The 54,229-nt window shown below is 42.7% G+C and overlaps 1 protein-coding gene across 2 annotated transcripts; it reads right to left on the reverse strand.

Moving 5' to 3' along the window:
• Window positions 1-26,207: 26,207 nt before the first annotated feature.
• Window positions 26,208-50,488, reverse strand: WRNIP1 (WRN helicase interacting protein 1). 2 transcript variants are annotated; one of them, XM_034660416.1, is made up of 7 exons: window positions 49,250-50,487; window positions 46,913-47,104; window positions 45,413-45,654; window positions 32,832-33,061; window positions 28,599-28,754; window positions 27,818-27,897; window positions 26,208-27,233 (listed from the first exon to the last, which is right to left on the reverse strand). In XM_034660416.1, exons 1-7 carry the CDS (start codon window positions 50,330-50,332, stop codon window positions 26,958-26,960), a joined length of 2,259 nt encoding a protein of 752 aa, XP_034516307.1. In that variant the 5' UTR covers window positions 50,333-50,487; the 3' UTR covers window positions 26,208-26,957. The 2 variants fall into 2 exon arrangements, with proteins under 2 accessions (XP_034516307.1, XP_034516308.1); XM_034660417.1 differs by lacking the exon at window positions 27,818-27,897 and having other exon boundaries at window positions 27,037-27,233; window positions 49,250-50,488.
• Window positions 50,489-54,229: the final 3,741 nt, after the last annotated feature.

The following is a 54,229-nucleotide window of genomic DNA, read 5'->3' on the forward strand; positions in this document are numbered from 1 at the left end:
CTGCCTTCAGCCTTGGAGAGGTAGATGGCTCGTGAACAGGTACAGCTCGGAAGCATTTCTTCATCCAAACGCTTGGGTTCTAATCACGCAGACAGAACTTGATGTCAGACACTTTCTGATCTGAAAAAAGATCAGATGGTCAGTAGCTGCCGTGACAGGGGCCCAGTCTACAGGGTGTGAATGGAATGATGTGGGGTGAATGAATCAGCTCAAAATTAAACTGCCAAAGAATAATTTGTAGTGTGAAACCGCACGTGTGTCATGGAACAAAGGTGATTTTCTAGTACGCGGGAGGNAACTAAAAAAAAAAAAAAAAAAAAGCAGAGCATAGGAAGAACAAGAGGATGTTACTGAAAGAGGTTTTCAAAGAGCTCTTGCAGGAGCCCTTCCTTCAGTTTGTAACTGTGTTACAACAAATCCTGGTAATAAGATATTTCGCCTCAGCAGATAAATGAGTTTCCCTGTAAATGAACGATTTAAGTATGTGATCACCATACAATATTTTAAAAGGTCAGTTTTCAAAGACCGAATATGCGCTGCATATTTTAGTTCTCTATACAAAATTTGATACATTAGCTGAGATAATTAGGAAATTGGGTAAGATTTTCCCCCTCTATTTTCAGGTAAATTCAGGTGCTTTCTATCAAAGCAAAATAAGAGAGATTTAAAATTTTCAATTGCTTTCACGTGACATAACTGTATTACTGCAAGGACTTACATGCTTTTATTTTGTTTTTTATTTTATTTTTAAATTTTTTTGAGAGAGAGAGAGTGTGTGAGTGGAGGGGGTGGGGCAGAGGGATAGGAAGAGAGAATCCTAAGCAGGTTGCTTAGCGTGGACGCGGAGATCCATCTCATGACCCTAAGATCATGACCTGAGCTAAAACCAAGAGATGGCTGCCTAACCGACTGAGCCACCCAGGTGCTCCAGGACTTTTATGCTTTTAAAACTCATTAATTTGTTATTATCATTCATGTCCTACATTACTTGCTGAACTACTTTTTAAAAATTAATGTTTTTGGGGGCCCCTGGGTGGCTCAGTCGTTAAACGTCTGCAAAGTTCAAGGAATTTTGACAAATGTGTATATGCATGAAACCACCACCCCTATAGATAGATAGAACACTTCTGTCACCCCACGCATCCACTGATTTTTTTATGTCACTATTTATGTCACTTTTGTCTATCCTAGAATTTAAAATAAATAGAATCATACAATAGGTGCTTTTGGTCTTTGACTTTTCACCTGGCATGATTTGGGGATTCATCCATGTTGTTACATGTATCACTTCGTTCCCTTTTAATGCCAACCAGTATTTCATTGTATAGATATACTATAATTTAATTACCCACTCATTTTTTAATAGACATAACTAAGGTGGATCTATGCTTATGAAAGCAAGAACAATTCAGCATTAGATAACCTAGTAATATATGTCATAATGACTCAATTACTAATCCCAAGAAGAAAAACAATGTAAGAAGAAATATAGTAAAAATGAAATAAGAATAAACAATATAAAAGAAAACCTACAAGAATCCCAAAAAGAAAAAAAAATACTTATTTTGATAAATACCAGAAAAGCATTTAACAACATTTAACTTGATAAGAAATTTCTGCTAGAAAACCACATCATGCTTAGTGTTAAGATCTTACAAGCATTTCCACTAAAGTCAAGACCAAAGCAAGACCTATCATCACCAACGTTATTGTACATTTTTCTAGATATTACACATGCTGAAATGGGTCAAGAAGGAGAACTAAAATATGAAGATTAGAAAAAGAGAAAGAAGATATCTAGCAATTAGAGGATCAATTAGCAAACTATTTGAACTTATTAGTTATAGTGAGACCAACAGGATAGCAAGATTCCAGGTAAATTTACAAAAATTAAATAGAAATTTAACCACACGCCTGGGTGGCACAGCGGTTAAGCGTCTGCCTTCGGCACAGGGCGTGATCTTGGCATTACGGGATCGAGCCCCACGTCAGGCTCCTCCGCTATGAGCCTGCTTCTTCCTCTCCCACTCCCCCTGCTTGTGTTCCCTCTCTCGCTGGCTGTCTCTCTCTTTCGAATAAATAAATAAAATCTTTAAAAAAAAAAAAAAGAAAGAAATTTAACCACAAGAGTAAGTTAGAAATTGTAATAAAGAAATCCATTTACCATATCAACAAAATTAGAAAATATCTAGGCATTAGTAGAAGTGCAAGAGTAGAAAGGAAACCATGAAACTTGAGTAGAAGACAGGAAAATCATGACTTATGGCAACCATTATTATAAGACAGAATCAACGTGGCCAACGCAAGAATTGCCCCAAATTAATCCATGATTCTAATGTAATTCCAATCAAAACCCCAATTTGACAAACTAATTATGAGGTTATCCTGGAGGAGTAAATGAGTAAAACAGGAAAAGTTCTTTTGAAAAGAGGGAAAAATGAGAGAAAACTTGACCTACCGTAATGTAAGCAGCGTGGCTCTGACTCAGAAATAGACAAAGCAGGAGAATAAGACAGAGTGTCTAATAATGAATCTGTGGGAATATGTGGGAGTTTGCTATATGATTAATGTGGTGTCTTAAGTCAAGAGAAAGGATGGGGGCGCCTGGGTGGCACCGCGGTTGGGCGTCTGCCTTCGGCTCAGGGCGTGATCCCAGCGCTGTGGGATCGAGCCCCACATCAGGCTCCTCTGCTGTGAGCCTGCTTCTTCCTCTCCCACTCCCCCTGCTTGTGTTTCCTCTCTCCTCTCTCGCTGGCTGTCTCTGTCTCTGTCAAATAAATAAAATCTTTAAAAAAAAAAAAAAAGAGAAAGGATGGACTAAATGGGTGTTGGGGTCATTGGCTGACCTTTGGGGAAAAAAATATATCTCCACTTCATACCCTGAAGGAGTCCCAGATAGATTAAAGGCCTAAACTGAAAAAATAAAGCTATAAATTAAGAAGACAGAGTAATAAAAGTACTGGAATAAAACATCAGCGAACATATTTAAAAACTTTGAGTGAGAAAAGACTTCATAAGACAAAAGATCCAAAGCCATAAAGTAGAAATTTACATATTTGATTTCATAAATTTTTTCTACCCGTAGAAAATATTTGCAACATATATGACCAAAGTATAATATCCCTAAGGTGTGTACCATGAGAGGTAGTTACGCGTCCAGGCATCAGGGACCGGAGGCTGGGTGGATGACCTCTCAGGAATCGTTGGCCCTGTGGTCCTAAGATTCTACTGGGACTGGAAATCTCCCCCAGCAGGACCCAAATGGAAAGTCCTCTGTCCTCACAACTGCTCAACAGGTGGAAAATGAGCACGGTGTGTGTGCCTCTCATGGCTTAGCCGCTAAAGATTAAAAGATAAATGAGACAAAATGATTCTTTTGGAAGGTGACTATTTGTGTAGACAAGTGCTAGAAACAAATTACCACAATAAAACATAAGAGAAGAGGGGCAGGATGGAGGGAGGGACGAAGCATTTTCTAAAGAAAGAAGTGACTTATTTTGCCCCCGGGCCAGAAGGGGGAGGGGGAAGGGAGGTCAGTTAATCCTGGAACTGGGTGATTTATTCACACGTTACCATTCAGTTCTCTTTGGGGTAATATTTTTTTTTTGTTCAGTCATGGCAACCATCAAATTTCCTAACTAGGGATCACCTTTAGTTGACTATAAAACTTACAAAACTCTTCAAAAAGTCTATATTTTGATAAATGACATTTGCTAAGAACTAACTAGTGTTTTATTTAAAAAATTTTTTTTAAACTTTTTTGAGAGAGAGAGAAAGCAGAGTGAGTGAGTGAGTGAGCGAGAGAGCGTGCAAGCCTGAGCAGGGGTCAGGGGCAGAGGAGCAGAGGGAGAGGGCGGAAACAGACTCCCCCCTGAGCAGGGAGCCCAAGGACTGATCCCGGGACCCTGAGATCATGACCTGAGCCAAAGGCAGATACTTAACCGACTGAGCCACCCAGGCTCCCTGATAAGTCTATTTTGAATGACCAACTTCTCTTGTGAAGAAAACATCCTTCAAGCTCTGTGTTTGGCTTTTATGTGTCCATGGGATAATAAAGAACTCTCACCCTATTTGAATTTTTCTTTCTCTAGCCTGCTCTTTTGTCTTGGATGTTAAGAAAGCCTTCTAAATTGAGCAAATGTCATCAGTTAAGCAGGAAAGTTTTCTTTTTCTGAGAAGTTCAACAAGTTTTGTTACAATAATGAGTAAAATTCTTGGTAAACTTCTTTGCTGGCTACTCTTTAGAAGAAATAAAAGTAAATCAAAATCAGCATTGACATAAAAAATTCAGTGAGGAAAAGCCAGAAAATTGCTTAATTTATATTGCTAAGAATCACTAACCCAGCAATCAAGTGGCTCAGGTAGTAAATTAAAAACCCCACGGGGTGCCTGGGTGGCTCCGTCGTTAAGCATCTGCCTTCGGCCCAGGGAGTGATCCCAGGGTCCTGGGATTGAGTCCCACATCAGGCTCCATGCTCTGCTGGGAGCCTGCTTCTTCCTCTCCCACTCCCCCTGCTTGCGTTCCCTCTCTCGCTGGCTGTCTCTCTCTCTGTCAAATAAATAAATAAAATCTTAAAAAAAAAAACAACCCAAAGAAAAGAAAAGAAAAGAAAAGAAAAGAAAAGAAAAGAAAAGAAAAGAAAAGGTGCTTCCCTTCCCAACACTACGTCTCCCAACCCTGCACCCTGCCCGTTGGCACAGCCCTTCCAAGTTCCAATCCATAACCCTGGGAGAATTTGCTTTGCAATAGTCAATGGTGATATTGACATTGATCCAACTCTAAAAAAAAAGAAGGTAATATCTCATACTACAAAATGCTTATGTGACAGGAACTTTTCTAAACTTACTTATTTACTTAGAGCTTGTTTAATCCTCTCAACAATCTGATGAGTTTCGTATAACCAATGTTCTTGTTCTACAGATGGCAAAACCGAGGCACAAGGTCAAGTTGTCAAGGGTCACAAAGAGCCAATGTTCAACCTAGACAGTCTGGCTCCAGAGTCCGTATTCTCAGCCACTGTACTGCATTCAATAGAAAATAGGGATGGGCATGTGTTTAAGACACCCTCTGGCTGATTAACTCCTTGTCTTGAAGATCATTGCTCAGGTTGATGTATTAATACTCCTGTGAAATGATGTGTTAATGTGCTGTGCCAATGGCTGGTGACCAGGGATGAGTAGAGCAGAATCCTCTGTCAAAGAGTCCTTTCATGGAGGAAAAGGACAGGACGAGCACAGCTGCAGAGGACTGCAAACATAAAGACCAGGTTCTATTTGGAATAGTAGTCTCAAAGGGCAAAAGGAGGTGGCCATTAGTGTATCAATCATAGAAGCCACATTCCTCACCTGGGAAAGTGAAAAATGTGGGCCCAATGTCTTCTAAGCTTCCTTTAAACCCTAACATCCTGCAGTCTTCATGCCTGGTCATGGTCTTGTTTATGAATGGGACTCAGTGGCCGCATGTTGGTGATCAAACCAGCAAGACTTTGCCCGACTTGAAAAACAAGACACTGGGCACAATTTGGGTGCATCTTGTGACTGCTGTTCATTGTGCTGAGTAAAAATATTACATACAGCTGAGGCTACAACCATAGAAAAAAGCCACAAAATGTTCCACTTAGCAAGGACACTACACTCCTCAGATGTGCATAACCCCAGGGCCTTACATTTACAGCATGGTTCATATTATGGAATGGAATGGGATAGCTGGATATTTTGGTTCTTTGGAAAAGAATTTGCCTTAACCCACTCATGACATAGACACTTTCTAGCTCAGAGATTTATGAGCCATTATTGAAGATTGCTCATAGGTTATTATTGAAGAATGCTCTATCTCTTTGACAACCAAGCATGTTGCCTGGCAACCGTTTCCTTGTTGATTTCATATCTCCTCTTATCATTGTTTCTATAACTTCAGCAAATCTATCCCTATTTTGTTCCCTCCTACACAGAATAAAGTCCCTTTATGTTCCTGAATTATGAGGCAGCAGAAATAGAGTGATAGATCGTCACGGTTTATTATAAGATAAGAGGCTGGGTGTTTCACTGCTGTAAATGCATCTCAACTTGGGTTTGCATTTGAAGTATTATGAGACAAATTGTATTTAAAAATACAGCCTGTGAGGCCTATGGCAGAACATACGGTTATATGGGGAGAAAGCAAAGGGGAAAAACTTCAGATTCAGATTCATATGCTGTAAAGAATTGGGTCAAAACTGGATTTTCCTGGAGAGCAGGAAGAGTGTGGTACTTTGACCACAAAGCAACAAGGCACATTTCCTTTCTTTAGTTGTAAGGATGGTTTAAGATTCTTAAATAGTTGTAATTCAAACTTGGGAAAGCACTTAGCACTTACTGTACCTGAAACCAGGCTGGTGGAAGCCAAGTAGAAACGCTGACGGCCTACAGCTGTTCCTTGAGGATTCCAGCTCCTCTGCCTCCAGAGATTTTGCTTATCCTCTGATGAATGCCTGAAATTCCATGACTAAGCTACATCCTGTTATCTTAAAAATTTAAGTCCTCTTAAAAAAATTTTTTTTAAGGTTTTATTTATTTATTTGACAGAGAGAGAGAGAGACAGCCAGCGAGAGAAGGAACACAAGCAGGGGGAGTGGGAGAGGAAGGAGGCTCCCAGTGGAGAGAGATCCCAGAACTCTGGGATCACGCCCTGAGCTGAAGGCAGATGCCCAAGGACTGAGCCATCCAAGCGCCCCTAAGTCCTCTTTAAAAAAAAAATGCTTACTGAAGGAATAATAGCCTTTAGCTACCACCATTTACATCTTAGTGAAGATCAGTCATTTATATCTTGGTTGGATTGAGAATCTAGAAACAAGATATAAGTGGGATAGAGATCATGGGAACACTGGCTCTGAGTAAAATGAATGGACCTGACTCACAGACAAAAAAACATTGGCCTGGGGTTGGTTCTGACTATGGTGGCCTTAGCCAGTGACTTACATAAATACCTGAATGTACAGACACCAGACAAGTACAGGCCTATTCGGATTCCTCCTTCTTCCTCACCAACTCTCTCATCCTGCATAGCCACAGAGTTGTAAAGGACTATAGATTTCCCCCCAAAACCCATTTCTGTTTATGCACATAACAGAAAATCAAAATACATTGAGCAATAATAAACCAACTATTACGGTTAAAGGTCGTAATATATGTTGTTCCATAAGTGATAGAACAAGTATGCAGAAAATCAGTAAAGATATAGAAAACTTGAATAACACTATGAACCAGATTGACCTAGTAGACATTTATAGAACACTCCATTCAAAAACAGCAGAATATAAATTCTTTTCAAGACACAGGACACATTGATCAAGATAGACCATATTTGGGGCCATAAAACAAGGCTCAATATATTTTAAATGATATAAATCATATAAAGTTTTTTTTCTGACCACAACAGAATTAAATTAGGAATCAATAACAAAAAGATATGTGGAAAATCTCTGAATATTTAGAAACTAAATAGTGCACTTGAAAGTACCCCATGGGTTAGAGCAGGAAAAAAAAAGAGAAATAAAAAAGTATGTTGAACTGAATTTCATTTTGAAACTGAAAAAATGATGTATTAAAATTTATGGTATGCAGCTAAAGTGGTGCTTAGAGGAAAATTAATAGCATCAAATGCCTATAATAGAAAAGAAAGTTCTCAGATTGATGACCTAAGCTTTCATCCCTAAGAAACAAGAAAAAGAAAAACAAAATAAACACAAAGTAAGCAAAAGAAAAGTAATATAAGAGCTGAAATCAATCAAACAGAAAATAGAAACAAAAATAGAGGAGGGGCACCTGGGTGGCTCAGTTGAGCATCTGCCTTCGGCTCAGGTCACGATCCCAGGGTCCTGGTGATCGAGCCCAGCCCCGCACTGGGGCTCCCTGCTCAGCAGGGAGCCTGCCTCCCCTCTGCCCCCTGCTTGTGCTCTTTCTCTCTCTCTCTCTCACAAATAAAATAAAATGAAAATCTCAAAAAAATAGAGGAAATCAATAGAGCTAAAAGCTAACTCTCTGAAAATATAAATAAAATTGGTAAACCTCTAGCCAGGTTGATCAGAAAAAAAGAGAAAAGATGCAAATTATAAATACCAATAATAAGCAGAAGACATCACAGCAAGCTCTATAAACAATAAGGAAATATGAAAAATATTGTATTAAAACATTCAACCACTTTGATGTGATGAATAATTTATTGAAATTTTAAAACTACCAAAGCTCACTAATTACAAGCTGGCAACTTCACTATACTGTGTCAATGAAACAAATTGAATTTGTAGCTCAATACCTTCTCACTGAGGAAACTCCATCCCCAGATAGCTCTCACTGCTGAATTCCATCAAATATTTATGGAATAAATAATACTAATTCTATACAAACTTTCCCAGAAAATTAGAAAGAATAAAACACTTCCCACTAATTATATGGGACCAGAATTACCTTGATACTAAAATCAGAAAAGAAATTCCAAGAAAAGAAAATTAGACAAAAATATCCCTCATGATGTAGATGCAAAAATTATTCATCAAATTTTAGCAAATCAAATCCAGTAATATATTAAAAAGATAATATATCATAATCAAGTGGGGTTTATCCCAAAAATGTAAGGTTGGCTTAACATTCAAAATTTGATCAATTGTGTGTGTGTGTGTGTGTGTGTGTCTATTTTTGGACTCTGTTGTGTCAATTGATCAATTTTTCAACATTCAAAAATTGATCAATAAAAGAACAATGTAATTCACCATATTATCAGATTAAAAACAAAATACTATGTTTGTGACCATCTCAATAGATACAGAAAAAGCATTTAAAAATTAAATATCTATTCATAATAACACACATATCTCAGAAAAATAGAAATGGAAGAAAACTTCTTCAACTTGATAAAGGGCATCTACAAAACACAGAAACAAAAACCTGTACAGCTAATATGCTTAATGGTGAAAGAGTGAATGCTTTCACCCTAACATTGAGAATAAGACAAGGATGCCCGTTTTTAATCACTTCTATTCAATGTTTTACAGGCGGTTTTAACCCATTCAATAAAGCAAGAGAAAGAAATAAAGGCATCCAAATTGGACATAAAAGATTAAAATTATCTTTATAGACAATATAACCATCTATGTAGAAAATCCTTAGTATGCAAAAGCTGCTTGGAACTAATACTTAGCAAAATTCCAGGGTGCAAGGGCAATACACAAAAATCAATTGCATTTATTCACATGGAACAATCAAAAATAGAAAAATTTTAAAATGCCACTTATAATAACCAATACAAATTACTTATGGATAAATTTGACAAAATATGCGTAAGTTCTGTATACTGAAAACTACAAAACATGGCTCAAAGAAATTTAAGAAAACCAAAATAAATGGAGAGAACTACCGTGCCCATGGATCAGAAGATTCAATATTGCTAACATGTCAATTCTTCCCAAATGATCTACTGATTCAATACAATCCCAAATGAAACCCCAGCAGGTTTCCTTGTTTGAAAAGTTAGCCAAAATTCATATTGCGATACAAAGGACCTAAAATAGTCAAAATAACTTTGAAAAAGAAGTACAAAGTTGGAGAATTTGAACTACCTTATTTTAAGCCATGTAATAAAGCTCCAGTAATAATCAAGAAAGTGTGGTATTGAGACCAAGGAGGAAAAAAATATATTTATATCATATATATTTATCATATCTGTGTATATGTATCTAATACATCTAAATAATGTTATATGATATATATCATGTCTCTACATTATACACACATATGAAACACAACAGAGTCCAAAAATAGACACACACACACACACACACACACACACGATCAATTGACTTTCAACAGACGTGCCAAGGCATTCCGTGGGAAAAGCACAATATCTTCAACAAATTGTCCTGGAACAATTTGACTGTCATATTCAAAAATGTGAATCTCAACACTTATGTCTCTCTTATATATACTTTTTCAGCTTATTGAGATGTAATTGAACATAATATTGGGTTAAATTGAAAGTACACTGTGTGTTGATCTGATGCACTTATATATTGTAAAATGATTAACACGGGAGGGTTAGTTAACATCTTCATCACATCACATAATTACAATTTCTTTTTTGTGGTGAGAACATTTAAGATCTACTGTCTCAGCAATTTTCAAGTATATCATACAGAATTAGTAACTATAATCACCATGTTGTTCATTTGATCCCCAGAAATTATTTATTTTCTCCACCCCCCAGGTTCTGGTAACAACCATTCTACTTTCTGTTTCTATGAGTTGAGCTTTTTTAGTTTCTACATAAAAGTGATGTCATACAATGTTTGTCTTTCTGTATCTGACTTATTTCACTTATGCTAATGTCCTCAAATTCAATTCATGTTGTTTCTCATGGCTGAATAATATTCATATATATATATATCTCACATTTTCCTTATCTGTTCATCTTTTGACTGACACTCAGGTTGTTTCCATAGCTTGGCTATTGTGAATAATGCTACAGTAAACATGTGAGTACAGATACCTCTTTGAGATCCCGTGTTCACTTCCTTTGGATATATATCAAAGAAGTGGGATTGCTGGATCTAGGGTAGTTCTATTTTTAATTTTTAAGGAAAGTCCATGCTGTTTTCCATAGTGACTGCAGCAGTTTGCATTCCCACCAACAGTGCACAAGTGTTCCCTTTTCTCCACATCCTCACCAACACTTGTTATCTCTTGTCTTTTTGATGACGGCCACTCTAACAGGTGTGAGGTGATTATCTCATTGTGGGTTTGATTTGCATTTCCCTAATGATTAAGGGTTGTAGAGCCCCTTTTCATGTAGCTATTTGGTCATTTACATGTCTTTTTTTGAAAAATGTCTACTCAGTTTCCCCAAACATTTTTATTTTTATTTTTATTTTTTTAAAGATTTTATTTATTTATTTGACAGAGAGAGAGACAGCCAGCGAGAGAGGGAACACAAGCAGGGGGAGTGGGAGAGGAAGAAGCGGGCTCCCAGCAGAGGAGCCTGATATGGGGCTGGATCCCAGAATGCTGGGATCATGCCCTGAGCGGAAGGCAGATGCTTAACGACTGCACCACCCAGGCACCCCTCCCCAGCCATTTTTAAATCAGATTGTTTTTTGGTATTGAATTGCTTGAGTTTTTAAATATATTGTAGATATTAACCCCTTATCAGATATATGATTTTCAAACATTTTCTCTCATTCCCTAGGTTGCCTTTCCATTTTATTGTTTCTTTTATTGTACACTTCTTACTTCTCCGTAGTCTTACTTATTTATTTTTGCTTTTGTTATTTGTGCTTTGGTGTCATACCCAGGAAATCTCTGCAAAGACCAATGGCAATGAGATTTTTCCCTATGTTTTCTTCTAGAAGCTGAATGGTTTCAGGTCTTATGTTTAAATGTTTAAATCCATTTTCAGTTGATTTTTATGAGATTTTTAGGTTGGGGTCCAATTTTATTCTTCTGCATGTGGTTACCCAGTTTTCCCAGTACCATTTATTGAAGAGACTAGCCTTCTTCCTTCGAGTATTCTTGGTTCTCTTGTCAAATATTAGTTGACCGTATATGCAAGAGTTTGTTAGTGAGCTCTTGATTCTGCTTCATTGGTCTTTATGTCTATTTTTATGCCAACACCTAACTGTTTTGATTATGACATCTTTGTAGTATAGTTTGAAATCAGGAAGTGTGATATGTCCAAATTTATTCTTATTTGTCAGGACTACTTTGGCAATTCAGGGTCTTTTGTGGTTCCACACATATTTTTTTCTGTTTTTTTTCTATTTCTGTGAAATATGCCATTGGAATGTTGAATTTTGATTGATCCAATGATTAAATCTATGAATGGCTTTGGCTATTATGACCATTTAACAATATAAATTCTTCTGATCCATGAGCATGGAAATCTTTCCATTTGTTTGCGTCTTCTTCAATTTTTTTCACCAAAGTCCTGTAGTGTTCAGTGTACAGATCTTTCACCTCCTTTGTTAAATTTATTTCTAAGTATTTTATTGTTTTTGATGCCATTGTGAATGGGATTGTTTTCTTTATTTCCTTTTCAGATATTTTGTTGTTAGTGCATAGAAATGCAACTGGTTTCTGTATGTTGATTTTTTTTATCCTGTAACTTTACTGTAGTCATTGATTAGTTCTAACAGTTTTTTGATTGAGTGTTTAGGATTTTCTCTACATAAGATCATATCACCTGGAGACAAAGACAATTTTCCTTCTTCCTTTCTGATTTGGATGATTTTTTTTTTCTTGTCTGGTTGCTCTGTCTAGGACTTTCTGTAATATGTTGAATAGGAGGTGCTGAGAGTGGGCACCCTTGTCTTGTTCCTGATCTTAGAGGAAGATATTTCAACGTTTCACCATTAAGAGTGATGTTAGCTATGGGCTTGTCATACAAGCTATTTATTATGTTGAAGTGTGTTCCCTCTATACCGAATTTATTGAGTGTCTTTATTATGAAAAGATGTTGTATTTTGTCAAATGCTTTTTGTTCATCTATTGAAATGATCATAGGATTTTTACCTTTGATTCTACTAATGTGTTATATCATATTTATTGATTTGCAGATGTTAATCCCTCCTTTCATCCCAGAGATAAAACCTACTTGATCATCGTGTATGATCCTTTTAATATGCTATTGAATTCGGTTTGCTAATATTTTGTTGGGAATATTCACATCTATATGTTCACCAGAGATATTAGTCTGTACGTCTCTTTTCTATAATTTTTAAAAAGATTTTATTTATTTATTTATTTATTTATTTATTTATTTATTTATTTGACAGAAAGAGAGAGAGAGAGCACAAGCAGGCAGAGCAGGAGGCAGAGGGAGAGGAAGAACCAGGCTCCCTGCTAAGCAGAGAGCCAGACATTGGGCTTGATTCCAGGACCCTGGATCATGACCTGAGCTGAAGGCAGATGCTTAACTGACAGAGCCACCCAGGCGCCCCTGTAGTTCTCTTCTCTTGTAGTGTTCTTATCAGGCTTTGGTATTAGGGTAATGCTTGCTTCATAAAATGAGTTTGGGAGTATCTCCTCCTCTTCAATATTTTGGGAGAGTTTGAGAAGAATTGGTGTTAATTCTTTAAATATTTCGTAGAACTCAGCAGTGAAAATGTCCAGTCTCATCTGTTGGTGATTGGCCTAAGACAGTGTTTTCCAGGGACTCCTGGACCATGGCCAAGAGGGGCTGGAGATGGTTCAGGGGCCATTTCAGGGTCTATAGTAGGGACCAAGGTCTTGCTGTCTATTACTTAACTAACAGGTAGGTGGGACCTTTCCTGGGTCCCTTGAGTATGGTCCTGGATCCCAAAGCTCCCACAAAGCCACTTTTGTTTGTGGATAGATGCTGATTTTTTTGTTGTTGAGAGGGGGACCAAATGAGGGTCGGTTTATGCTGCCATGAAGCTGGTGTCACTCCTCTCATATGTAATTTTAATATGCAAAAATTAACTACAACCAGAAACACAGACCCAAATGTAAGAGCTAAAAAAAATAACATCTAGAATAAGACATAGGAGAAAATCTTGGTGACATTGGGTTTGGTAAAGGTATCTTAATATATATATATATATATATATATATATATATATATATATATGAAAGTATAAAAGAAAAAAATCAATATATTGGATCTTAGCAAAACAAAATAAAACAAAAAAACCTTGCTTTTCAAAAGCAAGCCATAGACCAGGAGAAAATATTCATAAGACACATACTTGATAAAAACATTATCTAGAATATATAAAGAATGCTTAGTATATAATAACAAGACAAAAACTCAATTTTTTAAAATCAAAGATTTATACAGATACTGCAGCAAGAAGATGTATGGATGGTAAATAAGCACATGAAAAGATGTTCAACGTCATTTGTCATTAGGGAAATGCAGATTTAAACCACAAGGAGACACATATCCACTAGAATGGTTAAGTAAAAAAGATTGATCGTACTAAGTACACACTGTTCGTGGTGATGTAAACTATGACACCGTTTTGGAAAACAATTTCTTAAAAGTCTAACTATGTACCTAACACAGGACCCAGCCATTCCACTTCTAGGTATTTACCAGAAAAGAAAGCACATGTCCATAGATCATAGCAGTTTTATTTGTAATAACCAAAAATTAAAAACAGCCTAAATGTCAATCAACAGTCGTGGGAGTATATAAGTTGTGGCATATTCATATGACAGAGAACCAGTCAGCAAAACCATATCATGTTATTGATACACTCAGTAACATGGATGGATCCTAAAATAACTCTGTTGAACGAAAGAAGCCAGACCAAAATAGAAGCACACTCCGCGTGATTCCATTTCTATAACATTCTAGTAATTGTAAACTGATCTAAAGTGACAGAAAGCAGATCAGTGGTTGCCTGGGGACAGGACTAGGGGTAGGGAGAGAGAGATTGCAGAGAGAGTGAGGAAATTTAGGGGCCTGATGGATACATTCGCTGTCTCAATTGTGATAGTGATTTTCCAGGTGTATGTGTGTGTCAAACTCAGTAAATTATACCCTTTAAATACGTGTAGTTTATTGTATGTCAATATAGCTCAATAAAGCTGTTTAAAATCTCTCTCCCACAGCCTTTCCTTCTTTTCCATCCCCGCTGACACCACCCTTGGTCAGGCCCTTATTACATTTCTCCTGCTCTACAGGCCCACCTTCCGAGTTCTCCCTGCTTAGTACTCTCCAAACAACCCATTCTTTGATGCTAAAAGATTAAAAAAAAAATCCAGCTAAGAACATACCAACTTCTGCTCTAAAATCCCATGACCAACTCATTTAAGGAACGATAATAACTATGTGCCAAAGACTTGACATACACTATTTAATCCCTACAATAATCTTTTAATGCAAACATGATTACCTTCGTTCCCACTTTCAGACACGTTGAAGGATATGACACAGTTCAAACAGCAGCCCAGGACAAAAACTGTATGTATGTACGGATCTGGGTGTCTGCCTGTGTCTATCAGGGTTCTCTACAGAGATGATATTGCCCCCCATCCCCAGGGATATGTGGCAATATCTGGACACTTTCTTGGTTGTCATGCCTGGGGGCAGGTGCTGCTGGCCTCTTGGGGGGAGGCCAGTGAGGCTGCTAAATGTCCCAGTCTGCACAGGACAGCCCCCACAGCAAGGACTTATCTGGCCCCAAATGTCAATAGTGTTGAGGTTGAAAACACCCCTTTTTACGCTGAAGCAGAACTCTGTGCGCCCCCTTCTCTCTCTGGAATGCTGATTTCTACCCCCGTACCTGTTGAAATACTACTTTACCTTCAAGTCTCCTGTCACCTCTGCCCCCCGCCGCCTGACTCTTTACCTGGTGCTGCAGTGTTCTTGCTCACAACCTTTCTGTTGCTCTTCGGGCAGACCTCCTTTGACATTGACCAGATATGTCTTGGAATGATCGCTGGTGCCCTGTCCGAAAGCTGGTAATAGACTATAAACTCCTCAAGAGAAAGACCCACTTCCTACTTATTTCATCTTCTTCGGATCCTAGTAATTTCACTAACATACCAAACAGATCACAGGAAGTACTATCATACCAAAGATGTGGTAGCGGCCCCATTAGAGTGTAAAGAAGGGAAAGATCAGTTCTGACTGAGAGACTTCCAGCAGACGGCATCAAACCCAACTTACCCGTTACTAGCAAATCTCCTATCTGACATGAAGTACCAACTCTTTTACAATCATACGTGAAAGTAATTTAATTGTGTGTATATTTATGCTGCCAGCTTAACTTGGAAGTTCCCTCACTGATTTTTATATTCCCAACACTGAGTCTTTGTTAAACGAGTGAGGGAGGAAATGAATGAATGAGCAGGTGAATGAATGCAATGAGGTAACAGGGTCCAGTGACCAGATAGGGATTTCTTGGAGAGCAATGGTATCAGGTGGAGCTTCTGAAATGACATGAGGATCTCCCACTTCTTCCTTTTACATTCAGTTCAGAGGAAATCTTTCTAGACTGTTCTCCAGCAAACCTGGGACATCCACAGAAGCCGGAGAAGCGGAATGATGTCACGGGCGTTTGTTTGAGTGCACAGAGCCAGTAAGGGAGTTAACATTGCCTGCTACTCACAAACTCACTGAAGGGAGGCAGGTCTCAGGTAAAACTCTCCATAATGATAACCTACTCTTCTAAGTTGTTTAAGTGTGTTGTATTTTGTTTGCAGGCACAAGTATTATCAAGATGATTCATTAGGGAATGGTGCTTACGAGGTATATTAACGGAAAAATTGTGATTGAACCAATGATCCGTCAAAATAACTGCGATTTTGATCTTTCCTTTTTCTACCACAGTCAAGTGTCTGTCACATGGGCAGTGGGTGATGCTGTAGGACCTGGATTAAATGACTCAGAAGTTTCTTTACAGTCCTAGGATGTTATGTGAGACAGCATTGGTTATCTATAAGTGATCTATTCTTTTTTTAAAAAAATATTTTATTTATTTGAGAGCGAGAGAGAGCATGAAGGGGCAGGTGGGGAGAGGGGTAGAGGGAAAGAGAGAAGCAGACTCCCCAAAGAACAGTGAACCTGATGCAGGGCTCCATCCCAGGACCCTGGGATCATGACCTGAGCCAAAGGCAGATGCTTGACTGACCGAGCCACCCGGGAGCCCCTATAAGTGATCTATTCTTAGGGCTGAAACCGAGACTGCCACCTGGCTCTATGTATCTGTTCTAACAACACAAGGAAAAGGATCCCCAGAAGTAAATCACAGAGGGAATGCCTGGCGCACCTGGCTTCACGGGTTGAAAGGAAAAATCCTATCTGCACTGGTCCCAGCACATGGAAACAATATTGGCCACTTTTGAAAATACTCAGGAACGGAAAAAAAAATCTTTACTTTCAGAAAGGGTATTACATAGGGGTCTTTCAAGATTGATAACAAAACACCTTCCATATGCCAGGCATTTTATAATCATGATTTTGACTCCTCTCTGGCCGTATAAGTAGGTGTCATTAGCTCTATTATACCAATGAGGAAACCAAGGTCCAGAGTGTAGGTCTAATGAGCCAGGATTCGAACCAAGCTTGACTCCAAACCCCATGCTCTCCTCACCACCCCTCTGCACCTCTCAGTGAACAACTGTGGCAGCAGGGCATGGGTAGGGACAGATATACAGGCCTGGAGCGAAAAGGGACAAGTGTATGAGTGGAGGAGCAGACAACCCTGGCTGCTTTTGATCTCGAAGAATTATAAAGGACAAGGGTGTTCCTACCAGGCTTTGGTAGTTCTTGGAGACAAAGACCCTCTCTTTTGCTCCCATTTCCAAATAAATTTGGAGCTTTTTCAACAGGAAATCTGACATAGCAAGTTACCAATAAAAATGGGTGTGAGGCTTCGAGAGCCGCCCTCGACTCACCTGTTACCCACTGCATTCTGACAGTGACTGAGTCACAGCTGACTAAGGCCTCCACTCCTCACTACATCCTCCCAGCCCAGCTCTTTAGCCCGTGCTCTCCATTAGTCAGCAGGTTATAGAAGCCCAACCTGAACTGGATGAAGAGGAAAGAAAGAGGGGATTACTGGAAATGTGAAGCTACCCCAGAAATGACAGAGGTGTGGCTGCCCTCAGGAACATCTTCACCGAGGCCTCCGAGGCTCTGGGCTTGTCTCTGCTCGTGCCTTTCCCTGTGCCAGCCTGATTTGCTCATACTGAGTTTCTTCACAAAGCAGGAAACCCATTTTCACATCTCTGAGTGTCACGGCCGGGGAAGAACTGGGGACTCGGGCTTGCCTCTCTGGTCTCCGGGAAGAACCAGGGCCAAGTGGTCAGGGCCTGAAGGTCAGGCACCCAGTGAAACCAAGTGCATGGAGCTTCTCCTCCCAGAATTGTCTGCAGCAACTCGGGAAGGACCAGAAGACAACATCCTGCCTTTGATGAAACCCGGTGGTGACTGGAACGTGCACCGTGGGTTCAAGTTGATGGCTTCTTTGTGTAAACCTGAGTGAACCCTTCTCTACTCTCTCTGGTGTAGATTGTCCGATGGAGGCCTCCAGGGGTGCTGGGGACTGAGCCTCGGAGGGTGCTGCTCGTGGGAACTCCAGCTGTGCTCTGGCTGGCTGGCTGCTTGGGGTAGGGAGGGCAGAGGGCAGAGGACGGAAGGGAAGAGCTGAGGACACACTCATTCTTGGTCCTAACATGCGCACAAAAATCACTTGAGACTTTGTTAGAACACAGACCCCTGGACCCTAGCCCTTTGACCCACACCCTGCATTTCTCATTCACTCAGGGCGCTGCTGCTGGGTTGGGAACCCCACTTTGAGTAGCACTGACTGAGAAGACAGAGCTGTTGTCCGGCAGAACCCTACAAGATTTATTGTCTGGGGTACTGTCCACCCCGGAGTCAGATGACACTCCCAGTTCAAGCATGACTTGGGAAAATATTGGCGAAGATTTCCTAAGCGTCAACGTTGTAACAGCTCTGGTGTCTTCCCCGTTCTGCCCCCTGTGTCGCTGGGACACTCATATGACACAAGAAACTAGAAGAGGGGTTCCTGATATGCTGCTCAGTTCTCATCCCCTTTGATCTTTGATCTTTGATCTTTCATGATTTCCACACCATTCCCGATTCTGGGAATGGGAAGGTGGAGGCAGATAGGCAAGGAGAGATTCGGCTCACGCTGCCAAGTGGGGGAGGGACAAGGAAGAGCAGAAATTTTCCCATCTGTGGCTGCTCAGAGCCGTTAGGGGAGAGGAAGTGGGCAAGACCACAGGGTGACAAGGAGCAGGGGAGATGGGAGTGGGGGCCCTATTTATCAGTTTTCTGGAGCTCTTTCCATTCCTGTGTGAGTATTAAGCAAGCTGATGAAAAAAATCTGACTCTCATGGCTTTAGGCCTCTGAAACTTGCTAATATTTCTTAACACTTTCATCTATAAATGGCCAAAAAAATATAATAGTCCCTCATTTTTAGACTTTACTGACAGCTGATAAAGTACCCACATGACCTGTGTTGTCTTAATGACTTTCATAAGAAATGTCAAAGTGAGCCCAGCGGCCACTGTTACCCTCACCCTAACGCTGAGAAAACAGAGGCCTAAGGAATGTATGTGACTTGCCAGAGATTGGATAATGGCTTTGTCTCCAAATCTCATTTGCCTGACATTGAAGAATTCCAGAAAGATCTAAAATGTGCACTTTAATTGAGTGACTCATCAGCAAAAGGGGGACTTTCCTTTAAAGGTTTTATGATGTGAATAACAAGGCCGTATCTGCAAACTGCATGAGTTTTTAGAGATTATTATAACCTACCCTCCTTCAAGAGATAAGGAGACAGAGGTTTAGAGAGAACAATTAATATTCTGTGATTCTGGAAGTTGTCCAAATGTGTTTTATGATTTATCACCTTAATTATATTATATAGTTTTTATTCTGCTCCATTCAGACATTACAGAAAGGTCAACTGACTTAAGCAATCAGGTTATTGCTTCAATAAAGATATTGCAAATGGGACACGGATTCCGTTTTTAGCGCAGAAATGGAAAATTCGTACCTTATCCTAAATGGCACCATCACTCCCAGGCTTTCTACAGGAGCCCGGCAAGCTAGGGCAAGTTCATACCTGCACCATTGGAGACAGGGAGAGGTCTACCCTTAGATGTCACCATCTTCTCTAGCAAGTAAAGTCAACTGGACAAATGCTTGCCGAAAGCCTGTGAGGAGCCAGACCTTGTGAGGTTGACGTGAATAGCGCCCTGACTGCCCTCAGCAGGCTTCTCATCCATCGCCCAAAAGACAGACTCTAGGCGATGTTGGCGGTGGGTGTGATGTAAGCAAAGGAAGGGGCAATTTGTTCTAACTGGTTGGTTTAGTGAAGACTTCATATTTTTGATGGATCTTGGGGCAAGATTTCAAAAAATTGATAATGGAAGAGACATAGGATTCCAACTCAAATGCTGTCTGCTTCAGAAAATAGTTGTGTGGTCACAAGGCTGCCGGTTATGTAACTTCCAGTCACAGTAAAGCAACACCAGCCCCATGACTTTGCAGGTTGCCCAAGCAGATGGCCACATAGACTATGGCTTCCTCAGAGCTGCTTTTAACCGGGGCACAGCCCCTCTGGAGACACAGGACACCTTCCGTGTGTGCACCCTTCCCACATCCAAGCTCAGTTCTAACTGTCTCCATGTGCTCAGCCCAGTGACAGCCTCTCTCATCACAATACCTGTTTCTGCTCATTGTGATAGTGAGGGGGCGGCCAGCCAGGTAGCAAGTTTGCCGGCTGCAAGATGAAGTCCACACACCTCGTTCCTCAGGAAGGAGCCGGTCAGGGAAAAGCTGTGTTTTCAGTAGAAGCTGAAAGTTAATCAAGATAGGCGAGAAGCATAGCAATCATCTTGCCCCCAAATTGTCTTCCCTCAAGGGCCTCGCCAGCCCATTCTCTCCCGAGAAGCAGACACAGAGGCCCTTTCCACGGGGTTTCTGCTGCCCTGCCCCTGCGCCTGCCTGGCTGGTACAACCCACGGCAGCCCTGTCTCCCCACTCATGTACCGATTTCAAGTATGGATGACTTAAACCAGCCACACTCCCTATTTGAAGGAGCTGAGGGAAGAGCGGGGTGGGAATGGAGGCAGGCCCAGTTGGCATGGGGGCTTTGTGAAGCCCCGTCATAGGCTTCACAAATCGCTGACTGGAGCAATAAAGGAAAGATAAATGAGTGTTTGGGTTGGGAGAAGACAAACAAGGACAGTTGACCCTCAGTCTGGAAAGAGTGTGTTTGCCATTGAAAACCCTCTTTCCAGAGTATTGATGGCGGGGAGCATGGCATAGTGCAGTGACTCTCCAAGTGTGGTCCGCACGGACCAGCAGCGACAGCATCGCTTGGGAACTCGTAGAAACAAATTCTTGGGGTTCATCGCAACCTGACGGAATTAGAAATTCTGGGGTTTAAACAAGAACAGCGAGAGCCGAGAATCCCCTGCAAAGTGGTTGAGCAGGCCAGACCACATGGGTTCCAAGCCTAGATCTGTCACCCCGGGACAGTCACTTAACCACCCGAGGTCCCAAAGTCCTCTTTTCTTCTCTCTGTCTTTTTTGAAAGATTTTATTTATTTATTTGAGAGAGAGAGCACGAGAGGGGGGGAGGGTCAGAGGGAGAAGCAGACTCCCTGCTCAGCAGGGAGCCCAACGTGGGGCTCCATCCCGGGACTCGATCCCAGGACTCGATCCCAGGACTCGATTCCGGGACTCTGGGATCATGACCTGATCCCAAGGCAGATGCTTAACCAACTGAGGCCCCCAGGCCACACACACCTCCCCCTCCCCATAGACGTAATAACAATACTAGCTCAGAGTTGTTTTGGAAATTGAGATCATAAATGATCTTTGAATCGTGTCCAACACATAGCGGTCAGTACACATGTTTGCGATGAGTAACACCAGCCAGAAACAAGTGTCAAGTGTCCTTGGCCGACTGCAACACTGCCCCGCGCCCGGCCTAGCCTCCCGAGCTGAGAGCCCTCGGGGAAGGAAACGGAAGGGGCTGCTGACAGGCCAGACACCGGCCTCTCCCAGGCGCACAGAGCGACGTCCCGGGACACGCGGCAGCCCTGCAAAACCACAAGTACTCACGGAGCGCAAGCGCACGGGCGGTGGGGGCGTCTCCTGGACCTGAGTGGGCCTGAGCGGTCGGAGGGCTTCCAGGCCAAGTGCTGCTCGGCTGAGATCAGAACGAGGGACGCTGCAGCTAGCTCTTTGCTCACCGCGCGCCTGGCACGACTCTCCGCAATCTGCATGTTCAATCAGGTGATCTCCGTCCCGACGAGACCGTATTTTGATGCCTATTTTACAGAGGAGGAAAGTGAAAAAGAGGATACCCTTGACCCGGGTCACAGAGTGGAGAAGTGGCACAGGTAGAATTTGACCCCGAGCAGACCGGACCCTGTGTAGTGGGTGGAGGGCCGGAAAGAACCCGTGCCGGGGCTGTGGGGCAGGAGTGTGGGGGGAAGGGAAGCTGGGGAGGGGTCGGGGTCCGGTGCTGGGCTTGTTTTCACCCTGCGAGCGGACACGCGGCGCCAGGGAGGAGGGCGCCATCGCGCAGTGGCTCCGCTCCTGCCCGGCTGGACAGGGCGGCCCGAGGGCACGGGAAGAGCCGAGGCCCAGTAAGAGACCAGCGCAGACGGCCCGGCGCTCGCGAAGGACTGCGAGCAGGTGGCTGGAGGCCCACAGCGTAGCTCTCGGGGGCGGGGGGGGGGGGTTACTAAATCCCGTTCGGAGGCGCCCACCGTGCCATAGCCCGTGGGGGCGGCACAGCCGGTGTCGTGCGGCACCCGCCGTGTGCGGCCCCCTGGTGGCTCTGCAGGCGGCCATTGAAAGTAGACGCTAAGACATTAATTTCGGGGTGTGAAAAGTCGTGGCGAGGTGAGAACGGCAAGCTGCAGAGCAGATGACGTGCGCTTCCAGTGTTCACACACACACACACACACACACACACACACACACGCTGGAAAAGTACCCGGACGGCGTCTGCTAAAACGTTCACACTACTTATCGCTGAGGAAAGATTGAAGTTGATTTTTATTATTCTCTGTGCGTGTGTGTGTGTTTGCTGTCTCCCCTCCTGTACCTTTCTTGCAATGATCACTTGCTACTTTTATAATCGAACAAATAAGTTCTTTTAAAACCTGTGTGTTAGTGTACGAGGCTAATCTCAAATAGTGAGCCCAGCCTTGGCCAAGGGCGGCCACCCGTCCCGGGGGAGAGCTGGGAGGACGTCGGAAACGTTGGCTCATCTGTCACAGCTGAAGGCTGACTCCTGGTGGACGCAGGTATCAAGGACAGACCTCTAGTTGAAGACCTCTACAGAAATAGCTCGGTCAAAGTTTATTCACTCTTATCATTCAACAAATATGTACTGATCACATTCTAAATGCCAAGCACGGTGGAATATGAAAACAAGTTTAAGGAGTGTTTATAAGTTAAATTTATAATAAAATTATGTTAAGGAATATGGCTTGCCTCTCCTTTGTTCAACTTTTCTCTGTGTCTCAGTAGTACGGCAGTTTCTTCGCTCCAGTCCTGCTCCTCAGAGACTAAGGTCTAATCCCAGGCTGTGACTGAAAACGCGACATTTTTCTTGGTATATTTTCTGATTACAGTTTATCATCCAGAATGTAATTTTCATGTATTGTTATTGGACCGTTTTCCTGGACTCCATTATTAGTTTTTCAAACTATTCTCTCTGGTTCTCAATGATATATAATCATGCAGAATTTTCTTTTTAAATACAGTAGTTGTATCTCTTATTTCAGAGATCTGTCCGTTCTAAGTGTTCATTACTTATTCTTTTAAATCGACTCTCCATCCTTCTTGTGCTGCTTCTTAACCAGGGAAACCTCCAAGTGGAAGGTCCTGCTAATGGGAGGCACCAGCGAGAGATCAGAAGGCAGAAGAAAGGTCTATTTATTTCCTTTTGCTCCCCTGTTTCCGTTAGGACGTACAGTAGCTGCTGAGCTCTTTTGCCTCTATTTACTGCCATGGTCCTGGTCAGAAGGTGGTCCTAGCATTTCTCCTCAGCTCCCTCCCCTTGCCTCCTCAGGTCTTACTTCCTGTGGTTGTGAGCTGTAAATATCTTTATTAAATTAAATATCCAAAATACTCATAAAGATGATGGATTGAACCCACATCTAATTTTTTTCTCTCTCAAGGATCCCCCCCCCCCCCAAACTACAGTAATCTTTAAAAGCCATCAACCCTTAAAATGGCGGAGAACAAGTGACAATGGAAACACGATGTTGGAGGTTGGGAAGATGATGGGCAAGTGGTAACTGACTCGGCAGATCCCAGTGGGGAAAGGCAAGAACCCACCTGATTCATGTGGCAGATGTCTCAAAGGCTTGGCCAGTAGCAGGTATGCTCTCCCATTCCAGGCGATTGCGGAATCTCTGAACTAGACCCCAGATAGAGCTGGGGGCCAGGCTACTGATTCACATTCAGAGATCAAGGGGACATTGGCACACTGACTACTGTAAGACAACCACCTATATAGCACCCAGAACACAGGGAGCCAAACTTGACCCACCCACCAGAGGGAGAAGAGAAGTTTCTCTGGGGCCCTAACCAGCCTAAAGATGAAGACTTCGAGGATTAACAACAAATGGCTCAGCAAGGATTGAAGTCCACTCCTGCCAAGAGCTCAGAGCTTTCGGTCTGAAAGACAGAGACCAAAATGAACAGAAAACAACATGGAAGAGAGTATGTAGGGAGAAAATAAAAAGAAAATTTAATATCCTTAGGGAATTAAGCAGTCATCACACAAATGAGTAAGCAAATAAACACAGGCTACTCCAAAAAAAGGGGAACATTAAAAATGAGCTCTTGGAAATTTAAAATGTGATGATGGTAAAAATGAAGGAATGAAAATAAAGTTGAGGAATCTCCCAGAATGTAGAGCAAAAAGACAAAAGGATGAGGAATAAGGAGGGAAGACAAAGACAAAGGCCAGTTCAAGAGGGCCAACCTCTGGGAAAATGGAGGTGAGGAAAATGCACTCTCCCTTCAAGCACATTCCTAATCACACTGCTCTTCCCATGCCTCCTCCCACCAATCCTGTCACCTGCTCCACTAGGGTGCTGCAAATTCTGATTTCCCCTCTTCTTGCTCTGCCCTGCCTTCCCTCCACAATGCAGCAAAGGCTATGCTTACAAATGGATGTGCCACTGTGATACTCACTCCTTTGCTAGAATCCTTGAGTACAAACCAGTCTTTCCCAGGACTGGAAAAGTCCCACATTAATCCAAACCCCCATCATCACCTCCTCTCAACTTCCACTATTTCCTTCCCTCCTTTGCAATTAGACTCGCCTCCTTCATAGCAATGAGCCAGCCAGGCACCTTCCTTCTTCAGGGCCTTTGTACTTGCTATTCCCTCTGCCTGGAATATCTTCCATATCTTTGAATGGCATAATCACTTCCTTTAATTCTTGACTCAGATATTCCCTTCTTGATGAGGTCTATTTTGGCCACTTCAGATAAAATCATGGCATCTTCCCACCCTTTCTAGCTTGGTTCCCTGGCTATTTCCTCCACAGCACTCATCATTAGCAGACATATTAAAATATAATTTTTCGGGGCGCCTGGGTGGCACAGCAGTTAAGTGTCTGCCTTCGGCTCAGGGAGTGATCCCAGCGTTCCGGGATCAAGCCCCACATCAGGCTCCTCCACTGTGAGCCTGCTTCTTCCTCTCCCACTCCCCCTGCTTGTGTTCCCTCTCTCACTGGCTATCTCTATCTCTGTCGAATAAATAAAATCTTTAAAAAATATATATAATTTTTCATACAATCTTTTTCATGAGCACAGGATGTTCTTTTTTCTTTACTGATGTGTTCCCAACAAGAGTGCTTAGCATGAGGCAAGTACCCAATACTTATTAAATGAATAAAGAAACAAACTTTCCCAGAACTGAAAGACATGAATTTCTAGACTGAAAGGGTCCACCAAGCACCTGGTAAAATCACTGTGAGCTTTTCAAACACTAGGAACAAACAGAGAAGATTTTATCAACTTGCTGAGATCACAAATCAGAATGTCTTCAAATTTCTCCATAGCAACATGGGAAAGAGGAAGACAACTGACAAATAATTTCCAACCTAGACTTTATTCCCAAACTATCAGGTTAAGTCTGAAAGTAAAATAAAAAGCATTTTCAGACTCAAGATTTAAAAATATTTTGCTTCCCATGCATCCTTGTTCCATAAAGCTCCTAAAGCATGTGGATCCCCTCAGGAGAAAAAGGAAAGCATCAGACCCTGCAAAAAGAACATTCGAGGCAGTTACAAAGGAGATGTCCAGACTCAGAAGGGGAGTTCGCACACCAGGCCCGCTGAGTGTGATGTCACTGTCACTCCAGCCTGGTAAAACTAGCAAAGCATATCTTGTACAGAAATGATGGAATAAACCAAGATAGCAGGGTATGCTGTCTCGGTAGGGTATACTGTGGAGAAAACAGGACTCCTCATGTAGGAGAAAGGCAGAGGAGTCCCAGGGCTTTAGCTGTGCAGCATTCCGACAGAGGAAGTAGGTTCCTGGAGGGATCACACCAGGCGGGGCGGGGGGGGGGGACACACACACGACAGAACTGACAGATTACTTGATGAGACCATCCTTGTGGGTGACTATTAAGTAGTTTTGAAAGAATTAGCAGTACTGCAAAGGAAATGAAGCTGTGTGTGTATTTGTTTAGGAATCACGATAGTAAAACAGGAGTATGTCATTTAGAAACAGAGCTGCAAGAAGAAACTGAAGGAATGAAAAGACTACTGGATTCTTTCATAAGCCATTTAAAACTCTATGTATTCCTTTAAAAATCAAAATGGATTTTTACAAAGATTACAGACTTCTCACTAAGCTTTCCAACCTTCTCACCTATGGGCATTTTTCTTTCAAAGCATTTACCTACCAACGTGACAGTGACAGATGTTGGTAGCTAGGATTCTAGGTAGGAAAGATGTGAAAGAATTGAAGAAGTACTTTGAAATAGTTTTATTGGCTCATAAGACCTTTGCATATAAAAAAAATACCCAAAACACTATGCAGTATTAAATCACAATTACATTTTTTTTTTTACCAATTCAAACTACCCTGAATATACATCTTTTAAAGAAAAAAATCCTACAGAACTGAATTCTGAAATGACATTATGACTTAAATACTATGACAAAATAGATAATTCCTTATAACATTAATTCATTGCACAAAGCTGCCAGATATTTTCATAAGCATAACCGTTGCACAGAGTGCAAATGAACACAATTTCAATGTTACACATTTAGTTGAAGTACATGTGCCTCCACCTAAGGAACTTGGACATTTCTGGCACAAAATGTTGGTCTCTTTAACTTCCACTGGGCAACCGACCTCACAATTCAGTTACTCTTGCTCTCCTTACAAAACAGACATATCCCTCTGCTGTCAAAGCCTACGAGAGTCAGCATCGCCTTTGCTTAAAGAAATCGACTCCTCTCAATTCCTCCGGCAGGTATTCTTGATCCACAGGCTCGGTGTACATGGGGTTGTACTTGTAGCCCTTGCCGTAGCCCAAATCCTTCATCAGCCTGGTGGGCGCGTTCCTCAGGTGCAGCGGGACGGGGGGCAGGGGCCCCTGGTGGTTTCGCAGGCATGCTTTGACGTTGTTGTAGGCGCTGTACACCTCAATGGACTTCGGGGCTCTGGCAAAATAGACCACACACTGGGCCAGAAGCACCTAGGACAAAAAGGAAACATTATGAAGGTGCCAGGAAGTTTTTGTCCTGGATATTTTATGACATCTCTAATTCTGAAAAGATTCTCACTATGCTTTTATTATCCCCTTTTTTTGCCTACAGTCAAGACAACCACTTGTGACGGAGAGAAGAAATTCCTATAGGAGGCAAGAGGTTGAACCAAACCAATGATTTACTTTTTTTTTTTTTTTAAACAGAACTTTTATCAAATGAATTCTTTCTTAAAACCCCAACATATAAAACATAAATACGAAGCTGCTCTGGTTTTGGGTGAACTTACAGAAACTTCCTGTTCAGCGCTTTCAATACTTCTGCCCCCAAGAAAGGCTGAGCACTTCATCTGAAACCACAACTAGTAAAGTTTCAACACATGGCCTTGTTGATACCTAAGGTCTCCCCTCTCTCTCGAGTCTAAGCTTCTAAAATGGGAGTTAAAAAGCCAAGCAGCTTGTTTGGTAGGCCCGTACATTATAAAGGTGATGGCAGGACATGTGTTCAAATCCACAAAGGGACACAGCACAAGAGAAAGGAACTGATTTGCAAAGAACTGAGCTGATTACTTTACCTCACATTCGGGCATGCCTATAAAATGACAGCCTTGGTAGGCAGCAACTGCTTGTGTTAATGCAGAAGGGTCTGCCAGACCTGTCACACACACGGAAAGACAAAGGAAAGTTTAAGTCATAATGCACACTCCCACCCAGACCTGTCTACGAGCTGCTGCGACCAGAGATCACCATTGCCTGTAGACGTTACTGACCAGAAAAATCCCATTTAGCAAAATGGACTCTTCTCTGATCTCATTAGCTTTTTTGAGAAGTATTTACTGAGTAGTGTCAAGAATTGTTTCCTCATGGATAAAAACTACATCTAGTAGGAAAAATACGAGAGTATGAATGACAAACACGAGGCGCAAAGGCCATGCAGACAGTCACAAGGACAGACACATTAAAAACAACATTTACTACACCAAAGAAATGTTTTTCTAATGTTTTTCTTTACACAGTGTCCAGAATCTTCCATTTCTATTTCAAGAGCTGTGCAATGAAAACCTGAGTATGTGACTGCAAAGCATTTAAAATATTTCTTTTATTTCAACACCCGTGCTAGGAAAAGCACTCCTGAAGAAACAGATAATGATGACTTCAGGAATACAACCACTCAAAAGCACACACGCGATGCCAAGAAATAAACCAGTGAGTTCATACTTGTCTTCTTCTCTTCTCCTTACCTGTCCACATGGTACCAAGAAATTCCTAGGCCCCAAAGCGGTAGCATTCCTGCCCCGCCACAGCACGCAACCCCACCCTCTGTGGACACCTCTGCGTCCTTCCCAGAACACTCACCTATGTCCTCACTGGCAAACCTCACCAGCCTCCTTGCCACATACAGCGGGTCCTCTCCTCCTTCGAGCATGCGCGCGAGCCAGTAGAGGGAGGCACTCTGGTCTGAGCCCCGCATTGACTTATGAAGCGCAGAGATGCAGTTGTAATGCTCTTCTCCTGGATACCACAAAACGCACGTGTTCAATTATGGGCAGAAGAGGGAATCCACAGAGCTCACAGGAGGGTCATCTAAGCCATAGGTTTGTTTCACTTGGTTGACTTTAAGGAAGCCTGAATAAGGGACCTAGAGAAACCTGGGGAGAGTGCGGCTAGACCGCTGTCCTGGAGATGCTCAGCAGGAGGGCACAATGTCACGGGTGCAGGATGCTGGAGCAGACCTGAGCAGCTCCCCATGGGGCCCGTGGGCCTGTCTAGTAACCTGGTCAGCCTCAGAGCTGGAGGCTGCTGGAGCACCTGTGCTGCCCATGCTGAACACGAGCAAAGATTGGGGGGGGGCAAGGAGAGCCTCACATGGAGAGCTGGTTCTCCTGGACCTCAGTGGACTGCCACAGCCAAGAGGTGGAAAGGACTGATCTGATGATCCTTTTCCATGTGCCCCCACTGTCATTTTGAGGAAAACTGTCCCTGGGCCTGGTTGTAGCCATGAGGATGGAGAGTTAATGTTAATGTTATGTTAATGTTAATGGAGAGTTAATGTTAATGACAAGGACAGCTGTTACAGACAGCCCATTTGTTCCTCAGTGTCCTTTCCAGCTGCCGTTCTGGTATCCGAAGGCTGCGGTCTCTTAAATCTGGTGTGGGGACGTCTGTGCGGCAGGTTCCCAGAAGGGCTGACACCTGGACTAATAGATCTCACCTTGAAAGCACTGTAACCCCTCTCTCACCACTTGGGTCTCCCCCCCAACTTTCTACCCAGGATCCACATGTAAACAAATCAGTGAAATGTGCTTTAAAAAAACATATTTAAGAAGAGAAATTTCACGATTTTCCGACCACCAACTCTTCCCGAAGTTTGAGGAGAGAATAGTTTCTTCATAAAAGAAAACAGGGGAGTTATTCTTATTTGCTTAGTCCTTCCAGGGAAGCACCAAGGTGGACAGAGAGACCATGATCAGCTTTGCGCAGCATTTGGGCCCCAGGAACAAGTCCCAGCAGCTGACCATGCTGGTAAGACCATCCTTGGCCTTCATCTGAAGACAGCATGAGATAAGATGCTGGCCTGCCAGGGAGGAAAGACCCAGAAGGCTGACTGCAGGGGCCTGAGCACCTCCTGTTCAGGAAGAGGGTGGATCAGTGGTTTTCAGTCCAGCTGGCAGATTCCTGTGGACAAACGGACTTGTCATCTATCTCCAGGTTTCCTAGCTAAGTCACAATGTCACAGAGGCTGGCTGGGAAAGGGTTCTGGGTGAAATCCACAAAGTCCAGGCCCCACTCACAGGCCTGGCCACCTCGTAGATATGTGGGAGATGAAAGAAGCCACTTCCACTCCACTTCCCATGAAACGTCAGCAAGGAGGTGGCAACGAATCTCCGTGAGACAAACATTACTGTCTCATACCTTCACTGCAGGTTGACGCTGAGGGGCAAATAACAGTGAAGAGCATGGGCTCTAAAGCCAAACTTCTTAGCCACGTGACCAAGAACATGTTACTGATCCTCTGTGTGCCTCGGGCAGCTCACTTGTAGAATGGGAGTTAAAGACTAGCTGGCGCTTAGGACTGTGAGTCTTAAATAACGTATGCCTGGTATGGAGTAAGCACTACAGAAACATGTAAGTGTTAGATGTTACTCTGTGCTAGCTTCCATTTTTGCTTTGATCATATAATGTTTTTTAACCTAAAATTTCACACTATTTATGTAGAATAGAACCCTGACCTCAACGCAAGGCAGAGAACCTGCTCTCATTTAGAAATTTCTTCACTCTGATACAGAAATACATGAGCTACTGACTGGATCCTACAAGTGGATAACTATACATTAGATGACATTAAAAGAAATAATTAAAATTTCGGGGCTGGGGATTTTTGTCTCACCAGAGTTATAAAAAGGCCCAGGACTATAAGCTAGCAGGTTTCCAGGGCAATGCTTCTATCATCCCTATTTATGGAACACAGCTTGGAAGAGAACAATTCCCTAGGATCTGAACTGTATTTATGAGTGTCTACAGATCCACGATCGTGCTGCTACACTATAGTGGGGTACTGTAGCGGGGGGGGGCGGGGAGCGGCGCATGGTCACAGTAAGTGTAAGATTTGTAGAATGTGGGGGTTCTCAAGGCCTGACCCCAGGCAGCCTCCCTGTCCCCAGCTCTTGCTGGGGCAGCGCAGAGCTATAGAGAAAGTGATCCCCATCATGCATGGCTCCCCCGGATGGAATGTGAGCCTCGAGAAGCAGAAGCCCTAGCATTAGACGCGTCTGACGTCCACTGTGTGCGTACTGGTGTCTGTGAGTGTGCTCCCGTGAGTGTTACCGTGTGTGAGCGAACATGCTCGAGGGGGAAACTGGTGACCTCAGGCCGGGGCTGGCGTGGAGGCAGTGCCAACAGTGGGGAAGGACACAGTCCTAGGAACCGGTCTTATACCTGGGGTTGAGAATAAGTTTTACCACTTGCTTTGTGAACTAAGGCAAGCTTTTTATCTGTACAATGGAGATAATATTAATAACTACCTCCTAAGGTTATTTTGAGAATTAAAAAAAAGGACAATGTATATAAAATACTCAAATATTCAATGTTACCTAATGTTATGTTAAATGGTAGGCTTTCGATTTTTAAATGACAATTTGATAAAATATGAAAGCAGTTTCAGTTCATCTAGTCAAAACGAAGAGTTTCCTTTAGGACACGCACAAAGGAGAGAGATACCTATTGCTGGACACCCAGAAACAATGGAGAGTCCAGCACGTGGGAGTATTTTTACCTCTTAAAATTTTAAATTTTGTTCCTATCCTCCATTCTTGTATTTGGCCAAAAGAAAAGCAAAGTTCTATGTCCAAAATCTTTTACTTTTCAGACCTTCCCAGCATTCCTATGACATTGAGGAGCACAGACAGCTGGCCACCTGGATCTTTTGGGCTGTGCTAGGAGAGGTCCTGCCGAGAGGCACATTCACATCAGGAAGGCGACAGGACTGTTTGTGAAATGCCGCTAATGTGTCCGTAGTACTTATTAGTACCCTCCACCCACCCAGCTCCCAGTCAGCTGTGGCACACTAAGGCTGAAGAGCTCCTGCCTCTTCCCCAAGGTCACACAGCGTTCTGTTCAACTCATCAGGAGGCGGTGCCTAGAACCCAAAGTCTTTCTTTAGCTCCTCCACCCCCCTTCGCTAACCAGTAAGAAGTATTCTCCATCATCAAAAGCATTTCAGAATATGGTAGATAAGGTACTGCCTATGTGATATCTGGAATGTTCGACGATCAGCTTCCTTTTCTGGCGTAGCTTTTAAAGGTGTGGAAGTTATTCCAGTTACTGCAATATGACTCTGTCCAGAATCACACAAATACTCAAGCCCCAGAGTCCCCACCTAAGCTACCACACGCTAATCTTCATTACCCAACCCCTTTTATAAAAAGATACAGCTGTGCTGTGCTTATGACATTTAATGTTGCCAGGTCACGGATCTAATAAGAGCTTGTTTCAAATCTGTTATCTGTAAATGCAGTTCTACAAAAACAGATAAGTGTACACAGCAAAATTAATTTTTTAAAAAGCTATTATAACCAAAAACATCACATCAAGATCCACGCAAACTTCATTTTTTGTTGGGACTCTAGAAATTATGGACTTTAATTCTCATTAAACTAATAGAAATAAGTCACTTATTGCAAAAGTCTTCTTGTTATTACTGACATAAATGATCACAAAGATTACTGCCAACCGTGAATGCAGGGGCTTTCAAAAATGTTTGTATCTTAAAAGGCACTACCAGAGAGTAATGGAAAAAATACCTACCTGCCTTACAAGACAAGTTTGAAGCCTGCAATTTTAAGCACGAAAACTCCTCTCAATTCTCATCAGGATAGCTTCTGCTCTGTGCCTCTCACAAGAAAGATCGATCAGGAAGCTAGATCTTTGAAATCAGGCTCTGAGCTGGAGGTTTAATTCAATTACCAATATGGAGATCCAACTGAGAATCAAATTCATGTTTTGAGCTCAGCTGAAAGTCAGAAGCCTGGGATGGGAATGTGTAAACAACAACATATTAAAGTTCCCCTCTTTTCACTTTCCGTTACTTACCTGCTCGGTCATATAAAATATGAGATTGCTGGAGGCCTTCCTTCACATCATTTTCAGTGATCAGAACTCTACTGGGAGAATAGGTTTGCCCACTTTTCTTACAGAACATCTTCCTAGAGCTTAACCTGGCCAGCACTGCCAGCTGCAGTCCATTCAATCCAGCTCGGGCATCCCCGTCGCTAAGATAAGCCAGAGTGTCTACTGCTTTATCCTCTATGAACACAGATGGCCTGCAACACAAACAGGGTTAGTTACCATCACTTTCACGCTTGGCACTTCTCTTTTGCAGCACTTCTTACAGAAGAGCTCTGTCTGAGCAAGGTCACTAAAAAGCTACCGACGGTTCAAGGCTTCTGCCCTTTCTCCCTAACTCCTGTTGTCAACGTGGTTAAGCATTATCAAGACTGGGAGCTGACCTGACCTTGAGTCGTGAGATTATTTTACTATACAAGCACACACACATAAGCATGCATGAAGGAGACATGGAAAGATACATGGCTTCTCTGGTTCTATCCTACAAAAGAGTGAAAACTACAGGACACTAGGACTTCATTACAGTAACAGAAAACATACTTCAAACACAGCGCACATCCTGATGAGACAGGTATGCTCAGACCACTTCCCAAATAGGGAAGGGCCAGGATCGCATCATGCAGTTCAAGTTCCTCATTTTACAAACAATGCGGGTCTCCAGTTACTCTGGACACAGCAGGGCCTAGAACCAAGCCTCTGGGATTTTGGCTTGAGGCGGGCCTCCAAGAGGGTATTAATCACATAAAGCCTGAACAGAGTAGCGGAGAGGTCACTAGCCTGGGTATCCATCAGAAGACACTGACAGAACTTGGCTGTAAGACCTAAAGTAAGTCACCTACCATCACATTTCCAAATGTGGACCTTCATAAAGGTCTAATTAGGATTGGTTCTCAAGTCTAATTCAGCAATTTTTTTCTATTTCTAGTCTAGTTAGACAAAATATCTCACATATTTAGTTACTCAGAGGGGTCTTACTAATTCTTATCTAGCTGTTAGCAGCACATTTGCAAAGCAAAATATAATTTTTCAAAGTTACAGCTCACCATGTCATTGCCAACCTTCAGCTGAAAATGTCTCTAGTAATTAATAAGCTGATTAGGACTGCTCAAATCAGCTACCTAGGAAACAAAGCACAGGCACCAACTGGGTTGGGCCAAGGCAGGGTGGTGGGGGTCCAGTCCCTGAAGGGGACCCAGCCTGTCTATGAAGGTCTCTGCATAATTCCTTGCCATATACCCACCCACTACTTTGCTTTAGTGAATAGCTTGAATAACACCAATTTGCATTTCATTCACTAATAGTTTTGTTTCTAACATCTTTTTTCTTTTTTAATAAAGATTTTATTTATTTGAGATAGAGAAAGAGTGAGCACAAGAAGGTGGGGGGTGGCGGCAGAGGGAGATGGAGAAACAGACTTCTGGCTGAGCCCGATGCGGGACTTGATCCTAGGACCCTGAGATCATGACCTGAGCAGAAGGCAGAGGCTTAATCGACTAAGCCACCCAGGTGTCCCTTGTTTCTAACATCTTAAAGACTGCCTCATCCCATCCCTTATTTACCAAAGCCAAGACTTCCAGGTTCTCCTCTATCACTACACATAAGGCACCTGTTTTGTCTTAGCTTGATAATGAATGACTCTCATCACACTCCTCCTGACAGCTGCCTGGGCCCCAAGAACCGTGGTTACAGTTTAGAACCCCATTCTCCTCTCTTCCTGACCAGATACTCAAAACATACACCAAGCCCACATCACTGGCACTTTGTAGAGCCGAGGAAGCATTTCTCAAACAGATATTGTTTGGCAGATTCTAGATGATCTGGAAAAAAAGGACAACACAGACTCAAGAAAACGTGTTAGGAGGGACTAACGTCAGAGGGAGTACAGTAGCAACCGATGTGCCTGAAAGGGAAGGGCACTCCTGGGGCTTGGCTATGGCACGTTATCTCTGAGTGTGTGCATGTGTGTGCACACATGTGTGTATGGGGGGGTGGAGGTGGGTAGCGAAAACCAAAATTGCCTGAACATCTCAGTTCAGTCCCAGAACTAATAAAAGCAAAGCGTTCCATTTCCTTGGAAAGCTTCCTAGCAACAAAGAGCCTACAAGATCATTTGCAGGAAGAAAAAAGGAGTAAAGCAGGAGCCCTGATCAATCCTAACTGAGCCATCAGGGGGGGTGGGGCCATTTGTTGATCACATTTGTCATCTCTCTATCCCCACTAAATGTTGGGGCCTCGAGGATAGGAATTACATTTTATTCCTTTTTTACATCCCTAGTGTCTGAGAGAGAACAGGCATTCAATATCAGCACAACGAATGGACTAATTTCAATTCTCCCCACAATCTCAGCGTGAAATGTTTATTTTTTTTTTAAATTATAACATATGGGAAAACATTAAAAAAACAAAAAAAAATCCCTTTCTGTGCCACCTAAAGATAACAATAGCTACTAGGTCATTTGTTGAATTTCCTTTATGATCCAACCACCCATGCAACCATCAACCTCACATCTAATTTTTAAAACAAAATTTGGATCACACTATATATAGTTTGTATCCTTAACAAATAATACTCAGAACTCTGAATATTACTTTTTTAAACAAAATGCACATTATATAAAATTTGAGAAATAGACACAAAGGAGCAAAAACTACCTACTGCTGTATTACCTCAAAGTTAGCAGTTTGGTATCTATCCCCTTTCTCTGAATTTGTCTATTGCAGATATTTAGCAGCATGAAGTGCTTTGGGGACAGAAAAAAACCAGGTGTCCTTATACACCCTAGCATTGACTCGATGGCCTCATTTCCACTGGTCCTCATACAAAGTCAGCGAGCAGGCCTTAATTATAAGAGAAGCCAACTAGCAGACTGAGCCATAGATTTATAAACAGCACAATGTAAACAGGCCTTTAAATGGGTATTTTATGTGGTTGGGAAAATAGAATCTTTCCTTCAATTTTTAAACTCTTAACCAAAGTCCGAATTATTCTACTGTTACCCTTTTTAATCAGGTTTGGAGTCACAGGGAGTGGGAGAGCTGCCACAGTAATACCAGAGCTGAGAGCTTTCTTCCAAGTTCACACTGTTCCATTCTTCCTTCCCCTTGACATGATCCACATTCCAAATTTCACCCCCATCCAAAATGAGTAAGTATTTTTAAACACAAATGAATCTGTCAGCAACACTGTTCAGCTAATAAAAGGCGACTGCTGACGGCACTCACAGTGGTCACACAAGCAGTTTACCAAATGGCATTTTGCTTAAGAACACTGTACAGGATGTTCAAAGGGTTCTACCCATCCTCCAATATATCCTCAGCCCCAGTTTACACTACCTTGGTTCTGAAAAGTAATAAAATGTGTTAAAATATCTTGAGATCTTGGAAGAGGGAGCACGAGTTGCTCACGCCAGAACAATGAAATAAGGAATATTATATTGATATTTGCAAAACTCCTTAGCAAACAGTAACTATTGCACAAATTATCTTGGAAGAGTGCTCCTAGTCCAGAGACACTATTTTAAAATGAAAGCATAAACTTATAAAAAATGGTTAAAATAAGTGCATGAGAAAAGATCATATTCCCAGTTGACAAATGTAGAAATTTAAGACTTAGCCTCAATTCTCTAATTGAGGAGGAATGCTTTGGTCTTAGCAGGAATATGGGAAGCATGCTGTAAAGACAACTTCCTCCTTTCCTTTTTATTTCCAAGGGCCTGAATCTTTCTGCACACTGTTTTTGTGGTGGATGATACTGGGATTTGGAGAACTCTTTTTAGATCGTGAGCTGTTTACATTGGAAGAGGAGTGAAAATAAGTGAAAACGTACCTGTTATTTCATGACAGAACAAAAAAATATGTATGGCTCAATTAAACTCTCTCTCCATAAATTACAAAACTATACTCTGTGAATTTCTTTCACTAAAAAAAAGGAACATTCCATGGTCAATGTAACAACTGCTTAACAGTGGTCCTCAACCAGAGATGTGTATCAGATTATATAGAACTATCCTAAAATGAAGATGTGTATTTCTAATCACAGATTTACTGACTCTAAAATCTCCAGGGACAGACTCTGGGCACATGTAAAGCTGACCCTTCAACAATGTGGGGGTTAGGGGCAATGACCCTCAACACAGTCGAAAATTCATGTAAAACTTCGGACTCCCCTAAAATGTAACTACCAATAGCCTACTGTTGACAGAAACCTTACCAGTAACAAAAACAGTCACTTAACACATGTTATATATGTTATCAATATTACATGCTATAATCTTAACAATAAAATAAGCTAAAGAAAAGGTTATCAAGAAAATCATAAGGAAGAGAAAATCCATTTACAGTACTGTTCTGTAAGAAATCTGTGTATAAGTGGACCCATGTAGTTCCAACCCATATTGTTCAGGGGTCAACTATATTTTTAAAATGTATTCCTGGTAAATGTGATGTGTAGATGTGGTTAAAAGGCAATACTGCTAAATTATAGATGGGAATCTTTTGTTCCTAATCCTTTACAAATTAAAAGTATTGTCCTTACACGAAGAAATACAGAGAAAGATCCAAATGTTAATAATCACCAGTAGCATTTTAACTTGGTTCTAAGTGAAAGCAAGTAACTCGCTTAACTTGGTACCTAGATCCCTTCTAAACTGAGTACAGGCACATCTCCCTTAGCTTGCTTCGTTTTCCAGCACTTCACAGACACTACGTTTTTTACAAAGTGAAGGTCTGTGGCAAGCCTGCACTGAGCAAATCTATTGGTGCCATTTTTCCAATAGCATTTGCTCATTTCGTGTCTCTAGGTCACATTTTGGTAATCCTTGAAATATTTCAAACTTTTCATTATTATTTGTTATGATGAACTATGATCAGTGATCTTTGATGTTACTATTCTAATTGTTTTGGGGCACCACAAACCACACCCACATAAGACAGAGAACTTTTATCGCTTGATAAATATTTGTGTTCTGACTGCTTCACCAACCAACCTTTCCTGTCTCCCCCTCCTCAGGTTCCTCTATTCCTGGAGACACACAATATTGAAATCAGGCAAATTAATAACCCTACAATGGCCTCTCAACGTTCAAATAAAAAGAAGAGTTGCATGGCTCTCATTTTAAAAACTGGAAATGGGGGCGCCTGGGTGGCACAGCGGTTAAGCATCTGCCTTCGGCTCAGGGCGTGATCCCGGCGTTCTGGAATCGAGCCCCACATGAGGCTCCTCCGCTAGGAGCCTGCTTCTTCCTCTCCCACTCCCCCTGCTTGTGTTCCCTCTCTCGCTGGCTGTCTCTCTCTCTGTCAAATAAATAAATAAAATCTTTAAAAAAATAAATAAATAAAAACTGGAAATGATTATACTTAGTGAGGAAGGCACAATGAAAGCCAAGCCAAGCCAAAAGCTAGGCCTCTTGCACCAAACAGCCTGGTTAAGAATGCAAAGGAAACTCTTCAGTTCTGTGAAGGCTGAGAGAAGTGGGGAAGCTGCAGAAGGAAAGTCTGAAGCTAGTAGAGGTTGGTTCATGAGCTTTCAGGCAAGAAGCCATCTCCGTGACATCAAAGTGCCAGGTGAAGCAGCAAGTGCTGATGTGGAAGCTGCAGCAAATTATCCAGAAGGTCTAGCCAAGGTCACTAACGAAGGTGGCTGCACTAAACAATGTATTTTCACTGTGGACCAAACAGTCTTCTATTAGAAGAAGATACCATCTAGGACTTTCATAGCTAGAGAGGAGAAGCCAATGCCTGCCTTCAAAGCCAGGGTGGTCTGACTCTCCTGGTAGGGGGCCAGGGCAGCTGAAGCCAATGCTCCTTTATCATTCTGAAAATCCCAGGGCCCTTAAGAATTATGCTAAATCTACTCTGCCTGTGCTTCATACATGGAAGAACAAAGCCTAGATGACAGCACATCTGTTGACACAATGGTTTACTGAATATTTTAAGCCCACTGTGGAGATCTACTGCTCAGAAAAAAAAAAAAAGAAAAAAAAAGATTCCTTTCAAAATATTCCTGCTTGTTGACAAGGAATCTGGTCATCCTGAAGTTATGATGGAGATATATAAACAGATTAATATTGTCTTTATGCCTGCCAACACAACATCCATTCTGTGGCTAATGGATCAAGGAGTCATTTCAACTTTCAAGTCTTATTATTTAAGAAATACATCTTGTAAGGCTACAGCCTTTGATGGATCTGGGCAAAGTCAACTGAAAACCTTATGGAAAGGATTCACCATTCTGGATGCCATTAAGAACATCTGTGATTCACGGAAAGAGGTCAAAATATCAACAAGGACATTAGGAGAAGCTGATTCCAGTCCTGTGGATGACTTTGAGGGGTTCAGGACTTCAATGCGGGAAGTAACTGCAGATGTGGTGGAAATAACAAGAGAACTAGGATTAGAAGTGAAGTCTAAAGATGTGACTGAATTGCTGCAATCTTGTGATAAAACTTGAATGGATGAGGAGTTCCTTCTTATGGATGAGCAAAGACCGTGGTTTCTGGAGATGGCACCTACTCCCAAGGAAGATGCCGTGGAGACTGTTGAGATGACAACAGAAGGTTTAGAATATGATGTAACTTAGTTGATCAACCAGCGGCAGGGGTGAGAGGATGGACCCCAATCTTGAAAGAAGTTCCACTGTGGGTATAATGCTATCAGACAGCAACATAAGCTACAGAGAAATTGTTTGTGAAAAGACAGTCAAATGATGTGGCAAACTTCACTGTTGTTTAACACATTCGCCACAGCCACTCGACCTTCAGCAACCACAGCCCTGATCAGTCAGCAGCCGTCAACATCAAGGCAAGACCCTCCACCAGCAAAAACATTAAGACTTGCTGAAAGTTCAAATGATGGTTAGCATTCTTAGCAGTGAAGTTATTCTTAAATTAAGGTATGCACGTTGATTTTTTAGACAGAACGCTATTGCGTATTTAACACACTACAGTGTAGTGTAAACATAATTTTTATATTCACTGGAAAATCAAAAACTCATTTGACTCTATTGCAATGGTTTAGAACCAAACCCAAATTACGTCTGAGGCCTGCCCAGAGCTAGATTTCAGACTCAGAGTCTCCATAATTGTGAAAGAATAAACGTCTATTGTTGTAAGCCACCCAGTTGTGATACAGGTTTTTCCCCACTATTCTAAAGTAGAGGGTTCCCTTGAAACCTTTCGCAAGCCAAAATGGCATAAAGTGAAAAGGCAATTACCATTAATTTATAATGGAGATTTTTTTTTTTAGACCCAAAAAGTGACCTCTCTTAGGCTTTTCTGAGACCTTAGGGCACATCTTGCTAACAGATGCACAAAATAAATTAAGATAAAAAGCACACGCTCACAGACAGGATCCAAAGCTATGGTGGCCTGAGGCGAGGTGCTGAGTGTAGTACCTGGGGAAGGAGCTGGGTGGTGCCACTCTACCTGCTAGGTGGGCACTGCCTCTATAATGGATTCACTGAAAAACAAGTGCTGAATGCTGTTTTTGCTTTTTGCCTTTGGGGGGGGCAATAAGAGGGAAAAGTCCTTCTGATTTCTTCTACGGCCTGCTAATGTAGGTCTACTGTGAATATGAAGTAGTACAATGCGAACTCTCAAAAAAGTAGGGGATACCCATAACTTGTGACGGCAGGAACAGGAAACAGATACAAGGTCAGTGAGACTGACGGGAGTTTCTTTCCGGTTGCCATTATTTTTGTCATCGTTTTTATAACATATGCTTATATACCTTTTTTTCTTTATACCAAGCCATTTTTAAGGAGAATTATTAAAATCCACTCTAACTAAATCCACAATGCATTCTGATCAGTACTTTCTATTCTGGTGTTCCACTACCTTTCTCTCCATTCAGTGTTAGAAAAGATTACTTTTGAAAGGCAGGCAATATTAATATTAATAATATTAATTAATAAAACCCAACCCAACCAACCTACAGCCAGCTTGTGCGGGCTCTCCTCTCCTGGTGCTTAGAGAAAAGCCCCAGTCTCAGAGTCAAGCCGCAGCACCCTCACTTCAGAAGGACAGAGCCATTTTAACTTCCAACCAACTGTCGGAAATGCCTCGTTAAGACAGTGCCAGGGCAATCATGGCTCCTCACTTTATTCTCCTCATGTCCATAAACAAATGCACTGTTATCTAGCCCACAAACAATGGATTCTTTAGGGGTGTTTCTGAATATGCATGTGTCTTATTATCTGCAAGCTATAATCCTTCAAAGCAGCAAGTTCTGAGTGACTAAACACTAGTTCACTTTCTCATCTCCAGCAGCACAAGTTCACTGGATGACAGACCATGGATTTTTTTTTCCTGGTCTCCAAAATTAACCCAGTGCACAGATAACATGCTTCACTGTTTGTACCACGTGACCAAGATGCTTAGTAAAATACATGAAAACTGCCGATTACCCAAACAGACCAAAAGAACTATGGTATGGATAATTCAACATAAATTACCAGCTTACCTCTACCTTTCTCTTCACAATCAATCACAATTGAGTACAGAGTACTACTTTGCAGATGTCTCACTAAAGCTGAGGTGGTAAATAGGGGAGTGGGGATGGGAAAGATGTTGTTCCTTGGCTCTTCTTCCTTCCTGTTGCCTGGAATACAGATATGATGGCTAGAGCTCAGTAGCTACCCTGGGGCACAAGGTAGAAGCCATGTGCTGAACGTGGTAGAGCAGAAAGATAAGGGTCCGGGTTCCTAAAGATACCGTAAGGCTGACTAGCAGCTGCATTTTTTATATTTGTCTACCTTCAAACTCTTTTACATAAGAAGGAAAGTTCTATCTTGTTTATGCCAGTTAATTTTATTTTTTTCCTGTTATATGCAGCCAAACCTAACCCTAAATGGTTCAATAACACTGCGTTGCTGAAGCTCTTCTCTGTGGAGCATCCTTCTTGATTTCCTACTTTTCTAAACTTTGTCTCTTCTCCTAACACAACAAATGCTGACAAGTCCTCAACTCACTACCCTTAGTTCCTGGCTCTCTTCAGCTCTCCTATTCAAACACATGGGCTATACATTCTCTGAAATGCTGGTGGCTCCCAGATCTCTGGCTCAAACATCTCCACTGCTCTCCTGACTTCTTTAACTACCTGCCTAGAAAACCACTCCATATGAATCATCCAGAGGCCCCACAAACTGAACAAGCCCCAAACTGAACTCCACACCTTCTCTGCTTCTCTTCCTTATATCCTTCCTGCCAAAAGTGCAACTATTTGCCCAGTGACCAGGTATGAGAGTCATCTTGGACAATCCTTTTTCCTTCCTCCTCATATCCATGCCTATCAACTCGATTTTTCAACTTCTCAGAGCAGCTCCTGCTTCTATTCAAGTCACCTGCATTTGTCATTTGTCTTCAGCACCACTCAACAGCTTCCTACCTGGTCTTCCTGCTCCCTCGTGAGGGGTAGGGAAGATGGGACTTGACTCCCTCCGACCGAGCCTCTCCAATGCTATTCTCATCTTCCTAAAACATAGAGCTGATATGACCCTCTCTTGCTCAAAATCTTTCTTTGGTTTCCTATAGCTCTCCACATCACTCACCTTACCTTAGAACACAATCTTTCGTAATCTGGCTCTGCCTCCCTCACTGGCTTCACTGACCATCACTTCTTCACGCACACTCTTCCACTCAGCTATAATGAATGGATCATACTATTTATTACCACCTTGCCTTTCAAATGCTATATTCCCTTGCCAAAATGAGCTTTCCATTTCATGTAGTTAAATTCTGCTTATCCTTCAAAATTCAAATCAGCATCCCCTCATCTATCAGGTGAGAGATCTGATTTCATATATTCTAGATGCCTCTTCTCTAACACCTACCACTCCTTGGTCATAACTCAATCACAGCATGGCCCTGGAAGCCCATTTACTCACCTATATCCTTATCATACATACTAAGCTCTCTAAAGGCACAGGAACGTGCTTTTAACACTCAGCCGATGCCTAGCATATGTGGGGCCTTCAATTAATGCTGAACAAATAAATACAGAAGGAAAATTTTAAAAACACTTTTATCTCACTCTAACAGGAATCTGTCATGTACAAACATACACTAGATGAGAACTCACAATTCCTCAAGAAAAATTAACAATGGTCTAAGAATCAGCTCAACTAGGTTCCAGACTAGTACCTGCTCAGCTCGTCTCATGCACAGCCATGGTCTAGATTTCTCTGTAAACTAGGGCACCAAAACACAAGACTACAAATGCACTCATGCCTTCCCAGAGGAGTAATTATTTGGGGTTTAAAGTCTTTCCTTCCAGCTAGATTAGCGTCACCAAATCTAATTTATGTCCACAAGAACGTATATACGTTTGAAGCCAATCAATAGATGTGAAAGTACAATTTTACCTAAAACTGAAAGAAAACAGTATCTACTTTTAATTCTCCATGGCAACTGGGGTGGTCGGTTGCTTCTGTTAGGAAATCACTTATAATGGAAGAGTTCTTTCTGTGGCTTATGGCATCTCTCAACTTAACTTTCTTGTCAGAATTGCAAGTAGATCAATTAATTAAGCTTAATAATCTTTCATTTCATTCTGTTTGCTTAGGCAACAGTATAAAAGAAAAAGGTTCTTGATACCTGGGCAATGGGTCAATCATCCCTCATGCTGGACTACCCAAAAATAAATTAAACGATTTCTCTCATATTGAAACTTAGAATTTATTCATTCACAAACCATTTTACTAAGCATGTATATACTAGGCACTGTGCTGGGAATATGAATGAGGAGGACAAGTTCTCATCCTCTTAGCCCTCCCAGGAAGGGGAGGGGTGGGAATTAGAAAGGAAACAGGTGAATAAAATAAGTTATAAGTACAATCAATTCCAAATGAGTGGTAGTGGAAAAAGCAAACAATCTATTGGACGTGGCAGGTTTTGTCTAACTGAAATGCAATTTTAGCAGATTAAGAATCACTGGCTCACTTTTGTATCAGGCTCCCAGTCTCAGTAATAAGAGAAATCTTAATTCACTTGATCCTCTCAAATTTTAACATGCATGCAAATGATTCAGGGATCCAGTTAAAACGCAGATATCCTTTTTAAGATCTGCTCCATGGTTCTTCCACTGTCCTTCTCATTTCACCTAATTATGGCACAGGATTGGGAAGTAACTGGAGAGAGAAAAAACCTAAGGGTATTTGAATAACAATTCCATGAAATCATGACATGACTGAAATCAGTAAAACTACCCTAGATTAATAAAAATGCAGGATATATAGTTGCAGATATGATAACCAGTACACAGAAATAAAAATACACAGAAATATGTTGGGATTATTTGTTCCTCTCTCTTTCCATTTTTATCACTTGGTTATATGAGTTTTGTAGTGAAAATGTTGTTTACAGGACAGCTAAGCTAGATGTGAGGGCTGGCTGTATGTAGCCCCTTTTGACTCCAACAAGTGCCCAGCACATAAAGGGCTCCTAAGTATGAATACACTTAACTGATACCAGCAGGTTCCATATTTCTTTTAAGCCACAATTTTGATGGCTATGCCATCACAACTCTACCCTACAATGATGTGACTTCGTTGTGCCTAGGGGTTCTTGGCCATGTTTCAAGGCTTTCGTGAGGCACAGCATAATTCCTCCTACATGAGACAGGGGCAAATGGGAGAGGCCAGATACACAGGGAAAGACTTTTGAAATCTAAACCCGGAACCTAAAACTATGTCTTGTACTTTAATCCTCACAGAAGAGTGGCTCCAGAACTTGGCCTCAGGGCAGGCACCAGCAGCTGTGGGGTCCACAGCAAGAAGAGGCAGGCATTAGTCTCTCATCACACCAGATTATGTTCCACTGCGTTATTTCAGTTGACACATGAATAAACGACATCTGAAGAATATATTTGAATATAGAAAACCTCTGACCCAAGTAATCTCATTGATTATACACTATATATATTCTGTGTATTAATGAACTCGTGAGGTACTCATGATACAGAAACAGATTGCCAAGAGAGAGCTTTTAATGCGTAATTTTCAGGTAAAATTTCTTTACTTTTTTAGAATTGAGCTTGACTTTTAAAATGTGCATAAAAAGATTTAAAAATTGTAATGATAACATTTACATTAATTTGTAGTTAGTATTTCCAAAAGAGGAGTAAACTGCAGGAAAGAAGAAATTGGAATCTGAATACAATCTCAAAAGATTTGTAGGTTAAGCCTATTCCATGAAAAAAAATAATCAATAAGGCTTCCCATAGTCTTTCGAGCATTATAAAAAAAGTGTATTAGGAAAAAAACAAAATCCTTAAGCACAAAAGCAAACACCCAAGGACTGAAATAACAGGCAAAACAATGTTAAAGCTTGAAAAATTACATGCACCCCTTATAAGGCTACAAAATCCATCTTAAAAAGGAAATATTTACAGAGATACACTTGGTACAACTGAGCACTTGCCTCCACTCGTTTTCTTTACTAGTCAACATGTCTTCTGTCCCCACCCCATTCTTACTGCCGTCCAGCCCTTCTGGCCCTCTGCCAGGGGATTCTCTGAGAGGTGTGTGCCCCCAGGATACTGCCCAGTCAACTTACTCTGAACTGCTGTTACTGCTGTGGCTCAGAGGGTCAGTGGGACGGCTGGAGTCTAGGACGTGGATTCCCAGCGAGTTGATCGCTCGCATTAAAATAGTCACCATTGCCTCCACGGGAAGCTTCTCAAGAACAATAACCCGACAGCGGCTTAAGAGAGCAGCATTGACCTGGAAGGAAGGGTTTTCCGTGGTTGCCCCAATCAGAGTGATCGTCCCACATTCCACGTGAGGAAGGAAAGTGTCCTAATCATGGGAGGAAAACAGAAGAAATTGATTCCAGTCAACAACCTGCAGAATCCTATGTAAGTTGGCTATTCCTGCCTTTTCCTAGTTTTGAGTTCAGCAACAACAGCTTTGTATTCATTGGATACTGATGGATGAGTGCAACTCATGCTTTTTAAGCCAAAAAATACATCTTTTGGAATGTGTATGTCTAAGCCTGGCCACTTGCTGGTACACTAACAGCTCAAAGTAGAATTTTAATGTAGTTTCAACATAAATGATTTTTTTTACTTAGAAAATTATCTTCTATCCTAAGGCTTCTATCCCAACTGGCAGATAGCTTAAATACAGCAGCTATTAAGTCTAAGAAAACACAAAAGCACCAGGATTTCTAAAATTTTCCTCTGGAGTACTCAATCATAATAGTTATTATTCCTAACAAAATTGGTAAATATGCATTGGTGAATATGTAACCACTGGATGTTGTTTTACAGGGAAGAAATGCTAAGATGAATCAATGGTCTAATGAAACTGAAAGTGATAACATCTTGCCATAACTCTGAAGAGTCTATTTAAAAAGAGATTCAGATTAAAAAAATAAAAAATAAAAAAAAGACTCAGATCAGGAACAAAAGCTTAGTAAGGTTTTATAAAATATTTCTATCTCTGAATAAAAAGGTTTAACAAATATATCAAAGAAAAAAGTGTACTTGGAAGAAAAAAATTAATGTTTATCTAAAAAGAATACAAAAGTGGCTTGGCTTTGTTTATAAAAATAACAGCCCTTTTACTTTTATTTCAAAAGAAAGCCTTTAAACAAGTAGTGGTGATTAGATCTTGTAACATTCACCCTGCTGAGAGCCTAAGGTCACAGAAACACTCATTTTGAAAATAAAAAAGTAACACTGTATAGGGGAGAAGTTTAAAAATACTAAAAGACGGATCTTAAAATCAAGTTAAACTGCTTACTAGGACTCCTAATATTTAGACTAAAAAATCTGTAAAAATGATAAGCTTGATAAGCTGTTTTTCTGATGTAGTATAGCTCAGGGCCATACTAATAATTTCATTTATCAGACAGAGAAAGCATTTTCTTGTCACCAAAAAAACACTAAGAAAAAGTGGGGAAACAGGCTCAAAGGAGATGGGCTGACAATCTATACCTCCGTACACACAGAAAATTAATGATAACAACAGTCCTTACATTTGCATAGTGCTGTATGCTTTATATTCACTGTAATGTTCACAATGACCAAAAGGTAGAAGGAAGTTAATATACCTGCTGAGATTTATTGAACCGATGAATCTCATCAATAAATAGGATGGTTTTCCTTTTGAAAAAGCTCTTTTCATTTTGAGCTTGTTTGATGACATCTCGCACATCATTTGTCTTGGCATTTGTTGCAGACAATGTCACAAATCTTATGCTATGTTTCTTGCTGTTGTTGGCTATGATGTGAGCCAGAGTGGTCTAGAAAATATGACACACAGAGTTTGGAAAGCTGATCAGACAGAGAAAAAAGCACCCATGGGCACTAACACAGCAGCATCAGCACTATTTACCAAGCAACTTGAACTCTAAAGAATGCTCAGCAGCACGGATACAATCCGAAATACCATAGCACATTTTCAAAAATGAAAAAAAAAAGTTAAAAATAAAACAGGAAAGTAGCTAAACCTTAGGCTAATCCTGACCTTTTCTCCTTTATAGCTAACCCTGTTTAATTCCTTTTTTGGGGACTCTAAGATCTTTGGAATCCCCATAAAGAGCGGCTGTCTTGATTTAGCAGAGCCTGAGTGACAGCTGTGACCTCTTCCAGCCAAGAAAGCATTACTGTTGAAGGACTAGTTGTAGAAATGGAGTGCAGAACCACAGAATCAATCAGTCCTACCACCAGAGGCTCATCAGTGCAGCTTAGAAAAGGAGTGAGCCTTTGAACTGAGAGACCAATGACAACTACCTACTTTGGAAGTAGATTAAACAACAGCACTTTGATCATGTCAGTAGTTACAAGAAGACAAAGGTGAGCTCCAAGGAAACTACTGCTCAGTGCCTGGCACTTACCAGTTGCTCCATAAATGTGGATATGCTGTTATTAATATCATTATTACTGTTAGCAGAAAACCATAATAGTAACAATGAGAATAAAGAAAAAGTGTGTTGAATGGGAGGGACAAATTTGGTCCTGAATGAATGGAGAGGTACATTTTATTTTCTAAAATTTGTATAGTATCATAAAGATACTGTGGCTGCTGCTTCATCAAATCCCATACTATGGGCTCCCACACCACATATCCCTAGGCTTGTGACCACCAACCACTATGCTGAACAGCCCATCACATCTCTTCCGTGGTGTCTTCTATTAGTTCATCCTACTCATTTTCCTCGAGAGTTTTTTCTTGCCATCTAGTCGGCCAACAGCTAATTAGCCATTCTCATGACCTTATGTAAAGATTCTGTGAACAATTACTAATAATGCTCTTGATCAGTCTCCTAAATAGGGTAGCAACTAAATCTACCACCGGGTAAATTATTTGGGATAGATGTGATTTATTCCTGGCCAAAGGGAAAGTATGCGTGCAAACAAGAAGGCACAAAATGAGCAAGATGCATTCCAGGAACTGGAGCAAAGGAACGTGTGACTAAGTTGGAGGCGAAGTTGGAAAGAAAAACTGGGAAAAATCATTAAAGCCCTTGTATACTAACTAAGGAGGTGAATCACAAAGCTAAGAGGGCCCCTTTACATTCTGATACTGAATTTTGCCTTTCACTCACTGGTGTTCATCCTCCTCTCTTTTCCTGTGGATAGAAAAAAAAATATATTTAAACACCTCTTAGCCTTCTCTGTTTTGCTTAATTCTGCCACTGTTTCTCAAGTGTTCTCCAATGACGTGTTTTCTAGACCCCAATATCTGAACCGCCTTCCTCTGGACGTGTGCTAATTCCTAACAAGGTACAGACAACTGGACACCAAAATACATTGATGTTGCTTCTCGTAGGTAGGAAGCATAGTGAGGATAGTTATGGAAATGCCAGATGAAAACGACTTGGAAAAAGGAAAGAGTCTTCATGTTAGTCTTGTTAAATAAATATATTCTCAAGGTTAAATAAACATCAGTCTGTTAAAATAAACCAACAGCCAGAGGGAGGGAAGAGAAACACAATTGAAAAAAAATTTTTTTATGCTAACCCATACACCTACAAATCCAATATACAAATGTTCCTCTGCAATGGGTAGCATGTCATTTCTTTGAGAATTGGGTCGTAAATGGGAGGGTGGGGGTACATGTTGGAACACAAAGATAGATCAAACCTAAGAGTCCAAATATTTTTGTAAACCTATGAATTCAGACATCTTCATTTTGAAAATGACCGGAAAACGTGTCTTAAAATCTGGCGGGGTGTGTCTTTTTCACACCCAGCACTAACTCCACCTGTGGACCAGGCGCTGCCCCGTCTCAGATGGTATCTGAGGCTCTGCCCTCAGGCCTCAACATCCAGGGTGGACGCGCGGATTCTTCGGGGACGGCCTCCACCACGGCTCTCTGACCGTTAGATCCACGCCCGACCCGTAGAGATCAATATTCGGAACCCTCTTGCCAAGGCGGCACTCACCTTGCCGCAGCCCGGCGGTCCCCACAGGATGAGGGAGGGGATTTCGTTCGTCTCCAGGAGGGACCGGAGCAGCGTCTCCTGCCCCACGGCTCTGCTCTGCCCAATGTAGTCCTGCAGCGTGTCGGGACGCATCTTATCGGCCAGGGGCTTGCCCTCCAGCATCTGCCGAATCTCCTCCGCCGCCAGCGCCCGGGAGTGCGGGCGGCCCCCACCGCCGGCCCCGAAGGCGGCGGCGTCGGCGGCGTCCGCATCCCAGTGGCCCGGGTCGTCCTCGCCGTCCGCATCGCCCTCCCCGTCGCCATCGCCCACTGCCTCTTCCTCCTCCTGCGCCTCCGCCTCGTCCCAGCTCCGCGGAGACGCGCTGCCCGCCGCCGCAGCCGCGGCCGCCGGCCTCTTTCCCGAGCCCTTCCTCCCGGGACTGCTGGACCGGGCCACGGGGAAGTCGGGGATGAGGCGCGCGCCGCTGGGCGTGGGCGGCGCGTCGTAGCTCTCCCGGCTCTCGGTCTCGCCGCCGTCGTCGCCCTCCTCGCCCTCGCCCTCGCTGCTCTCGGCCGCCGTCGGGGTTGCCGGCTGCTTCAGCGCCGAGCTCTCGGAGAGCCGCCGCCTCTTGGCGCTGGGCGGCGAGAGCCCCTTGGCCCGCTCCCCGGCGCGGTGCGGCCCGGCCGTGGGCTCCGCGTGCCCCGCGGGGTTGAGCAGCAGACAGCGGTCCAGGTGCGAGTTGATGTGCGCGGCAGGCATCATCTGCTGGCACACGGGGCACTGCACCTGGTGCAGCTGCGACAGGAAGGGGTCGTCTTCCGGCCCGCTCACCTCCATGGTGGCCGCCGCCCTCGCCGGCGCCCGGCGCGGCCGCAGCAGCCCCTGCGCACGCCAAGGGCTCGAGATGCCCGCCGCTAGGCCCCGCGCCGCGCGACCCTCGCTCGGGGAGGTAGCAGGACGCGCGCGGGCCGGGGGAGGGCGCCGCTCATGCCTCACGTCCGGAGCTTCCCGCGTCGGCCCGCCCTCGGCCGGCCGCCGGCGGCGCCTCGCGCGGCGCGCCGGGAAGAGTAGTCCGCAGCCGTTTTCCTCAGCCGCCGCTGGCATCGTCTCGCGCGGCGGGCCGGGAAGTGTAGTCCGCGGCGGTTCAACCCAGCCACCGCTGGCATCGCATCCCTCAGCCTTTCGGGAAATGTAGTACACACTACTCAGCCCCGGCCGCTGCGCGTCCACTTCCGGCCGGCCCCAGAGCCACCTTTGTGAGGGGCCGTGAGGCCGGCGGGTTGCGCGTGCGCAGGAGCGTGCGGTGGCGAAAACGGCGCCCCTCCGCGCCCTTCGAGGGTGGTGACACCGGGGAGGAGTCTGTGACAACGCGCCGAGATTGCACCTGGGAAAGTGGCTTTTCACGCCCAGCGAGCCGAGCGGGCGTGTAGGGATTGGGGGGGGGGAGGCCCACGACAGGTTGTTTGTAATTAAAGGGAAATGCGGAAAACCCCCAAACCCTGCAGAAGAAAACTGGACAAAGGACCTGAACAAAAGAAAACAATGCAAGCAGCTACACGTCTGGAAAGAAAATGTTTACGTCAGAGAAATGCAAATAAAGAGAACATTTCCCCATCTCTCCCCCTTTTAGATTTTTGGCCTTTTCACCCAAGGGCTTTTTACTTGAAGCACAAACTTAGATGCTTATCTTAGTCTGGTGTTTAATAGTTAAAAATTAAAAACAGACAATTCTAAATAAGGGTTAGCCAAGTCAGGTATATTTACCCCCAGAGCAGTAAAGTGTTAGTCAATCAGTTAAAATTAAGTTATAGGCAGTGACAGATAGTGCCCACCATAAATGAAAAAAAAAAAGAGATTAAAAAGTGTGGTATTACACATCTTTGAATGATAGTGATGAGGGAACAGAAGGCAAGCTGAGGACAAAGCAGAAACTGATACCCCCATAACCCTCCACCTTTGGGATGTATGTGACATTCTTCAGGCACTCCTGGCTGCCCTAAAGGAAAAAGAAATTGTTAACCTATAGAGACCACAATCTTGCAAGACTTGAGTCTCCCTCACTTTACAAATGTCTTAACAGTTTACAAGAACAAAACATTTCTATCAAAAACCTAGCTTCCGGAAGGAAATGTAAATACAATTGAATGTCTTTGTAACCTGCAGCCCATAGACAGATACTAGAAGTGGGCAGAGTGTAATGTTCCTCCAGGAAGTTCCTGACTATCTTCATGTTAATGCCTTAACATGAAGAGCTGTAAACAACCTTAGCTTGACAATGGGAGGCCTCTTGTGTTCTGTGAGTCTTCTTTAACATATGAAAGTCCTTTCTCAACCTCCCTCTTTCCTTACTTCCTCCAACTCCATCATATATAATCAGCTGCCCCTCACAACCCAGGGCAGCAGCTTTTTCTGCCCATGGGTCCTGTCCCCATGTTTTCATAAACCACCATTTTGTACCAAAGACGACTCAAGAATCCTTTCTTGGTCGTCGGCTCCGGATTCCACCCCACTGAACCTCACCTATATTCCAACTTCATCATATGGCGGCCAAACATGGGGCTTTGAGTCTTTACATCGGGACTCTGAGATTCAGTGCAAAATTGGTGAGTACTTTATCTCCTCTTCCTTTACTGTCATTTCAGGGGCTCTTCAAGGAATACGGTCTTATTGGAACACTTTCATGTGGATCGGTGAGGCTGTAATCCTCTAGACTATGGCTGCTCTATGGGGAGGAGAAAGCCTGATTTTGGCTGGAAGTTAGTACCTGGCTGGGATGGTAATAAGACCCAGAAACTTGATGCCCTCTTTTTACTGCTGTCCTTATACAAAGTTGTCTGTCTTGGGCAGGGGACAGCCACCTAAGTGACTAGCACGGCTGCAAATCCAAAGACTCCTATGTGCGGTTTCCTCCTGATTGAGCTAATGTGATCCCCTCCCCATCCCTGGTCTAGCCGCTTCTGTCCGCTGGACCGCCACTTGGAGCTGGCCAAAACCAGTACCCGATGGAATTAAACCCAGCCAGGGACCGTTTCCTAGGGAAGCTGTCTGTAAGGACCACATGTGTTGGAATGTTGCTTAGAACATGATGGATTTCCTTGGGGGCGCCTGGGTGGCACAGCGGTTAAGCGTCTGCCTTCGGCTCAGGGCGTGATCCCGGCGTTCTGGGATCGAGCCCCACATGAGGCTCCTCCGCTAGGAGCCTGCTTCTTCCTCTCCCACTCCCTGCTTGTGTTCCCTCTCTCGCTGGCTGTCTCTATCTCTGTCGAATAAATGAATAAAATCTTAAAAAAAAAAAAAAAGAACATGATGGATTTCCATCTTTATTGTTTTCCATCAAGGTCCTCTGCTAATTATTTAGGCTACAAAATTTGGTAATTTCACCTTGTAAAACTTTTCTGGTGGTCTCCATGGGTTAAAAACAGCTGGTTCTTCAAGGCAAGACAAAATAAGGTGTAACCTTCACGGCACAACCTTCAAGGCATGGTATTTCAGTCCATTCATCAGGCACCCATCAGCAGCCTAGGATGCAATGGGTAGGGGAGGGATGCTGGCATCGCTCCTCCGGGCCTTTTACGGCAGGAATGCCTTCACAGGAAGGCAGGCTGGTGATCAATAGCGATGTCTTGTTTGAGGGACGCCTCTGGTTGCTTTTGACACATGGGAACCTCTGACATATCCTGTGTGGGACGCCACCTGGGAGTGGGGGGGGGGATTTGGTAATGGACCTTCTTTACTTTCCTGAGCATGGCCTCAGTAGGCTGCTTCTTTGGTTCCCAAGGACTCTCCCTTGGGGTGCCTTCTAACCCATTGGAAACAATTCAGATTGCAAAATTTAGGAAAGCACTGATCTTCTGTAACAATGCATGGCCTTAGTGGGATCTATCAGATCTCTTCTGTAAGAAACAGAGCAAATGGACCTAGGGTACCTTCATTGCTCATACCTAGGCCTTCATTGCCCTACACCAGGACCCCTACCTAAGGGCTTCTTGCGGAATGTGTTTGACCTAATGGGTCATCTAGTAAACTCTCTCCTGACATATTGGATGATAATTATCTAAATAGGCCTCCTCCGAGTAAACCCAGGTTGCTGGAGGAAACACAGGCCATCCCACGCAAAGGGGACTCTTGACTCTCTTCTCTCTCACTGGTCCTTCTAACACATATGGGGGCTTCTCCCTCACTCATTTCCTGGGTTAATGGCTATAACTGTGATTACTCTACCTCGGGACGGGGACTTTAAGGAATATTCTCAAGCAGCTGCGGAAACTCCCTTTGTTTCGGGGAAATTCCCTGTCTTCTCTGGCCTGACATGGACTGCCTATCCCCCTTGTTGGCAGGAAAACATGATCTCTGCTCCTGTTGGAACTGATGAGCTCGAAAACCAGGAGCCCTTAATCTGACTTTGGACAGCACTCTGCCTCTACTGTCTCCCCCTCCCCCTTCTTTCTGCACCACCTGGGGTGCGGCCTGCATAACTGGCTTCTGTACCATCCTCGGTGCCTCTGGCACCATGGCTCCTCCTCCTCCCCTCACCATCAAGGAGCGAGAAGAGCACCCCCTGGACTTAACACCACCCGCTCCAGATTTCCCCACCAGTATCTCAGGTAAAAATTGACAATGAGGAGGATCCAGGTGGAACATAATTCAGTATTTAAACCAAGTTAAGTTTGTTGGTTTAATTAAGATAGACATGTCTTTAAGTTATCAGCACTACATGTAAAAATTTTATTCTATCAAGGTTTACGGAAGGTCAAACAGACTTGTGTTATCTTTGTTGTGAGTTGTTAGTAAAATGATGACTAAAATAATGGTTAATTGTCTCAAATTTCATGGGTAATTGTTAAAATAGCTTTCAAAGTCTTTGGCAACCTGAATTTTTAAAGTTTTGCTTGGCTGGTAAATGGGATTGAATTCGTTGGACATCTAGGTCTTTTTCCAAATAGGATAAAGTGCTAAAGCATTGAGTACTGGATGTAGGTTTGTGCTTTTGACTTCTTATTG

This window comes from Ailuropoda melanoleuca, chromosome 5 (assembly GCF_002007445.2).
Source record: "Ailuropoda melanoleuca isolate Jingjing chromosome 5, ASM200744v2, whole genome shotgun sequence".
In the NCBI taxonomy this organism is placed as follows: Eukaryota; Metazoa; Chordata; class Mammalia; order Carnivora; family Ursidae; genus Ailuropoda; species Ailuropoda melanoleuca.

Excerpts from the sequence above, each read along its gene's own strand:
- WRNIP1 (XM_034660416.1), bottom strand. The coding sequence starts at position 50,332 with ATGCCAGCGGCGGCTGAGGAAAACGGCTGCGGACTACTCTTCCCGGCG. Across the intron at positions 33,062-45,412 it reads AGCAGTAACAGCAGTTCAGA|GCCATCTGTGTTCATAGAGG; the intron begins GTAAGTTGACTG and ends TTTGTGTTGCAG. Across the intron at positions 28,755-32,831 it reads TATTTTATATGACCGAGCAG|GAGAAGAGCATTACAACTGC; the intron begins GTAAGTAACGGA and ends TGTGGTATCCAG.